Source organism: Pocillopora verrucosa, chromosome 13 (genome assembly GCF_036669915.1).
Source record: "Pocillopora verrucosa isolate sample1 chromosome 13, ASM3666991v2, whole genome shotgun sequence".
NCBI classification, from domain to species: Eukaryota; Metazoa; Cnidaria; class Anthozoa; order Scleractinia; family Pocilloporidae; genus Pocillopora; species Pocillopora verrucosa.
Genome location: NC_089324.1, coordinates 4,579,833 through 4,647,243, shown reverse-complemented (window position 1 = coordinate 4,647,243; position 67,411 = coordinate 4,579,833). Strand labels below are relative to the sequence as shown.

The 67,411-nt window shown below is 37.3% G+C and overlaps 3 protein-coding genes across 9 annotated transcripts; all 3 read left to right on the top strand.

Moving 5' to 3' along the window:
* Positions 1-1,230: 1,230 nt before the first annotated feature.
* Positions 1,231-11,291, top strand: LOC131776802 (uncharacterized). 2 transcript variants are annotated; one of them, XM_066160127.1, is made up of 7 exons: positions 1,231-1,560; positions 1,900-2,167; positions 5,755-6,123; positions 7,216-7,533; positions 9,368-9,796; positions 10,061-10,351; positions 10,817-11,291. In XM_066160127.1, the coding sequence occupies exons 2-7, from the start codon at positions 1,933-1,935 to the stop codon at positions 11,284-11,286; spliced, it is 2,112 nt and encodes a 703-aa protein (XP_066016224.1). In that variant the 5' UTR covers positions 1,231-1,560; positions 1,900-1,932; the 3' UTR covers positions 11,287-11,291. The 2 variants fall into 2 exon arrangements, with proteins under 2 accessions (XP_066016224.1, XP_066016225.1); XM_066160128.1 differs by lacking the exon at positions 1,231-1,560 and having other exon boundaries at positions 1,575-2,167; positions 9,368-9,790.
* A 20,003-nt stretch (positions 11,292-31,294) lies between these two features.
* LOC131776542 (uncharacterized) lies at positions 31,295-56,033 on the top strand. Of its 4 annotated transcripts, XM_066160132.1 has the most exons (6): positions 47,999-48,454; positions 51,062-51,108; positions 51,145-51,442; positions 52,503-52,820; positions 54,673-54,993; positions 55,264-56,023. In XM_066160132.1, the coding sequence occupies exons 1-6, from the start codon at positions 48,226-48,228 to the stop codon at positions 55,485-55,487; spliced, it is 1,437 nt and encodes a 478-aa protein (XP_066016229.1). In that variant the 5' UTR covers positions 47,999-48,225; the 3' UTR covers positions 55,488-56,023. The 4 variants fall into 4 exon arrangements, with proteins under 4 accessions (XP_066016227.1, XP_058948729.2, XP_066016229.1 ...); XM_066160130.1 differs by lacking the exons at positions 47,999-48,454; positions 51,062-51,108; positions 51,145-51,442; positions 52,503-52,820; positions 54,673-54,993 and adding exons at positions 31,295-31,705; positions 37,814-38,188; positions 39,305-39,622; positions 41,480-41,908 and having other exon boundaries at positions 55,264-56,033; XM_059092746.2 differs by lacking the exons at positions 47,999-48,454; positions 51,062-51,108; positions 51,145-51,442; ... (1 more) ...; positions 54,673-54,993; positions 55,264-56,023 and adding exons at positions 31,295-31,705; positions 37,814-38,188; positions 39,305-39,622; positions 41,480-41,908; positions 42,187-42,891.
* Positions 56,034-60,425: 4,392 nt separating this feature from the next.
* On the top strand, positions 60,426-66,503 carry LOC136277681 (fibroblast growth factor receptor 2-like). Of its 3 annotated transcripts, none has more exons than XM_066160134.1 (5): positions 60,426-60,929; positions 62,530-62,904; positions 64,020-64,342; positions 65,243-65,455; positions 65,729-65,866. In XM_066160134.1, exons 1-5 carry the CDS (start codon positions 60,695-60,697, stop codon positions 65,732-65,734), a joined length of 1,152 nt encoding a protein of 383 aa, XP_066016231.1. In that variant the 5' UTR covers positions 60,426-60,694; the 3' UTR covers positions 65,735-65,866. The 3 variants fall into 3 exon arrangements, with proteins under 3 accessions (XP_066016231.1, XP_066016230.1, XP_066016232.1); XM_066160133.1 differs by having other exon boundaries at positions 60,430-60,929; positions 64,020-64,337; positions 65,729-66,503; XM_066160135.1 differs by having other exon boundaries at positions 60,798-60,929; positions 62,549-62,904; positions 64,020-64,337; positions 65,729-66,503.
* The last annotated feature ends 908 nt before the right edge of the window (positions 66,504-67,411 follow it).

Here is a 67,411-nt window from a genome sequence, read left to right as displayed (position 1 = left end):
AAAGATGTTTATAGGACTCAATATGGGAAAAACGTCGTGCGTGTTTCTCGTGTTCTTGCTATACGCCTTCCCGCGATTGCCTCAACACACTTTAAATTCCAAGTTAAATTTGCATGATAGCATCACGATTCTAGAAGAATTTGCATTCAAAGTTGTGTCTTGTCAAATTAGAAATTTTTTTTATCCAAGGCACTCCTTCATAACTCTTAAACTTGGGTCAATCTCGTGGGAAAATGAAAATCGTGGCCTTAACAAAGCTGAAAATAATAATAGGGTCGACTTCCCCAATCTCTTTCTCAGTTTTAAAAGCGAAATACGACAGCTGATCAATGAAAATAATTCCTTTTATGTATTCAACGCCATTTGGTTTTGAAAGCTGAGGTCACCTTCTCAATTTACTAATTTCTTTCTATATTTATTTTTGATCTTAAGTTACCACCCCATTATTATTTTTAATGATCAAATGTCACGAAACATCAAGGAAAAAAATGAATCCGTCGTTGACGCACAAATTCTGAAATGGGGGTGGAATTCGTTATTAAACGCCCTCGTTAGTTGTTGATTACGGTTTATTACCTCACTTTAGAACTATCCAGCTCTTCGAGACTTCCCAACTTCCGAGTCAAGATATACTTTGCCTAGGATCTCAGCAGATCCTAGCATGGTCGGTTGAGTTTAGAGCCCGTGAAGAAGCTTCGTGTGATGGGAATTTGCACGCTGGTTGCTGGGCCTGTCTCTCAAAACAAGCGTGTTTTCAAAAACGAAAAGTTTTGACGTACTCTTCTTCTGAATACGCAAATAGCGTTGGGTTGCTTCCGACAGACGGGCGACATGAATTGGCGTCATGCGATCATTGATTAAAATAGGGCAGCAATTGGTACATTTCAAAACAAGAGATTAACCGACAGATGAAAAGAAAAATATGAACAAAATCTATAAAAACTGAAAAAGAGCAAATTGAAGATATTGAAACTCAAAGTACACATTAACAGGAGACGAAAAATCACCTAAAAAAAAACAAACAAGCAAAAAAAAAACCAAACAAAAAACCTGAAGTTCCAATGTCGTATGTTTACAGTTAAAATCGACCATTCTCGATTCTGAATATTAAGAAAATTGAATGCGAATGAAATTGAACATACCAAAAGTTTTGTTTTCGAATGGTAAAAAAAAACAGCATCGCTTACGTCATTTTCAGCTACGTTGTTGGTTTTACAAGTTCCCGGGGGAGGCATTCCCATCGTTTCAAGAGCAACCTTTTTACTCCTCCTGTCAATATTCCTATATGGCTCTTAAAAGCTCGTGGAAGCAGAGACCTCGACAAATACCATGCTTCGGACACTCATCTCAGAGCTCTTCAAATGGTCACTCACACACACACACACACCCTCTTACAAAACTAAACAGGTTTCCGGTCCCGCCTAAGACAATTAAACGAACTTCTTCGATACTTCGTCAGTTCTGTGTTTGTGTCGCTCATTCCACAAATCGTATCGCTGTGTTTGTGTCGCTCATTCCACAAGTCGTATCGCTGATCTCTTTAAAAGTGCGGACAAGCAGGTGAAAGCATTTTAATTTTCCTAGTTCAATTTACCTCGATGAATTTTTCAAGTCACGTTCTGGTTTTGAGATTGCCATCTGCCTGATCAGTTCTAAGTATTTACTCTGGTTCCAGGCCCCTGCAGAAGAGTATTTAATAAACGTGCATAAAAACTTGTGCTTAATTATCTTCTACGACCACCGTTGTCAACATTTTTCTTCAGATCCCAAAGAGGAAAGTGTATTTTGGAATTTTTAGCAAGATTTCTCTACGAGACGCAATTATTTATCTACAACCATTTCGAAATTCGAGCAGGCCCAGAAGGGAATCTATTTAACTCTTTCCATTATTTCCGAAAGGTTTTGATGAGATCCAGATAAGTGAACTAATCTATGATTGCGAAGGAACTTCTACTACTTTTTGTTTTTTGCGGAGTGGAATTTACCTCTGCTGTATCGGAACAATGGGAACAGAGATCGCAATGCCGTAACCAAACGGTAGTTTGTCCTTGCAAGGACAGGCGAGGAGTGAGTGGCCATGTGCTTGTGGTAACGTGTAGTGATCAAAACGATCCAAAAATTCAAGTTTGCGGAGGGAAAGCTTTATACTCAGGGGAGTGTGGAAAAGGTGAGTTTGTTGCAATTTTAGTGCAATTTAAGTTTTATAATTGAATTACGGTGTTACTTTAATGTGATTTGTTAAGCTTAACTTTGTGGAGATCTCTTGTGATAAATTTTTTCAGCCATCTAGTGGACTGTATTGCCAAATTGGTTGTGAAATTGGAAAAGTAAGTGGTGGAGGAGGAGGGCTACCATTTCATTGCAGTAGTAAGGCAAAGACTCCAAGGAGTGTCATTTAACGCCTTTCCGCTAGTATCGTGAAGTCACAGTAAATATTTGATTTCATCCGGAAACTTCCGTTGACAAATTATATTTCCAAGATTACTAATTGATTTGATATCACCTCAAAACCCTCGAAAGAAAGTAGCTTAAAGAATTGCGAAAAAAAAACATGATTATAATAAATAAAGAGATAAGGTAAAGTAAGTGATGGAGGAGGAGTAGCGCTCGTTGTTTGTATTTTGACACCCTGGAGTCTAGTCAAAATACGGCATAACTCGTAAAAATATTCAGCGATACTACATACCAAAACATCTAATAAGATATGTTTTAAAATATATTTACATGGAGTCTACGCTTAATGCAATCAGCTTTAAAAGTTTACAGATAATCCAGAGTCTTCCGAGGTAGAAGTGTTAATCCTAAACTAACATTAAATTCTTGTTACTAAGTTACAAGATGTGTAGCCGCTAGAGGGGAGAATTAATTATCACTTTGAGCTTGGGAGTGAAAGGGTTAAAGAGTTCTTTGTATGGAAGTTTCATATACATACATGCAGAATTTTTTCCCCAAAATTATTGCTGTGGTGAATTTGCTGGCACAAATTTGCACACAGGATTTCTGAGTTACAGTATGGCTGCTTGTCACACCCTCTTTGGATTGTTATTGTGATTCAAGACTATAATCAGCTCTTCACATAGTGAAATATTAAACATTTCAATATCATAAATGAAAGTGGAGAGGCATTCATTGTTCTTATATACCTCTTGTACAATACAAATGCAGGAGTAAGGTTGGTTGAGTGACCCAATCTATTCGTTGTAAAAATGCACACACCAATTTGTATGCTCTTTTCCTTAGAGAAGCTTTAATTTTCGTTCAGCCTGTTCTCTTGGGCCCTAATATCTCCCTGGAGAGGATGCCCAAGGAAAGTGAACATATGCACAGTGGTGTTTAAAACCTTAAACTCCCTAGATCCAATCAGTAATTCTTCCTACTGACTGCCAATATTTCCTGTGTACTAGGCAAAGCAGAAATTGTCATGTAGCCAATTAGCTTGTTGGTTCTCTTGGCTTGTTTGCGAGACAACATATTATTGGAATCATATAGTGAAATTACATGTTTTCACTTCAAGGTGATAAATGGTTAAAACCCTGACAAGGAGAATTTGCTTAATGTTCAAGATCTTTCTGAAGTTGGCAGTTGTTTCGTTTCCTCTTATGACCTTAGTCTCTTTGTCTCTGATCAAGCAGTTTAGAAGCTTGTCAATCTTAGAGGTATCTGAAGGTTTCACCCAATGCAAGTTTCCCCCTACCACCTTTTAAGAGTTCACCCCCTGAAGGAAAGCGAGTTTACCCTCAAATCTGTCATCTTGGTTTCAAACAGCAGAACTTATTCTTTTCTGTCTAAATCATAATATGTATCAAGTAACATGTTATTTTTTTTGCCATGGCAAACACAATAAATAGCCAAAAAACGACAGGTTCAATGAAGGACAAGTGCAAATAGCAGACTATGAAATAAGCAAATTGGTTTGTGGTTCAGATCTGTGTTGGCTCCTGAAGATGCTATTTTCAGTTTACAATAGAACCTTGCTAACTTGAATTCCCATGGGAAAGAAAATGGTCCAACTTAGCTGGGGTTCAAGGTATCAGGGTTCAGGCATTGAATTTCAATTATCCTGTTTATAGTTATTTAAGAATCATGTTTTTTAACCATTCTAATACAATCAATGACCACTTTTGTACATTTAGTTTGTTTTATAAAAGCCTTTTGATGGGAACATTAAGTGTAGGAAGTTTAGCTAAATGTATTTGTTTCAACAAAGGGTATCACATTCATATTAATTGCAATTAAAGATTGAAACATGTTGATCACCTTTGTTTTGACACAAGCATTTATCTATCAAGGTTGTTTGTTAAAGGTAGAATTATCAGGAAAAATTTGAACTAAGGGATAGTAAAATTAGTTTAAGTTGGAGTACTGAGGTTGAGTTGGAGTGTTTCACTAAACAATGTTTGTAAAAGTAGTTTTTAAAATTATCCACAAGCATCAGCATAAAATAATTTTTAACTCTTTAATTCCCAAGATCAGATTGTTAATTCCCTCCTCTGGCTGCCTCACATTTCCTTGTAAATTCGTTATGAGATCATGGCGCTAGATCAAGATAGCAGCTTTTACCTGATAAGTTTGAGTGTCCTCATCACCTGTTTGCTGAATAATATATGGATGTTATGGGGAGAAGGTTCATGTCAATCACTTTTGGGAGTTTGAGGGTTAAACCAATTGGGTCAAGACCAGAGTTCTGTTGGGGCTTTGCAACACTGGTGCAGTAGTCGTGTGTTAATCAACACACCTGGTTCTGGGTTGCTACAAAGTGTGAGCTGGTGAGGCAAGGTATGCAAGACGTGTCGGCCATGCAAGCCATTGCAAAATAAATTTTTTTAAAGACTTCTAAGAAAATTCCTTAGATGGAAATACATGAAAAATATTATAGTTAAGTATTGTTTTGCAGCTGGAAAATGCTTGCAGAATGAGGGCCATCATGCATTGTGTAGCAATGATGTTTATAAGTTCATGATTAATCCTTTTTTCATAATTTAGTAGTATTATAGAAAGCTATTGTTACATTGGCATTAAGAGAAATTTGTAAAGCATGAAAAGGATTCACTTTAATTTACAATTAGTAAGTAAAATAGGATGAAATAGCATTGTTCTTTAATTCTTTAATTTCCAGATCAAATTTGTAATTCTCCTCACTGTCAACCATACAATTTGTACAATGTTAGGTCAGAGAGTTTAGTATTGGATTAACCAATTATCCCAAATTAAAATTTTTCTTTATTCTCATCACTCATCTGGTTGATATTGTATTGATATTGTGAGGAGAAATTCTGTCTTGGTCACTCATGGGAGTTGAAGGGCTAAGTCACAAAGAAATCCCTCAGGGTTCTTTTAATTAAAAAATTGTGTCTATAGCTTGTCTTTATGCCTTGCATGCCTAGCTGCCTTGTGTATTTTGTAACATTCTTGGTCATTTGCATGTCCAATCAGTAAAAAGTAATTTAACAAATCAGTTAAAGGGTATTATTGAAAGATATTATTTCAGATAGGGTATGTTGCATGCAAAGAGTAATTGCAGTAGTTATATTCAGTATTGCAAAGAAGGGTTTCTTGAGCAACCTAGGCTTTTGAATTGTGTCATTAATTGTGGATATTGAAGCAAAGTCAGGTTAACCTGTGGTTATTAACTTCATACATTATCAGAACCAACTCTTTTTTAGTTTGAAATAATATTAAATCATTCAGTTATTTGTAAAATATCCAGTTCACAAACTTATTAATGATTAATTGATTGATTGTCTTTTAATTTAGTGTACTTTTTATCAAAGAGGCACAGACGTGACACAGGAAATTGTAATAATGGAATCATTCCAGGATCCCCTCACCACTCAGATGATGCAGACCCCTATATAAAAATGAGCCCTAGATCTTCCATAACAAGAGGTTTGGATGACAGCTACACATTTGAATGCAAGGTCTATTCAAATTTTTCGGCAAATGTAACATGGCTGATTAATGGCAAACTTATTTCTCTGGATGGAAAAAATTGGAAACTTACTTCCTGCAATCGAAATTTAGAGGTCAACGACATTTCAAAAAAAGATGAAGGAAACTACACATGTGTTGTGACAAATGAGAAGGGGAAAAGTTATTCAGCTACAGCTAAGTTGATTGTCAAGGGTAGGTAACCATGCCTGGTCTGTAATATAATCTTTGGAGCAAGCTTTTCCCTTCACAACTAAGACCCAAGTATAACACATGCCTGTAGCTGCCAGCTTGCCCTAAATTTAAAGGAAAAACTATTATCCTTAAATCATGGTGCAGACTGAGTAGGCTCAAGTGCTATATTTAGAGTTATCTCTCTATTGTGTGTCAGACTGGTTTAGAAAACTGTTGTCTTCAATCATATGAAATGATCTCATAAGACTGACACATGTTAAAAGCAAACTAATGCATTTTAAATTGATGCTCCTCATCAGCACACTTAGACACAGAATTTGAACAAATATGAGATTTGACCAAACATGAGATTTGACCTCTTCTTTGCCTGTGAAAGCAAAGAACAGTTGGAGACGGATGATAGTAGATTTTGGGTAAAAAAAAAAGAACAACAGAGAATTTTGGCAGACCTTTCAGTAAATAGGGTAATTATTGTGGCAGGGCTGTGGCCATGTATTCTATTTCCTAAGACATTAAATGAGTTATAATGTCATCTGTGCATTCATCTGGATAATGGAACTTGTGAGAAAGTAAAGAAATTAGCAAAGTTATTTTTAGAACCTGAAAAAGGAACAGACATTAAGAAAAATTTTGAAAGTAGATTGATGCAGATTTAATATATTTTTACTGCTGCATTAAGTACTGGGGTGTAGGCTATGAAATCCTTATTATTTTGCTGAGTAAAATTTTTGTGAGACAACCAAATTTTGGTAAATTGCATTTAATTGTTGGTTGAAACATTCGCAGCCATCAGTTTAATTTGAGAATGGAATTTTTGTACAAACCTTTCTGCATTGACCTTACTGTACAGGCTATAGGTTTTAATTCAATCTTAAGGAGCTATGAATGTAGAAGAGTGAAAAAATTAAAATTGCTTGAAAAAAGTCATCAAATTTGCTTACAAAACATTTTGTTGTTGGTGCTGATGGACTGGAACTGCAGGATTAAATACAATGAAATCTATTATCATTGAATACATTGACTTGGCTTTGAATACGAGGAAAAGGTTTGAGTAACATTTGATTCTTACAAAGTTGTCTATTTTAATTTCAGTACCAAGAGGCCCAGTTATAGAGTATGCAAAACTTGATGGTTTGGACACAGCTTACATTGGAACCACAGTCAACATAACTTGTAAAATCCAAGGCTTTGATGGTGTAATTGGCTTTTTCTTGAAGAATGACATAGTGGTAATGGAGGATGATGAAGTACAGAAGTATGAATATTTCAAGCCAAGAGTAATAGTTACACCTCCCAACTATGTTTTCCATCTGGAAATTAAGAATGTCACCATGGAAGATGCAGGAAACTACACATGTAAAGCTTGCAAATATGGACTGAAATCAACAAAAACATTTCTTCTTGAAGTTGGTATGGTAAATGACTCTTTCTTGCATCTATTGAGGTTTTTTTTACACAGTACCATCTACTCTGTGTGGTGATGTATCACCTGCTAATTTTTATGAACCCCCAATCTTATTCTGCTTCCCTTCAGAAATACATGTCTGCAAAATAGTATCCTCTACTTAAAGTTTTGCTATTAATATTAATTATATGTTCTCATCAGCTATTTTGTGAGTGTGTTGGTATTCATTTTGGTCATGCTTGAAGTTAATGGTCTTATAAGATAAGATTGACTGATTCCTACTTGTGATGACTATTTCTCATTCCTGACTTTTATATTGTAAATCTAAAACATCTGTTTGTGTGGATTTGATCTGGAAATCTGTTAGGGAATTTCACTGTTTTCATGATTTGGAAATAAATGTAGCTGTTTTCATTAACTAGAGAAGAATTGAAAAGCCCTCAACAGAATATTGGGCTGAGTTGAAAGGGAGTAGAGTTGGGTTAGACACTGTTGAAACTAAAAATGTGTATTTTCAAGGGGGGTTGTTTTCCAGCTCTGAAAATTCCTCCCAACTGAGCTCCCATAGGACAATGAAGCAATATCACAGTTTTTACAATTAATTGTTTAGGGATTTTTCCCTTAATTTAATCCTTTCACTCCCAGGTGCAAATAGTGAGTAGTTTCTTCCAACACTAATCCTTAATTTTTCAAGCAGAAAGGTGATGACAAAAATGAAACATCTAAACTTAAAACAAGTATCTCAGAAGACCTTAATTTATAAAAAAAAGTTATTTATAGACAGTGTAAAGAATTGATATTTGGATCCAGGAGACCTCTTTGGCACACCTAGGCTTGACCCTGTCAATCTCAGGAGTGACCCAAATAGGAATTTCTTCTCACTGAATCAATACAATTTCAAGAAGAAATGAAATGAGAAGAAACAGGAATATTCACCAGGTTATACTTTATTGTCTTATGCCTAGATTCTCAGAACTGAAAATATTATAAACTTATTGGGTTCAACATGGAGAACTGATTTGTAAATCTTGGGAGTTGATTTATTATTGGTGTCTTCCAGCTGCATTACAAAATTTTATGATATTTATGATCCATGCATGCACGAGATCAAATTTTCCTTTGTCATTTGAAGTTTACTCTTTGGGTTTCACAAACCAGCACTCCAGAAGATGTCTTTAGCTTTTATGTTTTGTTTACTCATTTTAGGTCATGTGATAATATTATTTTTCTGGAGAACTGATGTTTCTTTCGACTTTCCTCTCATTTACATGCATATTTGTATGCATGTATGTACTGTACGCATAATTTACAAACAGTAAAGCTGGAAATTCTCTTGAGACTTCAAATTGGTAAACAAAATATGCAAGCTCAAGATTTCTACTGCAGAAATCATTTTGGTCATCATGGCAGGTAGAGAAAAATTTTGGCTACTGATTTTGCAGTCTGTGAGAGGTGCCAGTTTGGGAACCTGTGTTTGGATAATATGAAGGAAGTTGTGATTTTTTTATTACTTCATGTTTATGCTCCAGGGTCAATTGAGGAAAACATTCTCAGTGTTGTCCTATATGAATTTATTTCCTTCTCCTTGAATTCCGAAGTACACTTTTCTCTCTGTGAATATTTTATTTCCAAGGACTAATGTTTTTTTCTGGCCACCAAATAGTGAATCCTTACAAGGTTTAGCTCAGAGCTATAAAGATATACCTTTTTAAATTGTATGTTTTATTTTCCCTATGGAAAGCTAAAGGAAATTCCCTCTTTTATCTTTTGTAAATTATGTGTTCATTGGGAAATTAGACATAAAGGTATAGGTAACTGTTGTTTTGTATTGTATTGCAGAACCATGTCCAGCGGGTTTTTATTGCCCTCCAGGAGGACGTGGTCGCATTCTATGTCCTCAAGGAACATACCAGCCGAACATTAGTCAGACATCTGAACAGGCCTGTAAATCATGTCCAGCAGGTTTTTATTGCCCTTTAGGGGCAACTAGTCTCATTCAATGTCCAATAGGAACATACCAGCCAAACATTAAGCAGACATCTGAGCTAGACTGTATAGTGTGTCCAGTCGGTTTTTACTGCCCTCCAGGAATGGTTAATGGCATTCCATGTCCTCAAGGAACATACCAGCCAAACATTGGCCAGACATCTGAACAGGCCTGTAAATCATGTCCTTTCTTTACTAACTCATCAAAGAATCCAAGTGATATACGACCAAATGTATATGAAGCTGACTGTCCAGGAGAAGATCCAAGTATTACAAGTAAAGGTACTGCATGGATCTGTAAATCAAAGTACGAGAGCATTTTGCCCTACTTGCTTTTGTGAATCTGTTTCAAGAAACGGTCTGCAACCTAGTTCTTTAACCATTCAGATAAAGAAAATGAAACTGTAACCACTGCTTGTGCTTTGGTCTTTTCATTTGGCCTTTGAACCCTAATGGTATCTTGTGATTTGAATTTCATAAAAATATAAATTTTTTTGACTTGTGTAATTCAAATTACTCATTTTATTATCCATTTGTTTTAACCAGAGTTGACTGCAACATCACAAGCTGTCACCAAGATTGCCACGACAGACATGGCTGCAACATCACAAGATGTCAGTCAGATTGTCATGATAGGCATGGGTTGCACTTTTTTTATTATCATAGTTGTAGCACCTCTATCATTATTTATTGCGAAGAAGAAACGTTGGCTGTGGTTCTCTTCCTCAAGACACAGCCATAATCCAGAGTGTTTCCCTTGCCAGCCAATGTTAGATGAGAATGGAGATATAGAGAATGCTGAGTGTGCTGAAGTTTTGAAACAGTTGCCAGAAATAGGTATTCAATAACTTTTTGCAATGTCTATTACAACAATCTAATCTATACCCAGCTTATGATTTAGCAAGAAAGTACTTAAATGAAAGCTATTTAGTCTGTTAGTTAACCCCAGCCCTCTTTCAGGAATTCAACTTCAACGTGCTAAAACACTTAGTATACTTAATTTTTTGCCATACATCAGTTCAACCATGTGCTAATTTGTCTCGTTTATGTTCAAGATGTTTACTTGAATCATATTCATTTTGCTTCACTACATTAATGCCACATCATTTTACCTGTGTTGTTGCATTGTTAAGGTTTGTTTTCAATTTTTACATAGTTTTTTCATTCTGTGTTTTTACTCTGCATTTGTGAGATATTCACTTCTCCCTTTGTGAGTGGAACATAACACTCCAAGATAAAAAAAAGTTGTGGCTTAAGCATGAGTTGTGCATTCATCAAAAACCTGGTTGGATTTTGTTTCAGATTATGAACCAAGGCATGACGTGTTTATATGCTATTGTTACAAAGATGTTGGCTGGGTGAAAGAACTTCATGCTGAGCTTGAAAAACGAGGTTTCGAGTGCTGTATTGACTTTAAGACTTTCGCTATTGGTGTACCAATAGTGCAAAACATTACTGAAGCAATTTGCTACAGTAAAAAAACAATTGCAGTACTTTCCCCAGACTTCATTAAAAGTGAGTGGTGTACACATGAGCTACACAAGGCGCTTTCCAGGGTACGATATCATCAGGTTGTACCAGTTATGTACAAGAACTGTGAAATACCATTTGCTCTTCAAGACACAACCTACCTGGATTGGGAAAACTGCAATGTGAAACCCTACTTCTGGGAACAGCTTGAAAAAGCTTTAAGGAAACCAAATGGCGAGGCTTACAACAGAAGTCATCCCCAAAATGGAAATCAAAGCTCCACAGTCTCTTCAAGTCTCTAAATGGCAGAGCCAGGTAAATTACCTAACATACCTATTTACTCGTGTATGAGTCGACTTTTTGCGACCAAAAAATCAGCCCAAAAGATCACCCTCGAATTATAAACGAGTCATACACAAAGACCTGACCTAAGCAATCCAATAAATTAGCAAAACAATAGCCGAAGTCCGTTAGGAAAACCGAGTTTACAAAATCAGTTCCAATTGTGTTGGAGTTTCGTCAGTTTTCAGCGCATTCTTTGTCAACAAAAAAGTTTGAAATAATAAATTTTACGAGTCTTGAATACAAAGCTACTGGAGCTGATTTCGGTTGTGTCTTCTGATCTGTAGAACAGACATTTTTTCTTACAGTTTCGTTGCTGTTTAGGGTGCTGAACTTTCGTTTTCATCGATCAGTTGCTTAGTGACCTGGCAAATGTTGTTGTCTCGCGCGATCTTTTGTTTGTTACGCGCGATCCTTCGAAGCTCTTTGGTGTTCCTTTGGTCTACTAGATCTCCTTTCAATCTCAACAAATAAGATAAAGGTTAGTTAAATGTAAGAAGATTCATTTCAGTGCTATTTACAAAATATGGTAAAATACTTCTCCAGTAAATCGAAGAGCTCATGTGTGCTTAAATCGTGGGAATATAAACAAGTGCTAATACACTTGACAGCACTCGGTTACATTTTGCTCTACAGTTTGTTCAATACATTCTCAGAAATAAGAGTTTAACTTTTGGGAAATTTCTATCGGTCTGAATTTTACCTCCTTAACTAGAAATGATGAAGAATCCGATTTTTGTCCTTAAAAATGGGGGGTCGACTCATACACGAGTAAATACGGTACTTAATAATAGACATGAAAAAATTACATGCATCTGGTTGGCTGAAAATTAGTGCATTTTACAAGTAACACAAGTGCAAAGTTGTAAAATGAGAGCAAATTACAAATAGCACATGCATGCTGCCAAAATTTGTCCATTTTGACTTTCTGTGATGCGTTTTTCATTTAAATTATTAACAAGTGACAACATGCTTTGACAAGCAATTTAGTGTAAATAGGCAATTGTAAATTTTTCAAAGATTAGGAATTGCCCTCATCCTATGAGCTTCCTGTGCAGTTTGTTGTCTTTGAAAAATTTACTGCAGCTTATTAACACCAAATTGCACCCAAAATCATGTTATTGCCTATAATTACATAACTTAAACTACTACCATATCCTAGCTTGCTAAATTTAAGTTGAAATTGTGCCTTAATCATGAGGTCTGCATTTTATAGAGATTTTGTACCTTCTCTACTTGTTCATCAGGAGAAGAAAATGCAGGTTTTTCTTAGCTATAATTTCTTTGGAGATTGAGGTATAGGTGTTCCCTTTTGAGAAAATATGGTTCACTGTAGGGGAGCTTTCTTAGAGGTACATACCGGTAGGCATTTCTTATAGGAATGAGTAATAAGTAATTGTTGTTTCTGAGAAGCCAATGATAATTATGAGCTTCCTGTGCAGTTTGTTGTCTTTGAAAATTTACTGCTGCTTATTAACACCAAATTGCACCCAAAATCATGTTATTGCCTATAATTACATAACTTAAAGTACTACCATATCCTAGCTTGCTAAATTTAAGTTGAAATAATTATTGTGCCTTAATCATGAGGTCTGCATTTTATAGAGATTTTGTACCTTCTCTACTTGTTTGTCAGGAGAAGAAAATGCAGGTTTTTCTTAGCTATAATTTCTTTGGAGATTGAGGTATAGGTGTTCCCTTTTGAGAAAATATGGTTCACTGTAGGGGAGCTTTCTTAGAGGTACATACTGGTAGGCATTTCTTATAGGAATGAGTAATAAGTAATTGTTGTTTCTGAAAAGCCAATGATAATAATTATCATTATTAAAGGCCACATGTAGATTAAGGGCGGATTGATTTGAAGCTTCAATAACCCTCTCTGGGCAAACTCTGGGGATTTGTCTGTTGCTTGTGCCCCAGAGGTGGTGAATTTGAACCATTGCTGAGTGGGGTGGAAGTTTAAATCAGTGGAATACACAAGGCATTTAAAGGTAAAGACTGAGTTTGCTTTTGTGAGTGATTGGCACAATGGGTAATTATCACTTTGTAGAATGATGCTTCCACCAAAAAACCAAACAACAGCATTAAAAACTTTTTTAAATTCAACAATTTTCCTTGATCACACAAAGATTCATTCAACATGTGTGCTTGGGTAGGGCATTTGAATGCAACTTTTTGTCCAGGGAAGGGGGGGGAGGAGGTTGTTGAAGCTTTGAGTTGGTAGTGAGACAATTAATAAAGAAAGATAATTACTATTAATATTATTGGTAATGCTACAAGTTAAATATTGAATATTAAATACTATGTTTATTATATAATACACAGTGTTTTGCAAGGAGATGAGCAGCAGTGTTTTACATTATTGCACAGAATCATTTTTATGAGTGTTTAATATCACCAATCAGCACCTTTTGTGCCACTCAGTCAGGTTGATGAATGAATGGCAAAGTTTCTACTAATCTCAATCAGAGATTGTTTGTCAACTTTCCTTTTCAGCAAAGGCCTTTGTTGTTTAAATGATAGACAAATAATACATAGTTGTTCGTAAAAAAAGAATTTCTTCCATATCTCCATATCTTAGCAAACCCAGAACTATTTTCTATTTATTTATTTCTGATATTGATTTAACTTATTGGCTCAAATTTTTGATCTAGGGGATCTCCAAACAAATGTAAGGTTTCATTTCAAACAATTTTTATATCTTTTCACTACCAAGAACTGAAAAGACATTCTGCTATAAGAACTACAGTTGTACCCTTCCAACTCAAACTCAGTTTACTCAAAGCCCCTGGTAACTCGAACAAGATGCCCTGTCCATTTACCCCGTTATTTAGGTCATTTACTATCAGCTAAGTCAAACCTTCCTTAACTTCAACTGTTCTTTGTTTCCCTTTGTAGCCCTAGTTAGCAGGTTTCTTGTGCTTTTTAATCAGGGCAGTTCATGAAAAGTACATTTATTTGATATACACTGAAAGTCTGGTTCCTTGGGTAACAGCTGTTTTCCCCTTCAGTATCAATGTTTCCTAAGACAAAGGCAAGAGAAATATGGAGACTCAAGGGTAAACAAAATGGAGCTGTTTCCGGGAACCCAGACATTACATGCTTTGTTATACATCCAGAGGACAAAACCCATTGAGTTTTCAGTAACTAGCAGAGAGCTAGTAACAAATTGTCTTGAAGACAGCTTAAAAGTTATTAGCCCTCAATTTTTATGCACAATAGTTCACTTAAGCTTTGTACTCGTCAACTATCAAGCAATGGAAATCACAAGCTACACTGTAACAATCTAATTTTTTTCATAGTAAAAGTGCACATTTAACCCTTTATCTCCCAGAAGTGATTAACATGAAACTTCTCTCTAAATTATATAAACATATGACTGGAAAACAGGTAATGAGAATATTCAAACTTATCAGGTATAAGTCATTATCCTGATTTAACACCAAATTCTTGTTGCTGATTTTTCAAGGAAATGTGTAGCAGCTAGAGGGGAGAAGTAACAAGATGATCTTGGGAGTTAAAGGGTTAAAGACTAAATAACATTTTTTAGATAGCTTTTACAAATAGATTACAAGAAAAAAGTTAAATTTATAAAGCCTTTAGATTAGTTTAAGCTTGTTTTCAAAAGCTAATGTAAATTCTATTCCAAACAGATCTTTTTTTTGTTGACAAAATTGAAAAGCAGAAAATTAATGGAGGTCCTTTTAACCTGACAAGAAAAATGATTCTTAATTCTTAATTTCGGTAGTAAACTAATTTTTTAATAGAAGTGTTAAAATTGACTTTTATAGAGTCTATAAAGTTGCAGTTATCTTTTGTGTATTTTAATAAATTAAACATCAAAGTTAATATAAAGTCACTTTCTTTGCTGTACATCTCAGTGGGGTTCACTTGCACCCATCTGGGATGGGTGGGGAGGGAGGCATGGAGAAGTTGGGCAGGCACTAGTACTCCCATATGAAATACTGTATTTCCTCTGATAAGTTCCCTCGCACAAATGAGCTCCCAACCCCTGAGCCCTTACGTCAAAAAAGCATTATTCTCACAAGTGACCCCCTCTCCTACCTCACTTTTTTGAATAATCAGGACACGAGGCAATCCCGTTTCTATTGCCACTTAGGCTACATACATCTTTTTAAGTGTCAACTACAGGAGAATAGTTTCTTTTCTTTTCTGTCAAGTAACTTACATTTACTCTTCTACCTCCATCTTGACTTCACATCAAAGAGGATAATGTGAATAAACGTTTGTGTTTTTCTCTAAAAGATTTAGGCAAAATAAAGTTAAAGTTTGTTGGAAGGAAACCATTTTAAGTCCTTCCCCCCTTGATTGAGCACTCTCATCCAATAAGTGCCCCTCCTTTTTGCAAATTAAAGGGTGTAAACACAAATCAGAGGAAATAGGAAAATATTCTTTAATAATGTACATGAAAAAATTATGCACCTCTGATTGGTTGAAAATGAGTATCCTTATGTAACACCAGTGCAAATAACAAATAGCATGGACAGCCTTTCAAAATTAGGTCTGTCTTATCTTGGCAATGTTTTTTCATGTGCTTTATTGACAAGTGATGACATGATTTCTCTTGCAATTTGGTGTAATATGCACTTGAAACTTTTTCATACACCACAAATTGCACTTGCCCTATGGGCTTGTGCAATTTTGTTGTCTTTGAAGAATTTACTTGTGCTTGCTTATTTACATGGATATATTTAACAAATATTAAACATCAAAGTTGATATAAAGACACTTTCTTTGCTGTACATTTAAGTGAGGTTCACTTGCACCCATCTGGCATGGGTAGGCAGGGGGACAGGGACAAGTTGAGCAGACACTCCCACGTGAAATACTGTATTTTTTCCAATAAGTGCCTTTACTCTACATGTAATAAGCACCTTCCCACAAATAAGCACCCAACCCCTAGGCCCTAATGTCAAACAAGCAGACCTCTCATATGAGGGGCCCCCCCCTCTCCTCCTTCACTTTCTTGATTCTTTACACCCCAATATCAGTATGCATATTCTCCGTAATGAGTGCAATCCCCCACTCTCTCATGAACCTGAGTAGAAAGGATTTCCCAAAGGTGTGTAGAACTATAAATGTCTCGCACTTCTGTTATACCTGACTTCAGGCTTTTTAAGTCTGTTAACTTACCTTGGATATCTGTGCAAAATGAAGTATCTCGCCAGTCTTGTTCCGAGCACCTCTCCTCTAGAAACTCAACCTTCTTTTGCATCCAGGATCTCTCTTTGTCCTGCCCCCCTCCCCCTCCTCGGGATAGAGAAAGAGGAGAGGAAGGAAGAGAGAAGTCTCTTGTTCCTATTGGGGCATAAGAGAGAAGCGAGCAGAGCTCAAAATTTGCCGATAAATTCATTCTTTGTGCACGGCCCCCTGATTCAATCACATCATTTGCAAGATAAGCAATACCCGACGCTGTGATTAGTGCTGTGATATGATTGGTGCGAGATACATGCCACGATGCGGTAATCTGATTGGTACGAGATACATACCCTTATGCGACGATCTGATTGGTGCGAGCAACACACCACTTTACACGCTAACATAGAGTTACTTTCTTTAATATAAAAAAAAAAAATAACTCAATAAATTCTACTTCATTGTGTGCCTCTGTATACCTCGTTATCTTTATATCCCACATTAACGGCCTGAAATGATACGTGTTACTCAAATGGGAATATTAGTCTGAGATAAAGGGGGACATACAATGTTAGATCCAAGTGTAACATTTTTTTTGATTATTCGTTCTTGCCTAATTTGTTTTTCCTTTGCGTACGCAAATTAGTTTATACTTCTTTTCGTCCATTTGTTTAGTCTTCTTTTTTGGCGTTAATTTAGGTGTTTATCTCTTTCTGTCAGTTTTCGTGCCCTCGTTAGCGTTTCCGTGCTGTTTCATCTTCATTAGCGCCTTTCTATAGTTTTAGTTTCCGCATGTTCTAGCGTATTTTCATATCGTAGTTTGTCAGTACAGTTTGTGAGTTCAGTTTGGTCCGCGCTTAGCGCAGTTCTGTTTAGTTTGTTTCTAGCCTCTTCGCGTTATTCGCAGTCCTCTTTACAGAAGTTTTCTCTGGCCAAAACAATGTAAGTGTACTTCACAGTCCTCGTTTTGCAGTTTTGTTATTTCTTTACTCTAATTTACCTTAGTCGCAACTTGTAACTTTTTTGCTTTTTTACCGTTTTAGTTTCAAACCACACTCTTAGTACCAAGCACGTCGGCTCCAATAAATCTTTTTCTTTTTATTTGGTTTGTGGTGTTATTATTCAAGGCCAGGAGTCTTGCAGGTTTATTGCAGTTTCATACAATGTTAAATTTGATCCGTAGAAAACGTCCAAGCTCGTGAGGATTGCGTAGAAAATTGAGTACCCTTTGGTACATATTTACGCGCACTATGTAACTTAAAGAGGGACAGCATGCCAGTTTACAAAGAAGACATTTCGTGTAAACACCTAAGTTATGTAGCTTTAATTTCAATTGGGATTATAAATTATAATAAATACATTATTTATACATTATATATGAATAAACCTGTCATGCCAGTAAGATTTTAATAGTAAGGTAAAACTTGAAATTTAAAGAATTGGTGATTTAGAGCCAATTTTTTAAAATAAATTATATTATATTAAGAAAGTTCCATCTAGATAGCCTCTAAAATTGTATTAATATTTTTCATATTTGTTAGCGGAGCTCGTGCCGTGCGCGTAGCTCCATACTAACAAAAACTGGTAATCAGGGATCAAGCCTGGAAAATTTGGTAGCGTGCGACTGCATGAAGAAGATTCTAATTCAGCATGCGCGGCTGGCTGCATTGTGGGCACATCTACACCACCTTGCTTATGTGCATGGGAAGTTTCAACACAGCGTGTTTGAAAGACTTGCATAAATCTCAGGAGCACTCTCCTCGAGGTTAATTTGTTTGGTGCTTCGTTAAGCATGCGTAAGCAAGCTGCATTGCAGGCGTATCCACGTCACTTTGTGCTGAAGCACAACGCGTGTGTAATGCGCAGAGTCGAAAAGTTTCAGGGTTCGAATTTTATTTGGCGCAAATCACTGCACCTTGAGGTGGAGTACTTCTGCAAAGATGGCGCATAGGGTACCAATTTCCATCGAAAGTGACAAAAGCACTTTTTGGTCAAAAGCAATGTATAAAGAAGACAGCTGGTGTGGAAAGCATTCACTCGGAAAACTCCTAGACCACAAAAGATTCATGGGCAAAGTTTGAAAGAAATCGAGTTTTTGAACCGAAATGCTCCGGAAAATGTCAACTTAGAGAGACTGCGTCCAAGAACCTTATCAAATTTTACTGGGCATTGTGGGAGCGCATTAAAATTGTCCAGTTCTAAATTTTCTGCAGCAAATAATCTTTGACAAAGGTTGTTTCAGAAACTAACAAATTGTTCTCACGCGACATATCAACAGTGCCAGAAGTTTCTGAACTTACGGTATTTTTTAGGGGTCATAAAACACCTAAAACTAACTAAATAGAATGGCGCGTTTCAACCCCTTCCTTTATATTTTTCTGTGAAATTTACCACTCAAAGCACAGAGGAAGAGTTGTGGGTTTGTTTTATAATAAAAAGATACAAAAATTAGAAAGCAAAGGAAGCTCAAGCATTAAAAAGTTGCTCTTGGTCAGCCTCGCTATCGTGTCTGATGGGGGCTTCAAATGGCTTTGAGCCTTAATTTTCCACGCAAAATTAATTTCAATCTTAAAATAACCATTTCTTAAAAGGAGACCCTAAGTAAGCTTAAAAGTAAAATTTGCCTGCCTGTCCGACCCGACCTTGCCTGCCTGTCCGACCTGGTCCGACAGTTACGGACAATCGCTCTTAACCCTTTAACTTCCGTGAGTGACCAAGACAAAATTTCTCCTTACAATATCAATACACTATTATACGGGCAAGTGATGAGAACGAAGAAAAATATCAATTATGGGATTACTAATTGATCCGATACCAAATTCTCTAAACTAACATAATGAGAATCGTTTGCCAGACAGTAAGGAAAATTACTAATAAGATCTTGGGAGATAAGAGATTAAGTGATATTCCAATATCTGTTTTTTTGATTAATTATGCAACAACGAACTTGCTTTTGTACTGAGAGAATCGTTTCCAATAACCACTTTTACAATAGTATTTTAAAGAAACTAATTCAGTAAAGAGACGACTTAAACTCTTTGAAGAGACAAAAAACACTGTGCATTAACATTTCGTTTCACTTTCTAGAGATTTTCAGATCAAGATACGTGATAATTTTTTTCCTTTATTTTGTGCTTGATTCACAACAGCTGTACAGTTCGTCATTCTTATCTATTATATCATACATATCAGCGATGTCATAGGTTGGTTCGCCTGTGAAGAGACTACTGACCTTACGCCTTGTCTCACTTTTTTGCACGCTCTCGCCTCAGGCTCACGCTCCTTTCACATTCCTCTCGTGCTTCTTCTGTTTCCATGAAAGGAATAGGAAACGCGTGCTTTTAATCTAGCGTAGCATATTCTGATTTATGTTATTTCTAATTTTGGCCGTTCAAAACCTTTGTGTCAGCATTTTCGCTTGCAGTCTCTCACAATATTGGTCACAGAGGAGAAAGTTTCCCTTCCGCCTTCATTACTTTTATCAATGGCCGAAATAACACGCTAACCACGCAAGCTACATTGACGAAACTTCTTTGATACACCAGCAAGGATAAAAAACTAAAAGCACGAGGTAAATCTCTGCTGAGCGACCCTTAGATAGCAATCAATTACGATTACATTAGGCGCGAAAACGTCGCCGTGGAAACTGAGAAGAAAATATTACATTATCCAAATGATCACTGATACGAAAACTTTTTTTTTCTTAATAAGTGTGGTTGTGAGAGTAAACTGAGGCAATTTCCGGCTTTTATTTGCAAAGCTAAGAGCCGGAAAAGGCCACGGGACGCAAGCAGATGTCCGTTGTTGTTTTCTCTCGCGCAAAAAATAACAAAGCGTATCAACAATCGGAAACAACTTAGGCATTCCACACCAGAGACAGCAGATCTAAAAATAGCACAAACTTGTGCTTTAATTATAAATCACTGAGGGTAAAGAGAAAATTACCGAAAGGACATGAATTAACCTCAATTTAATGGAAGTTTTGAGTTTTCGAAGTTTCATTACCAGAAGTCAACTGAATCGACGCTCTGTTCGGGGAGAAACAAACGGCCGACACTTAATCCCAACTTAGATATTTTCGTAGATGCGATAGAAATAGCTTGTTATCTGTATTTTATAATAAAGTTCGGATATAACGCGCGCTGTCATTGGTTGAAAGAGCGTGCTCTATGAGAGTATAGAGCATAGAGCTGAGCTAAAGCTGTCATGCCATCTGCCAAACTGTACCATGTTCCACCTTTTCCGGGACTTCCTTTTAGCTTTTTTCCGATAATTGAAAGTGAAATTTCGGAACTGAAGCGAGCCGGCAAGTAGCAACAGAAGAATCAAACAAAGGTTTGTAAACATACCAGGCGCCGTAATTTACGTTATTAAAACGTGAGCAGATACGAAAATCCTCAAAGGAAAAACAAAATAGACATTCGAGGTTTAAAGATTGATTCACGCTCAGTTAGATTGCAAGCTTACGTACGGAAATAAAAATCAAACACAGCTAACACTCATATAGTATATAAAGTTCAGTGTTCAAAAACAAGACAGAACAAAACAGAAATGATGAAAAATATAACCAAACTGGCATAACTGTTAAAATTCATTCTAATCATGACGGTGTCTGAGCGAATATGATCATGCTGAAGTCCATCGCGGCTCGCTCATCATGGCGATCTTCGGTCATCACAGCAAGCCTCAGAAACTACATCGGCCGCCCTTCGAGTGAAAAAATAAGAGCTTGCTCTGATATCCTTTCCGATGCGTTGAGTGGAAAGTCACATCTGTCACTGCAGCCGAGTTTTGCGGAGCTGTCATCCCGAGTGATCTTCATGTTCCGGTGAATTCGGCTGTCGTTCATTCAAAAAACACTTGCCCTTAACAGTTTGTTTTCTACCTTGTCATGTGAAAAAACTCGCGTGTTTTTATGAGCCATAATTCGGCTGAAGTTCACTGAACATTTCACTTCAAGATTCTGTATTAGAGACTTAAAAACTTCAGGCAAAAGTGTTAAATTCGACCTACCGAACTATTTAAGTTTGTAAACTATCGCAGAAGGTGAACTTTGATGGTTTTTTAACTTTGATGGTTTGACACTTTTGACAGCTTTAGTCTTGTACAGCCAATCAGATTATTTGAACCATTCTAAAAGGGATTCTGATTGGCTTATTGTAGCGTACTTTATGAGAGTATAGAGCATGCTGACGACACTGTTGTTCGCTTTGGAAATAAAGTTTGTTTTGAAAATTGAAAGTAATGCTCGGGGAATTTAATGGATTCTTTATTATAAAACAAATAGAGAAGCCTTGGCTGTGCTCTGTTCTATTATAAAGCACTTAGGAAGCGGCTAGAGCACTCAAGAAGTGAGGAGAAACACTCGACTACGTCTCGTGTTTCTCCCTACACTTCTTTCGTGCTCTAGCCGCTTCCTGCGTGCTTTATAACAGAACAGAGCACAGCCAAGGCTTCTCTATTTGTTAATTATAATAAAGTTCGGATATAACGCGCGCTGTCATTGGTTGAAAGAGCGTGCTCTATGAGAAGTATAGAGCATAAAACTGAGCTAAAGCTGTCACGCCATCTGCCAATCGTACTATGTTCGACCTTTTCCTTTACTTCTTTTTAGCTTTTTCCCGATAATTGAAAGTGAAATTTCGGAACTGAAGCGAGCCGGCAAGTAGCAACAGAAGAATCAAACAAAGGTTTGTAAACATACCAGGCGCCGTAATTTACGTTATTAAAACGTGAGCAGATACGAAAATCCTCAAAGGAAAAACAAAATAAACATTCCGAGTTTTAAAGATTTTCATGCTCAGTTAGATTGCAAGCTTACGTACGGTAATAAAAATCAAACACGGCTAACACTCGTATAGTATATAAAGTTCAGTGTTCAAAAACAAAACAGAAATGATGAAAAGAAGTGGGAAGAAACACTCGACTCAAGAAGTGGGAAGAAACACTCGACTACGTCTCGTGTTTCTCCCTACACTTCTTTCCGGTGCTCTAGCCGCTTCCTGCGTGCTTTATAACAGAACAGAGCACAGTCAAGGCTTCTCTATTTGTTAAATAAATCACAGAGGAGAGAGTTGTAGCTGAAAAAATGACCTGAATGGTGTGAAAATTATTCGATCCGACGGAATTTTCAAGTTATTAGTGTTTCGAAAACCAGAGGTAAACAAAATCGATGCTCTTTTCGGTAAAACAAAATATCCGACACTAACATTCCAACTAAATATTTTGGAAGATATCGATGGGATAGAAATACCTGTCTTCGGTCATAGGAAGGCTAGAAAGCGTTATCCACCAGATAAGTTATCTCTTTGATCTCTGTCCAAACCATATTACGTACGCCGTGGATAGCAATTTATCGGGTGGATAGCGTTATTCAGCCTTCCCACAACCAGGCCCTAGATTTCAGCCAATCATCTGTTTTATTGCGGTAACAATTGGATGTAATTGAACAAGTTTGGGATACTACACAGTGATTCTAACAAACTTACCCTGGGGACAAATTCTCGCAATACTGATCACCATACAGTAAACTATCAAAAAGTTGTTTTCGTCAAGAGATGGTTATACAACCGTAAAAGTGATCAAATTTTCCAATTTTCCTTTCTTCAATACACGGTATCCTCTGAGAGTTTCGAACGTGCAGTTGCTACTGTGAGAGGGTCTAAGAGAGATTAATTTAGAGACTTGAACTTCTAACATTCTGGTTTCCAAAAATTTGTCGCTGAGGCGAATTGGATCATGTGTACTATAGGTGGACTCGGTCGACATATCGGGCGACAGTCGACCGATATATCGGTCGACTATCGGTCGACTATCGGTCGACTATCGGTCGACAATCGACCGACTATCGGTCGATAGTCGACCGATAGTCGACCGATTGTCGACCGATAGTCGACCGATGGTCAACCGATATATCGACCGACTGTCGGCCGATGCATCGACCGATATGTAGCGATCAACTGCTGGTGAAGTATCGGTCAAGTATCGGTCAAGTAGCGGTCAAGTATCGGTCAAGTATCGGTCAAGTATCGGTCAAGTATCGGTCAAGTAGCGGTCAAGTATCGGTCAAGTATCGGTCAAGTAGCGGTCAAGTGTCGGTCAAGTATCGGTCAAGTATCGGTCAAGTGTCGGTCAAGTATCGGTCAAGTATCGGTCAAGTGTCGGTCAAGTGTCGGTCAAGTGTCGGTCAAGTGTCGGTCAAGTGTCGGTCAAGTGTCGGTCAAGTAGCGGTCAAGTATCGGTCAAGTATCGGTCAAGTATCGGTCAAGTATCGGTCAAGTATCGGCCAAGTAAAGGTTCACTTACCGACCATATCGCTCAGAAGAAAATAGGCTAAGAAAGAGTGCGAGGTTTTTTCGTTATATGTTCTGATTTGGTAATGGAAAAATACATTGTAAAGTTGGTCGCTCTTGTGTAACTAATGTTGTACCTTAACGTATTTCCATTATTCCTAAAACTACCTGGCTTATGCTTTATCCCTGATGTCATCCTGCCCTTTATCCAACATACCTTAATAATTATTATTCCTTAGCTCTAATAGCTCTAACAGAGCCTCAACGTTATATTCTTTGTATAACGTTACCGATATTAACTGTTCAGTTTATGTCGGTAATGAGATCCACCTAAATTGTATCAGTTAAAATTGCAGTGTGTAACTGCCCAGCTAAACGAAAAGTAAATGATCTTTTGAAACTGAACAAGGCGGTTAAACTCATAAGCAAAGCGATTTTATAAAGACTTCTTTTTGCAGTGCGAGGTCAGCCGTTGTTTGTTTGTTTTTTCATTATTGTTATTTTACCTAGAATAGGGCGTCTTTTTGGGGGTTTGGGCCTTAACAACGGTATCAATTTTTTTTATCTTTAAATAGGGAACTCCGCGGCACCCACCTATCGGAAATACAGTACTAATCCGCTTATAAGAACCTAGAATTCACGAACCTGTTTGCCTAAAAATATCAATTTAGACCCCCTTTACATAAGAACCTATTTAGCCTAAATTTGAAACAGGTTCCTGTTTTAGAAAATAAACCTTAAAGATCTTCAGGCAAAGATAAAAGACATGACTCTCAAAAGTAGTGAACTTAAACATGTATGAACTATAAAAATCTCTAAATTTGGTATAAATAGTGTATGAAAAACAGTAGTATGTACATGTTGGTTTTGAATTAGAATTCACATGAGTACACCCTACGAGTACATTTAGAACTGAGAACTCAGATTCTTATAAGCGGGTAAGTACTGTAGTTTGACTTATTAAAACAAAATCAAGTCTGCAATGAAGATAATAATATAATAATAATAATTTGGATTAAAAATTCTCCAAACATCGCATAGCTCCAAATTTTCCATCGCATTTTGCACTACCTTTAAAGCGTTCTGATGTGTTCTGGCGATGCCATTTTTTCAGAGAAAATTGAGAGAGTAAAAAACATCCTAAGCAGCTGGTCTGCTAGGAGACTTACTCTTCTAGGTAAAATCACGATAATAAAAGCTTTGGCAGTATCCCAAATTGTACATGTTTTAACCTCTCTTCCAACGCATCAGGGTGCACTTAAGGAAATCGATACCCTGCTGTATGACTTTCTCTGGGAAAGCAAAGGGGACAAACTTAAAAGGACACAAATGATCAATGATTACGATAAAGGAGGCCTCAAGATGATAGATATTCAAAGCTTTAATAAATTGCTAAACAAAAAGTGGGTAAATGGAAACTTCTCGTAGACTTCCACCTCCAGAAGTGTAGGGGGAAAGTAATGTTTTTAAAGTGCTACTACGATCAAACTATCCATATCCATTTTTTATAATTTCGTGTAAAATATGACTGTCTAAAATACCTTGCTAAATATCAATCCATTACGACCATCAGAAATCTTTTTTTTTATTTGTATTTTTATTTCCGAGAAGTTGCAGTCGCCATTTCTTTATCTCGTTCCAATTATAGCCTGGTTGAGAATTAGGGAAAATGACGTCAAATGCTCAAAATACCTCGCGTAAAATAACTCGAGTGTGCTAGACTATTGCAATGTTTGAATTTATTACAGGTACAGTAAAAAACCCTTTTTTAAGAACCTAGATTTTAAGAAAAAATAGATTAACTGAAAATGTTAGACAAAAATTGTGCATTAAAACTCCTTTTACACGAGAACCTGTTTTAGCCTACAACTTTGAAACAGGTTCTTTTTTTTGAGAAATTCAGTCAAAGCAACAACACAGTTCCATGTATTAATGTTGCGTTTTGTTCTGTTTATCTTGGATAGCTTTGTAAACTTGGTAAATATGTGCTTGGATTTTTAACATGTTATGCATACAATACCAAAAATAGGCCACGCTCTCCAATGACAAACAACTCATTTATTTTGAAAACTAGACTGCGAGCAGTGGGCGCGATCGACGAGCGGTGAGCGGCCAAGCTGCGATCTCTTTTCGCTGTGACTGGCGCCCCTGCTGCTCGCAGATCACGGCCTCGCCCCTCATCGCTCGTCGATCACGTCCGCTTTTTCCCCGTTCGTTCCAGTGGGATTTCACAGCAAAAGAGACTGCTCGCAGTCTATTTGAAAACAAGAACCTGTTAAAGAACCTGAGTAGCCAAATTTTCCAGTTAAGCACCATCTTTTATAATAACCTTCTTAGCCTTGCTTGGAAAAAATTAGGTTCCTATTAGCGGGTTTTTACCGTATATGCTTCTGAGTCTAAAATTGAAAAAAATACCAAATTTCACCAATGTTGCACTAAGGTCACAGGAACTGTCCCGTTTCGGGGGAGGGGGGTACTTGAACCCTGTCCCACTTTAAGGATGAAACAAACGAGAATTGTCCAAACACGAAATATGACACCCTATTCAAGGAAAAAACAATAACCAAACAACGGCTAACCACGCGCGGCAAAACACAAATCTCGATAAAATCGCTTAGTTGACAATTTTAGCGGAATTTGCTTTTTATTTAGCTGGCCATTTACTCACTGCAATTTTAGCCGATACAATTTACATATCCTATCTAAAGATCACAACTGAAACACAATGCTAACAGAGGCAAAACGATAACCGCCAAAACCATACCCTATCCCGCGGCACATACATGTATATGGGAGTACCCCCACCTCTGGGTATTTAAAGTGGATATTAAAGTAAATGGTTCGAACCCAGGAGTATCAGTAATTCGTGTAGTGTGATCGTCCGGGTGAGTGTAGTTCTGAAAAGAACTGTTGTTGGTGACTGACGTTTCGACTATCTGTGCGATAGTCATCTTCAGAGTCAAGTGAGGAGTAGTTGTCAGTCGATGATGTTATAAAGTCTGGTTTGTTGAACGTGATTGGTCTGTTTAGCCGTGATGTGATTGGCTGGAAGACTCGTGTAGAGTTTGTTAACAGTCATTGGTCGGTTTCGATCCGTCTGTTGTTTGTCGGTCTGTTTGTCGGTTTGTTCACGTCGTTAATGAGTCGTTTGTAAGGTGCTGGTAATTGTTGACATCTGTTGAGAGGCGTCTGTTCTAAGTTAGTGAACCAGCTTTCCAGAGTCAGTCGTTGAAAATAGTTTGTACTGTAGGTTAAGCATTTAGCAGAGTCCCAGTCGATTCTGTGATTAGTTTGTCGGTGATGTTCAGAAATGTGATTGTTTACATCGCCATTTCTAGTTGCTCGTTTGTGTTCAGTTAGTCGCGTGTTAAGGTTTCTACCAGTCTCACCAATGTAGGAGGCCTGGCAGTCGGAGCATTCGATCTTATAAATCGCTCCCTGTCTGTTGTTGGGTTCGTCTTTGTCTTTAACGTTGGTCAGCAAATGTCGTAAAGTAGTAATAGGCCTGTGAGCTACGCGAATGTTGTAAGGTTGTAGGATCCGCGCGATAGCCTCAGAAGTGCCTTTGATGTAGGGTATAGCAGCTGTAGTCGTGATAGATGTGGAGTCCCTGTTAGTTTCTGTAGCGTCGGTCACCCTGTGAGACTGATACCTCTACACGAGTCTTCCAGCCAATCACATCACGGCTAAACAGACCAATCACGTTCAACAAACCAGACTTTATAACATCATCGACTGACAACTACTCCTCACTTGACTCTGAAGATGACTATCGCACAGATAGTCGAAACGTCAGTCACCAACAACAGTATTGCGAGTTCACTCTACCGACGTCCCGTTTGCCGTCATGTCTCAAACTGGAGGTTTTTAACCCTTTATATAAAGAATAATGACAGCGGCGGCGGAAAAAAAAAGTTAAAATGCCATTCATTGTCCAATGAAATAAGCTTCCAAAGCACAGGTAATAAAACCAAATATAACCTAACCTTTGAAAAGGGTGTAGAAAGTCTCCAACGCAATAAACATCGTGCGTTGTAGATCTCATAATTTTGATCTACTGTAAGTGAACATAGATCCTTAATTCTCGCACCACATCTACATCTCCGGAAAAGTAACAGGCAAAGTCAATAGGTTGAATATACTTGAAAAACTAGAGAGGGTAAAGGACCGTGCACTTAGGTATGACATGTATTTATAGCAAAGACCCTTCATTAAGAAAGAATGCTCAATTTGATTGGTTTACAAAACACATTTAAGGGTCGTCTCACCCAAGATATGTTAATTACGATAGACAGATGTTTTCAAAAGAAGACACTCACCACTACAGCTGATTCATTTCAAGTAAAGAACACGCATCGTAATTAAAGGGGCACAAATATGCTTTGATACCTAAAGTTAGATGTACAAAACATGGTCTAAGGTCTCTTCGTTACTTCGCCGCTGTAAGGACTTGGAATTCGCTGCCGGAGACGATACGCGCTTTGGCCGGCACAAGAGAAATTTAAAACTGGATTCCAGACACGCAATTTACATCTAAATTATGAGGTAATCATATTACTTATTAGAGTTTTATATCTTTTATCGTGGAATAAACCCTCCTCCCCGGGGGGCAATGAATTATCAGCCAAGTATCAGTGAAGTATCGGTGAAGTGTCGGTCAAGTATCGGTGAAGTGTCGGTGAAGTATCGGTGAAGTACCGGTGAAGTACCGGTGAAGTATCAGTCATGTATCGGTCAAGTATCGGTCATGCATCGGTCAAGTATCGGTCGTGAATCGGTCAAGTATCGGTCAAGTGTCGGTCAAGTATCGGTCAAGTGTCGGTCAAGTATCGGTCAAGTGTCGGTCATGTATCGGTCAAGTGTCGGTCATGTATCGGTCATGTATATCGGTCATGTATCGGTCATGTATCGGTCATGTATCGGTCAAGTATCGGTCGTGAATCGGTCAAGCATCGGTCAAGTATCGGTCATGTATCGGTCAAGTATCGGTCATGTATCGGTCAAGTATCGGTCATGTATCGGTCAAGTATCGGTCATGTATCGGTCAAGTATCGGTCATGTATCGGTCAAGTATCGGTCATGTATCGGTCGAGTATCGATGGTTTAAGACTATATTGGTCGACACATTTATCGGTCGACTGTCGACCGATAGTCGACCGATATATCGGTCGACTGTCGCCCGATATGTCGACCGACTCCACCTATAGTACACATGATCCGGCGAATTTCTACTGACTTGTCTTACTTCGTTGTTATGCTCTTGCCTTTGAGCTAAAAGATCGTGGAAAAGCAAAGGAAAAGTATGGAAGTTCTTCGCTCATGTGAAGCCTGTGAGAAAGTGTGCAGTGATGGAAACTCGTAGCTTAACTCGACGGAAGAGCTTCACACTCAAAGCAATCGCTAGGCGATATCGCTCGAGCGTAAGGTCGGCAAGCTGACATTACTGGATAATGGCCAACTTTGTTCTTATTTTTCTCCCTTTTTTCATCGTCAAAGAATTTCAACCGAATAAGCCAAACTCTTCGTGACTTTCCTTTTTTTGACAGAAGCCTTCCTTCTGAAGATGTGTTTTGAATAACAAAATAATGCCACCTTGGTTTATTAGAATTACAAGAAATACACTATATTACTCAGGCTCGGTACATTTCTCAGGATGCAAGATCAAAGCGGTCCGGACAATCGCGAACAGCCAAGACTGGTACAGTTTACCCACTTTAAAGTGTTCTAGGGAAACATTAACGACGAGCGAAAGAGTAGGCGGCCCGATAAATGGTGATTGTGGATGCTGCCTGATGTCCGCCGTTTTTCCCCTAGCAAGCGCTTTTTCGCTCGCCGCTGTCTGAGGCAAACAAGAACACGCCTTCCCGCGATTGCCTCAACACGCCTTAAATTCCAAGTTAAATTTGCATGACTGTATCACGATTCTAGAAGAATTTGCATTCAAGGTGGTGTCTTGTCAAATAAGAAAAATTTTTTACCTAAGGCACTCCTTCACAACTCTTAAACTTGGATCAATCTCGTGGAAAAATGAAAATCGTGGCCTTAACAAAGCTGAAAATAAAAATAGGATCGACTTCCCCAAACTCTCTCCTATTTCGCTTTTAAAGTTTAAAAGCGAAATACGACAGCTGATCAATGAAAATAATTCCTTTAATGTATTCAACGCCATTCGGTTTTGAAAGCTGAGGTCACTTTCTGGATTTATTAATTTCTTTCTTTCTTTATTTTTGATCTCAAGTTACCACCCCATTATTATTTTTAATGATCAAATATCTCGAAACATCAAGGAAAAAATGAATCCGTCGTTGAGACAAATTCTGAGTATTCCACAATAGTTGTCGGTGACGGTTTATTACCTCACTTTAGACCTATTCAGCTCGTTGAGTCTTCCCAATTCCCGAGTCAGGATATACCTTGCCCAGGATCTCAGCAGATCTTAGCATGGTCAGTTGAATTCAGTGCCTGTGAAGAAGCTTCGTGTGGTGGAAATTTGCACGCTGGTTACAGGGCCTGTCTCTCAAAACAAGCTTGTTTTCAAAAACGAAAGGTTTTGACGTACTTTTTATTTGAAAACGCAAATAGCGTTGGGCTGCTTTCGACAGGCAGGCGGCACGAATTGGCGTCATACGATCATTGATTAAAATAGGGCAGCAACTGGTACATTTCAAAACAAAAAATTACCCGAGAGCCGAAATAAAAAATATAAAAAAAAATCTATAAAAAGTGAAAAAAAGCAAATTGGAGATATTGAAATCAAAGCACACGTTAACAGGAGACGAAAAATCACCTGAAAAGAACAAAACAAACAAACAAACAAAAAAACAGATGTTCCAATGTCTTATGTTTACAATTAAAATAGACCATTCTCGATTTTGAATATTAAGAAAATCGAATGGGAATGAAACAGGAGACAAAGAAATCAATAGCAAAAGTTTTGTTTTCGAATGGTAAAAAAACAGCATCGCATCTGTTATTTTCAGCGACGTTGTTGGTTTTACAAGTTCCCGGGCATGGTAGGCATTCCCATCGTTTCAAGAGAAACCTTTTTACTCCTCCTGTCAATATCGAGAAACAAATATTTTCATATTGCACTAAGGCTCTTAAAAGCTCGTGAAAGTAGAGACCTCGACAAATACCATGCTTCGAACACTCATCTCAGAGCTCTACAAATCGTCACATACACACATACACCCTCTTAGAAAAGTAGATAGATTTCTGGTCTCGCCTAAGACATTTAAACTAACTTCTTCGATACTTCGTCAGTTCTGTGTTTGTGTCGCTCATTCCACAAGTCTAATCGCTGATCTCTTTAAAGTGCTGAGAAACAGGTGAAAGCATTATTTTAATTTTCCCAGTTTAATTTACCACGATGAAGTTTTCAAGTCACGTTCTGGTTTTGAGATTGCCATCTGCCTGATCAGTGCTAAGTGTTTACTTTGGTCCCAGGCCCTTATAGAAGAGTATTTAAAAAACGTGCATAGACACTTTCGCTTGATTATCTTCCGCGATCACCGTTGTAAACATTTTTAAATAGCCAAAACCGCAAAACCGAAAATCCCAAGGCCCCTCCTCTACGAGACGCAAGTATTTATCTACAACCATTTCAAAATTCGAGCAGGCCCAGAAGGTTATCTTTTTAACTCTTTCCGGTATTTCCGAGAGGTTTTGATAAAGTCCAGATAAGTGAATTGATCTATGATTGCGAAGGAAGTTCTATTACTTTTTGTTTTTTGTGGAGTGGAATTTACCTCTGCCACATCGGAACAATGGGAAAAGAGAACGCAATGCCGTAACCAAAAGGTAATTTGTCCTTGCAAGGACAGGCGAGGAGTGGATGGACATGTGCTTGTGGTAACGTGCAGTGATCAAAACGATCCAAAAATTCCAGTTTGCCGAGGGAAAGCTTTATACTCAGAGGAGTGTGGAAAAGGTGAGCTTGTTGCAATTTCAGTGCAATTTAAGGTTTATATTTAAATTACGGTGCTACTTTAATGTGATTTGTTTAGCTTAACTTTGTAGAGATCTCTTGTGATTTCCTTAAAATACAAAATTCTGCAAGAGAAGAGCTTTAATTTTTGTTGAACCTGTTCCTTTGGGCCCTAAATCTCTCCCTGGGGAGGATGCTCAAGGAAAGTGCACATGTGCACAGTGGTGTTTAAAACCTTTAACTCCTTAGATCCAATCAGTAATTCTTCCTACTGACTGCCAATATTTCCTGTGTACTAAGCAAAGCAGATATTTTCATTTAGCCAATTAGCTTGTTGGTTCTCTCGGCTTGTTTGCAAGATAACATATAGGAATCATATAGTGAAATTACTTGTTTTCAATTCGGGGTGATAAATGGTTAAAATCCTGACAAGGAAAATTTGCTTAATGTTCAAGATCTTTCTGACGTTGGCAGTTGTTTCGTTTCCTCTTATGACTTTAGTCTATTTGTCTATCAAGCAGTTTAGAAGCTTGTCAATCCACAGGCGACCCAAACTCCAGCTGTGAGATGATCATCTTGCGCTATATTAGTCATGGCAGAATTATAAGAGTTTGTATGAGAATATTTACGACCGTTCTAAGGAATTAAAAATAGTTCAAATTCTCAGGTTTTCCACGTACATAAGAAAAGCATAAAAAAGGGCTTTTCTTACGTACGTTGAAAACCTCGAATGGACAACCCGCTAAAATGGGATATTTTCATCAAAGTAATTAGTAAGCGGTCAGATAACAAGTAATGGCTGTGGAAGTAAGGCGAGGTATTATTATTGAGAATTTGAGCTATTTTTTAGTTATTATTTTTTATTAAAAAAAATTAACAGCTATGTTAGCGTACAGAAAGTGGTATGTTGCTCGCACCAATCAAATCGTTTAGGGTGTGTATCTCGCACCAATCAGATCGCCGCATTAGGATATGTATCTCGCACCAATCAGAGCGCCGTTTTTGTTCTTTGGTTTGAGAGGTGTTCAAATTTCAACGAAGAGGGGTTCGGAGAGAGCGGTTCGTAAATTGGAATCATCTTTTAGAATGAGAAATGTTGGCTTTTCTGTGTTTTAAACGTGTATTTTACCGCGCTTTACGAGAAATGCGATACTACTGGACAGATAAAAGATATCAGATTACCAATAGTAAACGTGTTGTTCATGCTGTGAAAATGATGGATAGTTGTACGAGAGAAAAGGGAGTTCTGTGCACTGTAGCGCGATCATGGTTATTGTTCCTTCACGAGGAGAGTGAGAGGAAACATTTTGAATCAAATATTGCTAGACTGAGGTGTTGGTGAATTGCACCAAACATTTTGATTTGAGCAGTTCTTTAACGGCAAGCTGTGTTGCAAGATTCATGATTTGTTGAGTGTGCCGATTATATTTTTCTGGATTGGTTTGCTCGGTGCTATCTCTAAATGAATATCTGATTAAAATCTCTATAGTCGATTTTGTGTATGTTTTCGATGCCTGGAAAAAATGATCTTGTGGGGTCGTTTGTGTTTGACCGAGGACGATTTCAGATACCATCGTTAGCATGTTTATTTGATTTTGTTATCTGGAATAAATAATTTACGGAGGTAAGTTATTATGATGTGATCTACTAACGTCGAAAATATTTCAAGTCAAAGGAAAAGTTTTGGTCTCGGTCTGCATTTTTTGTCAACAAAATAAACACATACCGCACCGCTTAAAAGATGATAACACGGACCACGTGCAAAGCTGTCAATTGTTTCTCGAATGTTGCGCGTGTTCAATATTCAATAGTGACATCTCATTGACATCTACATCCAATTTAATTACGTTGGTGAAACCTGTACAGACATCACACCAGCCAACTCGCGCGCAGAGTGAGAAAACTATATGAAGGCTTGAAATTATATTACGATCGATTTTCATCAAGAAATGGGCCAGGAGTATTCCACAATAATGCAAATAATCGTGAAAGCTGATCGCGGAAAAGCGATTGCGTGACACTCGCTAAGTTGTAAGATGACATGTTATCACATACCAGACGAAAAATCTCTTCAGATTCTCAGTCTGCATTTTGTACCCACTATGCAGTCTGTAGTCTACATTTTGTATCCGGTCTGCAGTCTGCTGTCTGCGCTTTGTACTATAGTGGTTAAGCAAGATAACGGGAACGTCACCAGCACGTACAGCAAAAATGTCGATAAGAAACTGGGTCGAGAACGCCGTCGCGTTGTGTTGAAAAATGATTTAGCAGTCGTTGCAAGAGAATCCTCACCTTAGCTTTTTAAAGATCACCATCACCTTTGAATTTTCGGTTTTATAGACCACTCTAAAGAAAACGAAATTATCTTCTTTGAGAGTTATGTAACAAGCGCAAACAGAGGATAGTTATAAATACCATAAACTATTAAGTTATAGATAAATCCACATGGGCGATTAAACTTTGAAACTATTCCATTCCAGTTTAGTATCGAGTTTGCTGATTCATCTATCAAATTTTGAAGCCCACTAAATTATTTTTTTCTATGATTTGTGTCGCTGTCATTTCGTTTTTGTGCTACTAGATTTCACCACTACTCGTTTTTCTTCATAATTTGTAAAGGATAAGTTGGAAATCGTCGTCGTTTTTCCCCCTTGTTTACTGAATACTTTTCTCAATCATGACAGTACATCTCTATTGAGCACTACTTTCTTAGAGTTGAAATGCATTTTGAACGGAATTATCAGGAGTTATGGGGAGACCATGTAGAAACCAAGCGACCCAAAGATGAAGTTGTTTACGATGAGTTCCTATTTATCCGTGAAAGAATGAAATTAACTCAGTCTAGTCACCAACGAAACTGTTAGACTTAGGATTAAGACTGTGTTTCAGTTTCATTTTTTTTCGTTTTTGTTTGATTTATTCTTTTTAAAACGAATGAAGTCGTTCAAGACTGAATCAAATTAATAGAGGGAATCATTAATCATGATAAAGAGGGAATCATTAATGTTTTCGTTAAGTCAGTATTGCCTCGATTTTCCAATATACAATGATAGACAGTAAATTTCACTTTTCACCCACAATTACCTCCAACCTTCTCTTTTGAACCAGAACCAAAAATTATATATGTTTAAAACACATGACATCATCCACCCTTATCAAATGTAATGGCATAATCATTTCAATTGTAATGCCTTCTTATCCCAACGTAACTTTGTTACTTTGCTACATTAGCGAACACTGAACTACTGCTCGTACTCTAAATATGACAATCAACTACAAAATTCCCTGAACCAGATAACATTAAACATAATCCAAAAAATCATGTAAGTCATCTGTCAATTCACGAGTTTGCTCACAGAGCACTTTGATTGTTCTTTGGTTTGAGAGGTGTTCAAATTTCAACGAAGTGATAGGGGATTCGGAAGAGAGCGGTTCGTAAAATGGAATCAGCTTTTAGAATGAGAAATGTTGGCTTTTCTGTGTTTTTAACGTGTATTTTACCGCGCCCTGTGAGAAATGCGATACTAATAGACAGATAAAAGATATCAGATTACCTCTAGTAAACGTGTTACCCATGCTGTAAAAATGGTGGATAGTTGTTCGAGAGAAAACGGAGTTCTGTGCACTGTGGCACGATCATGGTTATTGTTCCTTCACGAGGAGAGTGAGAGGGAAAATTTTGAATCATATATTGCTTGAGGTGTTGGTGAATTGCACCAAACATTTTGATTTGAGCAGCTTTTAAAGGCAAGCTGTGTTGCGAGATTCATGATTTGTTGAGTGTGTCTATCATATTTTTCTGGATTGGTTTGCTCAGTGCTATCTCTAGATGAATGTCTGATTAAAATTATCTATAGTCGATTTTGTGTATGTTTTCAATACCTGGAGAAAGTGATCTTGTGGAGTCATTTGTGTTTGGCTAAGGACGATTTCAGATACCATCGTTAACATGTTTATTTGATTTTGTTATCTGGAATAAATGATTTACGGAGGTAAGTTAATTTGATGTGACCTACTAACGTCAAAAATATATCAAGTCGAAGGAAAAAGTTTTGGTCTCGGTCCGCACTTTTGTCAACAAAATAAACACATACCTCTTAAAAATATGATGTCACGGACCACGTGCAAAGCTGTCAATTGTTTCTCGAATGTTGCGCGTGTTTAATATTCAATAGTTACATCCACTTTCATAAAGTTGATAAAATCTGTACAGACATCACACCAACCAACTCGCGTGCAGAGTGAGAAGACTATATGAAGGCTTGAAATGATATTACGATCAATTTTCATCAAGGAATGTTCCAGGAATATTCCAAAATAGTGCAAATAATCGTGAAAGCTGACCGCGGAAAAGAGATTGCGTGACGCTCGGTAAGTTGTAAGATGATAAGTTATTACATACCAGACGAGAAAACTCATTTAAACTCTCAGTCTACATATTGTACCTACTCTGCAGTCTGCGGTCTACATTTTGTATCCGGTCTGCAGTCTTCAGTTTGCATTTTGTTCTAACAGGTATCCGTGGCACCAATGCAGTTTATTTTTGGTTACATTTATTCGCACAACACACACAATCCACCAAATGTTTTATTGAAGAAGGAAAGCGAGTTTACCCTAAAATCTTTCATCTTGGTTCCTCACAACAGAACTTAATATTTTCTGTCTAAAGCATAATATGTATCAAGTAACGTGTTATTTTTTGCCATGGCAAACACGTCAAGTAGCCAAGAAACAGAAGGTGCAACGAAGGACAAGTGCAATTGGGAGGTTAAAGGTTAAACCAATTGGGTCAAGACCAGAGTTCTGTTGGGGCTTTGCAACACTGATGCAGTAGTCGTGTGTTAATTAACACACCTGGTTATGGGTTGCTACAAAGAGTGAGCCAGTTAGGCAAGGCATGCAAGATATGCTGATCATGTAAGCCATTGCGAAATAAATTTTTTTAAGACTTTTAAGAAAATTTCTTTGGATGGAAATATATAAAAAATATTATTAAACGTTTGAACGTGTCCTTTAGTAGCATGTCGTAATGATGTGGAATATTGATCAAATGAAGCCTTTAAGTGCTACTGTGGTTCTTTCTTTATCCACTCCGAGCTTTCGCCGTTCTACGGCATCATCAGGGAGGACGATAAAATATTTGCGCTATGGTTTTAAACGTTGGAGGTGCCACTGTAAATTAGCATAGTGTAAAACTAGCCAGTAGGACGCATGAAAACTAAAAAATGTTATAGTTAAGTATCGTTTTGCAGCTGGAAAATGCATGCAGAATGAGAGTCATCATGCATTGTGTGGTACAGATGTTTATAAGTTCATAATTAATCCTTTATTCATAACTTAGTAGTATTATAGAAAGCAACTGTTACATTGACAGTAAGAGAAATTTGTAAAGCATGAAAGGATTTACTTTAACCCACAACTAGTAAGCAAAATAGGATGAAATAGCATTGTTCTTTAACCCTTTAACCAAGATCAAATTTGTAATTCTTCGCACTGTCAACTGTACAATTCGCACAATGTTTGGTCAAAGATTTTAGTATTGGATCAACTAATTATCCCCAAATTAACATTTTTCTTTATTCTCATCACTCATCTGGTTGATATTGTATTGATATTGTGAGGAGAAATTCTGTCTTGGTCACTCATAGGAGCTGAAGGGCTAAGTCACAAAGAAATACCTCAGGGTTCTTTTAATTAAAAATCATTTCTATAGCTTGTCTCTGTGCCTTGCATGCCTTGCTGCCTTGTGTATTTTGTAATACTCTTGGTCATTTGCATGTCCAATCAGTAGAAAATGATTTAATCAATCTGTTAAAGGATATTGTTGAAAGATATTATTTCAGATAGGGTATGTTGCATGCAAAGAGTAATTGCAATAGTTGTATTCAGTATTGTAAAGAAAGGTTTCTTGAGCAACCTAGGCTTTTGAATTGTGTCATTAATTGTGGATATTCAAGCAAAATCAGGGTAACCTGTGGTTATTAACTTCATACATTATCAGAACCAACTCTTTTTTAGTTTGAAATAATATTAAATCATTCAGTTATTTGCAAACTATCCAATTCACAAACTAATTATAATGATTAATTGATTGATTGTCTTCTTATTTAGTGTACTTTTCATCAAAAAGGCACAGACGTGACACAGGAAATTGTAATAATGGAATCATTCCAGGATCCCCTCACCCCTCAGATGATGCAGACCCCTATATAAATATGACCTCTGGATCTACCATAACAAGAGGTGTGGATGACAGCTACACATTTGAATGCAAGGTCTATTCAAATTTTTCGGCAAATGTAACTTGGCTGATTAATGGCAAACCTATTTCTCTGGATGGAAAAAATTGGAAATACCGACTTACATCCTGCAGTCGAAGTTTAGAGGTCAAAATGATTTCAAAAGAAGACGAAGGAAACTACGCATGTGTTGTGACAAATGAGAAGGGGAAAAGTTATTCAGCTACAGCTAAGTTGTCCGTGAAGGGTAGGTAACCATGCCTGAGGTCTGTAGTATAATCTTTAGAGCAAGGTTTTCTCCCCTCGCCCATAAGACCCAAGTATAACACATGCCTGTAGCTGCCAGCTTGCCCTAAATAGAAGGGAAAAACTATTATCCTTAAATTATGGTGCAGACTGAGCAGGGTCAAGTGCTATATTTAGCGTTATCTCTCTATTGTGTGTCAGACTGGTTTAGAAAACTGTTGTCTTCAATCATATGAAATGATCTCATAAGACTGACACATATTAAAAGCAAACTAATAAATTTTAAATTGATGCTCCTCATTAGCACACTTCAACACAGAATTTGAACAAATGTGAGATTTGACCAAACATAAGATTTGAGCTCTTCTTCACCTGAGAAAGCAAAGAACAGTTGGAGATGGATGATAATAGAGTTTGGGTTAAAAAAACATCAGAGAAGTTTGGCAGACCTTTCCGTAAATAGGGTAATTATTGTGGCAGGGCTGTGGCCATGTATTGTATTTCTCAAGACATTAAAAGAGCTACAATGTCATCTATGCATTCAGCTGGATAATGGAATTTGTGAAAAAGTAAAGATATAAGCAAAGTTATTTTTAGGACCTGAAAAAAGGTACAGACATAAATAAAAATTTTGAAAGTAGATTGATGCAGATTTGATATGTTTTTGTCATGATATATTTTTACCGCTGCATTAAGTACTGGGGTATAGGCTATGAAATCCCTATTATTTGCCGCATGGATTGAGTAAAATTTTTGTGAGACAACCAAATTTTGGTAAATTGCATTTAACTGTTGATTGAAACATTCGCAGCCATCAGTTTAATTTGAGAATGGAATTTTTGTACAAACCTTACTGCATTGACCTTACTGTACAGGCTATAGGTTTTAATTCAATCTTAAGGAGCTATGAATGTAGAAGAGTGAAAAAATTAAAATTGCTTGAAAAAAGTCATCAAATTTGCTTACAAAACATTTTGTTGTTGGTGCTGATGGACTGGAACTGCAGGATTAAATACAATGAAATCTATTATCATTGAATACATTGACTTGGCTTTGAATACGAGGAAAAGGTTTGAGTAACATTTGATTCTTACAAAGTTGTCTATTTTAATTTTAGTACCAAGAGGCCCAGTTATAGAGTATGCAAAACTTGATGGTTTGGACACAGCTTACATTGGAACCACAGTCAACATAACTTGTAAAATCCAAGGCTTTGATGGTGTAATTGGCTATTTCTTGAAGAATGACATAATGGTAATGGAGGATGATGAACTACAGAAGTATGAATATTTCAAGCCAAGAGTAATAGTTACACCTCCCAACTATGTTTTCCATCTGGAAATTAAGAATGTCACCATGGAAGATGCAGGAAACTACACATGTAAAGCTTCCAAATATGGACTGAAATCAACAAAAACATTTCTTCTTGAAGTTGGTATGGTAAATGACTCTTTCTTGCATTTATTGAGGTTTTTTTTACACAGTACCATCTACTCTGTGTGGTGATGTATCACCTGCTAATTTTTATGAACCCCCAATCTTATTCTGCTTCCCTTCAGAAATACATGCATGTCTGCAAAATAGTATCCTCTACTTAATGTGTTGCTATTAACATTAATTATATGTTCTCATCAGCTGTTTTCGTAAGTGTGTTGGTATTCATTTTGGTCATGCCTGAAGTTAATGGTCTTATAAGATAAGATTGACTCATTCATACTTGTGATGACTATTTCTCATTCCTGACTTTTATACATTGTAAATCTAAAACATCTGTTTGTGTGGATTTTATCAGGAAATCTGCAAGGGAATTTCACTGTTTTCATGATTTGGAAATAAACATAGCCATTTTCAATAGTTAGAGAAGAAATGAAAAGCCTTCAACAGAATATGGTGCTGAGTTGAAAGGGACTAGAGTTGGGTTAAACACTGTTGAACTAAAAATGTGTATTTTCAAGGGGGATTGTTTTCCAGCTCTGAAAATTCCTCCCAACTGAGCTCCCATAAGACAATGAAGCAATATCACAGTTTTTACAATTAATTGTTTGGGGATTTTTCCCTTAATTTAATCCTTTCATTCCCAGGTGCCACTAGTTCAAGTAGTTTCTTCCAACACTAATCCATAATTTTTCAAGCAGAAAGGTGATGACAAAAAAGGAAACATATAAACTTAAAACAAGTATCTCAGAAGACCTTAATTTAAAAAATGTATTTGTAGACAGTGCAGAGAATTGATACTTGGATCCAGGAGACCTCTTTAGCACACCTAGGCTTGACCCTGTCACTCTCAGGAGTGGCCAAAGAGGAATTTCTCCTCACTGAATCAATACAATTTCAAGAAGAAATGAAATGAGAAGAAAGAGGAATATTCACCAGGTTATACTTTATTGTCCTCTGCCTAGATTCTCAGAGCTGAAAATATTAAAAACTTATTGGATACAATATGGAGAACTGATTTGTAAATCTTGTGAGTTGATTTATTATCTGTGTCTTCCAGCTGCATTACAAAATTTTATGATATGTACGATTCATGCATGCACAAAAGATCAAATTTTCCTCTGTCATTTGAAGTTCACACTTTTGGTTTCACAAACCAGCATTCCTGGAGACTTCTTTAGCTTTAATGTTTTGTTTACTCATTTTAAGTCATGTGATAATAATATTTTACTGGAGAACTGATGTTTCTTTCAACTCTCCTCTTATTTACGTGCATATTTATATGCATGTATGTACTGTATGCATTTACCAAAGGAACATTTACAAACAGTAAGGCTGGAAATTGTCTTGAGACTTGAAATTGGTAAACAAAATATGCAAGCTCAAGATTTCTGCTGTAGAAATCATTTTGGTCACCATGGCAGGTAGAGAAACATTTTGGCTACTAATTTTGCAGTCTGTGAGAGGTGCCAATTTGGGAACCTGTGTTTGGATAATATGAAGGAAGTTGTGATTTTTTGATTACTTCATGTTAATGCTCCAAGGTCAAATGAGAAAAACATTCTCAGTGTTGTCCTAAATGAATTTATTTCCTTCTCCTTGAATTCTGAAGTACACTTTTCTTTCTGTGAATATTTTATTTCCAAGGACTAATCAACTGTTTTTTTCTGGCCACCAAATAGTGAATCCATACAGGGTTTAGCTCAGAGCTATACAGATATACCTTTTTAACTTGTATGTTTTATTTTCCCAATGGAAAGCTAAAGGAAATTCCCCCCTTTATCTTTTGTAAATTATGTGTTCATTGGGAAAATAGACGTAAAGGTATAGGTAACTGTTGTTTTGTATTGTATTGCAGAACCATGTCCAGCGGGTTTTTATTGCCCTCCAGGAGGACGTGGTCGCATTCCATGTCCTCAAGGAACATACCAGCCGAACATTAGTCAGACATCTGAACAGGCCTGTAAATCATGTCCAGCAGGTTTTTATTGCCCTTTAGGGGCAACTAGTCTCATTCAATGTCCAATAGGAACATACCAGCCAAACATTAAGCAGACATCTGAGCTAGACTGTATAGTGTGTCCAGTCGGTTTTTACTGCCCTCCAGGAATGGCTAGTGGCATTCCATGTCCTCAAGGAACATACCAGCCAAACATTGGCCAGACTTCTGAACAGGCCTGTAAATCATGTCCTTTCTTTACTAACTCATCAAAGAATCCAAGTGGTATGCGACCAAATGTATATGAAGCTGACTGTCCAGGAGAAGATCCAAGTATTACAAGTAAAGGTACTGCATGGATGTGTAAATCAAAGTTAGAGAGAGCATTTTTCCCTACTTGCTTTTGTGAATCTGTTTCAAGAAACGGTCTGCAACTTAGTTCTTCAACCATTCAGATAAAGAAAATGAAACTGTAACCACTGCTTGTGCTTTGGTCTTTTCGTTTGGCCTTTGAACCCTAATGGTATCTTGTGATTTGAATTTCATAAATATATATGTATATATTTTTTCTTTTTTGACATGTGTAATTCAAATTACTCATTTTATTTTCCATTTGTTTTAACCAGCATTGACTACAATATCACAAGATGTCATGAAGATTGCCATAGGCATGGGTTGCACTTTTTTATTATCATAGTTGTAGCATCTCTTTCATTATTCATTGCAAAGAGAAATGTTGGCTGTGGTTCTCTTCCTCGAGACACAGCCATAATCCAGAGTGTTTCCCTTGCCAGCCAATGTTAAGTGAGAATGGAGATATAGAGAATGCTGAGTGTGCTGAAGTTATGAGACAGTTGCTAGAAATAGGTATTCAGTAACTTTTTGCAATGTCTATTACAACAATCTAATCTATACCCAGCTGATGATTTAGCAAGAAAGTACTTAAATGAAAGCTATTTAATCTGTTAAGTAACCCCAGCCCCCTTTCAGGAATTGAATCAAAAATTAAAAAGACAAAAATTAACGTACACTGTTTGGTTCTTTCAACCTGGCAAACAAGCATATTGTGAAACTATGAAATTCATTTGCTGCTTGCTTTTAAAACAGACGATGTAATTGTCTTGCTTTGTTAAGAAGACTAACAGTGTGTAGCTGTAGACAAAGTAAAAGTTAATTATGAGCCTGTCATGCTAGTAAGTTTTGAATGACAAGTAGATGTGAATCGTAAGTAGATTATTCGTTCTCGATTTCTACGTACGACAGCTGATTTTGGCTTTTCCCCTTTTTTAATAGTAAGGTAAATGTTGAAATTTATAGAATTAGTGATTTAGAGCTAATTTTTTAAATAAATTATATTGCATTAAGAAAGTTCAATCTATACAGCCTCTAAAATTAATTAATTTTTTGCATACCAACAAAAATAGGAAATAAGGGATCAAGCCTGGAAAATTTGGCAGCATGCGACTGCATGAAGAAGATTGTACTTGTAGCATGCGCGGCTGGCTGCATCGTGGGCACATCTACACAGCGCTTGCGCAAGATTTGCATAAATCTCAGGAGCACTCTCCTCGAGGTGAATTTGTTTGATGCTTCGTTAAGCATGCGTAGTCAGCTGCATTACAGGCGTATCCACGTCACCGCGTGCTGAAGCACAACGCGTGCGTAATGCGCAGAATCGAAAAGTCTCAGGGTTCGAGGCTGGCGCACATCGTCCTTCTGGGATCTGCACCTTGCTTGGGGTGGAGTACTTCTGCAAAGATGGTGCATAGGGTACCAATTTCCATCGAAAGTGAGAAAAGCACTTTTTTGGTCAAAAACAATGTAGAAAGAAGACAGCTGGTGTGGAAAACATTCATTTGGTAAACTCTTAGACCGCAAAAGATTAATGGGCAAAGTTTGAAAGAAATCGAGTTTTTGAACCGAAATGCTCCGGACAAAGCCAACTTAGGGAGACTGCGTCCAAGAATCTTATATTTTACTGGGCAGTGTGGGAGCGCATTAAAATTGTCCAGTTCTAAATTTTCTATAGCAAATAATCTTTGACATATGTTGTTTTAGAAACTAACAAATTGCTCTAACTCGACATATCAACAGTGCCAGAAGTTTCTGACCTTACGGTATTTTTCACCGATCATAAAACACCCAATATTAAGTAACTCGAATGGCGTGTTTCAACCCTTTTCCTTATATATTTCTGCGAAATTTACTGTTCAAAATACAGACGAAGAGTTGTGGGTTTGTTTTATAATAAAAAAAAAATACAAAAATGAGGAAGCAAAGGAAGTCCAGGCATTTAAAACCCTCTCTTGGTCAGCCTCGTTTCCATATCTGATGGCGGCTTCAAATGGCTATGAGCCCTTATTTCCCACGCAAAATTAATTTCAATCTTAAAATATCCATTTCTTAAAAGGAGACCCTAAGCAAGCATAAAAGTGAAATTTGAGCCAAATCAGTTAACCTGCCTGTCCGACCTGGTCCGACAGTTACGGACAATCGCTCTTAACCCTTCAACCTTTATGAGTGACCAAGACAAAATTTCTCCTAACAATGTCAATACACTATTAAGTGATGCGAATGAAGAAAAATATCAATCATGGGATTACTAATTGATCCGATACCAAATTCTTAAAACTAACATAATGAGAATCGTTTGCCAAACAGTAAGGAGAATTACTAATAAGATCTTGGGAGTTTAAAGATTAGGTGATATTCCACTGTTAGTTTTCTTAATTAATTATGCATCAAAGAACTTGCTTTTGTACTGAGAGAATCGTTTCCAATAACGATTTTTTACAATAGTATTTTAAAGAAACTAATTCAGTAAAAAGGCGACTCAAACTCTTTGGAGAGACAAAAATAAACACTGTGCATTTACATTTCATTTCACTTTCTAGAGATTTTCAGATCAAGATACGTGATTATTTTTTCCCTTTATTTTGTGCTTAATTCATAGCAGCTGTACAGTTCGTCATATCTATCTTTAATATCATATATATCGACACTGCCGTAGGTTGGTTTACCTGTGAAGAGACTACCCACCTCCAGCCTTGTCGCACTTTTTTTCTTGCTCGCTCTCGCCCTAGGCCCTCACGCGGCTCACGCTCCTTTCATATTCCTCTCATACCTCTTCCGTTTGCATGAAAGGAATCGGAACTACCTGCTTTTAATCTAGCGAAGCATGGTCGGTATTTTCTGATTTTATGTTAGTTCTACTTTTGGCCCTTACAAATCCTTCTGGATTCCACCTACACTGTAAGCATTTTCGCTTGCAGTCTCTCGTCATAGTTTCCCTTCCGGCCCTCATTACTTTTACCAATGGCCGAAATAACACGCTAATTACATTAACAAAACTTCTATGATACACCAGAAAGGATAAAAAAAACTTAAAGAACTTGGTAAATCTTTGCTGAGTGACCCTTGGATAGCAAGGACTTATGTCATTACGATTAGACTGGGCGCGAAAACGTCGTAATTTTCTCGTTTCCGCATCTGCCCAAACGACAAGACACAGCAAAATATTTTATGGTTACTGACTTTTTCTTCAACTGAAGGTTAACATTTTTCAATTTTTATGCCTATCGGCTGGGTTTTTTTTGCCGTTTTGCGGCTAACGGTTCCCCATTAATTGAGACCCTCGAAACGAGTAGCCACCAGAACACAGGCAGATGTCCGTTGTTGTTTTTCTCTCACGCTAAAAATAACAAAGCGTATCAACAATCGGAAACAACTTAGAAATTCCAGACCAGAAACAGCAGATCTGAAAATAGCACAACGTTGTGCTTTAATTATAAATCACTGAGGGTAAATAGAAAATTACCGGAAGGGTATGAAAGGAACCTCGATTTAAAGAAAGTTTCGAATTATCGGAGTTTCTTTACCAGAAATCAACTGAGTCAATGCTCTGTTCGGGGAAAACAAAAACGGCCTACACCTAATCCCAACTTAGATATTATCGTAGATGTGATAAATAAATAGGTTCTTATCTGTACTATAATAGTAAGAAATTGGATGAATTTGAAGCCCACGAGCACAGACAGATTTCCGGTTTTCGTTTTTGTTTCGTTTATTAATAAAATCGCCGTCATCGTTTTTAAAACCAACGATTTCCTTTCAGTATGATTGATATTTGATTCCAAAATGATTTGAACCGCGAACGTTTTGTATTTTAACCAGTTTAGTATCACAGGAAGTCCTCAGAAGAAGATAATACAAATTAGACATATCTGAGCTGTAAGTCTGCGAATTACGATACGATCCGTTGTCCCAGCGGATTTGGACCCCCCTAGATTTGGACCTCCCGGTCCAAATCCGCTACCCCCCACCGCGGATTTGGACCCCCCAACAAAACTGAGTGAACACATCATCCTTAACGTTCTAGTAAAAATGGATGATACTTTTCGTTTCAATGCGTACTAAAGTATGTTTTTAATTCAAAACATGCGTATCGTTAATGCATACGAACTGGCATCCCGTCGGATGTTTCTTTTGACCAGAGGAAAATGGGCAAGAATTTAGTTTAATGTCTGGAGAGAGGTCGTTTTGAACCTTTTCCGCGATAGTCGAACACCGCTAGATTCAATGAGAGACAAACTTGTGACACTAATTTATTTTGTCATTGTCCAATGCCTGAGTGTTGGGACGACATGGTACAGTGCGAGTTGTGCGAGGAAAGGTTACACATGAGCTGCGTGGGATTTAAGACTGCCCCGGAGGACGAGTGACTCTGCATTGTCTGCAGATTGACAGACTCTAGACGTCTTCATAATTGTTAAGGTGTTATTTAGGATCCCTCAACAGTTAATAATCGTTAAAATTAGAAAATAAGATTGAGTTCGATGTAATAGTCTCCACTTTTGTTAAGACGTTGACATTAATGTTGATTTGCATCTGAAAATAAGCTGAGAGTTCCAATAGTTCAGAATAGAAACATTTTTACTTATCATAGGCTTTACGAACGACTTGTAATACGAGTAGTTTCTTCGTTCTTATTCAAAAACTGTTCAATGTTATGATTTTAGAAAATGAGACTGAGTTATTTCAGTGACTGGACGCAATAGTCTCCACTATTGTTATGACGTTTCGTACCAATGTTGATTCGCATCAGAAGAAGCAAAGATTTATTGTAACAATTTCAATAGTTCGAATGCAGTAGTTTGTTCACATCTAATTCTTGCGTATACTGTTCGACTCGCTATAATGAATGCGGTAGAATTGGAACGAAATGGCTGTTGTTTTTTTTTACCTTTATTGAGGAAATGTTGTGTTGTGATTGAAAATAACATCGACAAAAAAGCTTGCAAATAGAATTAGTTACCAAATATGACAGAAAGGATGCTTAAAAGGAAATTTTGGTAGGGGGGTCCAAATCTGCGAAGGGGGGTCCATATCCGCTGTGACACCGTCACGGAAGTTGCTTTGATAATGCTAATTTATAGCATCCTTTTTCTGTATGGATTCAAGGTCACAAAAGACCACATCTGTTCGAATCAACCGTCTTTTGACTTTCCTTGATCGAATAATCAAGCTGTACAACTGCGATTTAAATCAAGGTCTGAATCAAGTATCCAGAACAATAAAGAGGATTCAAATTTTTTATACGATTTGTGGTGGTCGTCCGAACTTCGCTGTTCCCTTCGGCAACGGTTTTTTTTCCCAAAAGGTAGAGAAGTGATAATCAGAAACAAGTTCCGCGTTCCTGGCTAAGAAACAGCAGATCTGAAAATATGAGGATAGAGTTGAACTGAAAAAATGACCTGAAGGGTCTGAATATTATTCGATCTGACGGAATTTTCAAGTTATCAGTATTTCAAACTAGAAGTCAACGGAATGTATGCTCTTTTCGGGAAGAAACAAAATATCCGGCACTTACATTCCAACTTAAATATTTTGGAAGATATCGATGGGATAGAAATACCTGCCTTTGGTTGTTCGAAGGCTCGAAAGCGTTATCCACCAGATAACTCTCTGTCCTGCTCGCAATACTGAATCACCATACAGTAAACTATCAAAAAGTTGTTTTCGTCAAGAGATGGTTATACAGCCGTTAAAGTCATCAAATTTTCCAATTTTCTTTTCAATACAAGGTATCCTCTGAGAAGTTCTTCTCTCGTGAGAAGACTGTGAGAAAGTGTACAGTGACGGGAACTCGTAGCAGAACTCGACGGGGGCGGCATTCCCACCGTTTGAAAAGAAACCTTATCGAGAAATAAATATTTTAATGTTGCAGTCAGGTCCTTAAGACCTCTTAAAAGCAGACACCTCGACAAATATCATGCTTCAGACATCCCCTTTAGTATCACAGGAAGTCCTCAGTAGAAGATAGGCTGATTTAGCAACAGGACGGGAACATCAGATGCGGGGGAGAGCGAGCGGATTAGTCTGGATTCTGTTCTAATTTGACCATATTTGGGTATTTGCACTGCGCGTGCCGTCGTCAAGTGAGGTTCCGTTGTCTTGCTAAATCAGCATAAGCAGCGTAAGCATTTTTTCCTTCAGATCCCAAAGATGAAACTGTATTTTGGAATTGTTGAGAAGAGTCCTCTACGAAGACGCAGGCTTCATCTAAAACCATTTCGAAATTCTAGCAGGCCCAGTCTTTCCGGGAATTCCGAGTAGGTTTGATAAGATCTAGGCAAGTGAAGCGATCTAGACAAGTGAACCGAACTATGTTTGCGAAGGAACTTCTACTGTTTTTTTTATTTTGCGGAGTGGAATTTACCTCTGCTTTATCGGAACAACGGGAACAGAGATCGCAATGCCGTAACCAAACGGTATTTTGTCCTTGCAAGGACAGGCGAGGAGTGAGTGGCCATGTGCTTGTGGTAACGTGTAGTCATCAAAACGATCCAAAACGTTGCCCAGGGAAAGCTTTTTACTCAGAGGAGTGTGGAAAAGGTGAGCTTGTTGCAATTTCAGAGCAATTTAAGGTTTATGTTAAAATTATGGAGAAATAAGCTTAAGCTTGTTAAGCTTAACTTTGTGGAGATCTCTTGTGAGAAATTTGTTTAGCCATCTAGTGGACTGTATTGCCCAATTAGTTGTGAAATTGGAAAAGTTAGTGATGTAGGAGGAGGGTTACCATTTCATTGTAGTAGTGAGGCGAAGATCTTAAGGACCGTCATTTTACGCCTTCCTTTGGTCCTATCGAGAAGTTTTTTATTTCACCTCGAAACTTCCGCTTTCAAATTATAGTTCTGAGATTTATAATTGATTTGATGTCACTTGATGAAAGTAGTGCTTAAGGAATTGCAGTAAAAAAAAGATGAATGACGATAATAGAGATAAGGTAAATTGCCTCATTCCTATCAGATTCAAGGCCTTTTTTAACCCTGTAACTCCCAGAAGTGTTCAACATGTAACTTCTCCCCACAATATTCATACATTACTCAGCAAACAGGTTATGAGATACCATACAATACTTTATTTTATGTGAAGTTTATGCTTAACACAATCAGCTTTAAAAGTTTACAGATAATTCAGGGTCTTTGTAATCCTGATCTAACATTAAATTCTTGTTACTAAGTTACAAGTAGATATGTAGCTGCTAGAGGGGCGAATCTTCAATTAGATCATGGGAGTTCTTTGTATAGAAGTTTCATTTACATACCTGCTTGCTGTGGTGAATTTGCTGGCACAATTTGCAAACAGGATTTCTGACTTACAGTATGGCTGCTTGTCACACCCTCTTTGGATTGTTTTTGTGATTCACGACTATAACCAGGTCTTCACATAGTGAAATATTAAACATTTCAAAATAATAAATGAAAGTGGAGAGGCATTCATTATTCTTATTTACCTCATGTACAATGCAAATGCCAGAATTAGGTCTGTTGAGCGACCCAATCTATTTATTGTAAAAACGAGCACATCCTTGACAAGGAGAATTTGCTTAATGTTCAAGATTGTTTTGAAGGTGGCAGTTGTTTCCTTTACTCTCATGACCTCAGTCTCTTTGTCTCTGATCAAGCAGTTTAGAAGCTTGTCAATCTTAGAGGTAACTGGAGGTTTTGCCCATTGCAAGTTTCCCCCTACCGCCTTAAGAGTTCACCCCCTGACGGAAAGCGAGTTTGCCCTCACCTTCACCAGTTTGCCCCAAATCTTTGGTTTCTTACAGCAGAACTTATTCCTTTTCTGTCTAAATCATAATATGTATCAAATAACATGTTACTTTTTTGCCATGGGAAACATGATAAGTACCGTAATTTCCGGTCGTTTACCCGCACGGCCGATTACCCGCACCGGCCGATTATTGCATACGGCGAAAATAAAAAGTCAACAGATTACCCGCACTGGTGGATAACCCGCACGTTGTTATTCAACTTTTTGGTGGCGAAAACGTGACATTAAGGTGATACATTTCAGTCTTTTAAAAGTTGTCTGATCCAACTTTCGAAAACTTGAAAGCGTCTTTGTCGAGTTTAAAGGTCAAAGAAATTCAGACGCGTGCACAATTCTGTGTCAATATTAGCATGTACTTTATTGATAAGATTATACAGTAAAAACACTAGCGGCCCATGCCCAAATCTCAACGTTTCATACTTGACAGAATGCGAATTTGTGGCCACATTTTGTGCGAGCGATCGTTCAGCGCCTTGTTGATTTGTTGAAAAAAAGCTGGGTGAGTATTAAAAGTTGAATTATAAAGTACTGTCGGCGATTTCTGAAAAAATCGATATCTCCGGTTCTATTGGGCCTAACAAGTCCCTTAAAACGGGAAAATTCTCTTTAGCTCAAGCTAGTGTTAAATGGAAATTTGTTACTGATGCGCCGGATATCTATGGATAATTTTTGTCACCATCAAGGTTTTGTTTTCACGCGTGCCGATAATAATTTGTTAGTCGCGCAACTAATTATGCGTGAAATAAACTCGAGTCGGCACCATGTTTTCATGCCGCTTTGCGGCACTATTAACACAATAAAATTTACTTGAGAGGTGGAAACGCATGTTGGTGATATATTTTTTCAATTCAACTACCACTGGATTTTAAAATTGTCACATAACCCGCACCTCCTATTACCCGTAGTTGCGCGCGTTTAATGCAAAATCAACAGATTACCCGCGGATAAACGACCGGAAATTACGGTAGCAAACACTAGCTCCACTGAAATGACAAGTGTGAATATCAAACTGCTACCTTGTGTGTTTTGTAACAATCTTGGTCATGTGCATGTCCAATCAGTAAAAAGTGATTTAACAAATCTTTTAAAGGTATTATTGAAATTCATTATTTTAGATAGGGTATGTTATATGTAAAGAGTAATTGCAACAGTTATATTCAGAATTACAAAGATGGGTTTATTGAGCAACCTAGGCTTTTGAATTGTGTCATTAATTGTGGATATTCAAGCAAAGTCAGGGTAACCTGTGGTTATTAACTTCATACATTATCAGAACCAACTCTTTTTTAGTTTGAAATAACATTAAACCATTCAGTCATTTGCAAAATATCCAATTCACAAACTAATTATAATGATTAATTGATTGATTGTCTTCTTATTTAGTGTACTTTTCATCAAAAAGGCACAGACGTGACACAGGAAATTGTAATAATGGAATCATTCCAGGATCCTCTCACCCCTCAGATGATGCAGACCCCTATATAAATATGACCTCTGGATCTACCATAACAAGAGATGTGGATGGCAGCCACAGATTTAAATGCAATGTCTATTCAAATTTTTCGGCAAATGTAACATGGCTGATTAATGGCATACTTATTTCTCTGGATTCCAAACTGAAAAGGGAGAAATACAAATTTGGATCCTGCAAACAAAGTCTACATGTCACACAAATTTCAGAAGAGGACGCAGGAAACTACACATGTGTTGTGACAAATGAGAAGGGAAAAAGTTATTCAGCTACAGCTAAGTTGATTGTCAAGGGTAGGTAACCATGCCTGGTCTGTAATATAATCTTTGGAGCAAGCTTTTCCCCTCACCACTAAGACCCAAGTATAACACATGCCTGTAGCTGCCAGCTTGCCCTAAATAGAAGGGGAAAACTATTATCCTTAAATTATGGTGCAGACTGAGCAGGCTCAAGTGCTATATTTAGAGTTATCTCTCTATTGTATGTCAGACTGGTTTAGAAAACTGTTGTCTTCAATCATATGAAATGATCTCATAAGACTGACACATGTTAAAAGCAAACTAATAAATTTTAAATTGATGCTCCTCATTAGCACACTTCAACACAGAATTTGAACAAATGTGAGATTTGACCAAACATAAGATTTGAGCTCTCCTTTGCCCGAGAAAGCAAAGAACAGTTGGAGATGGATAATAATAGAGTTTGGGTTAAAAAAACATCAGAGAAGTTTGGCAGACCTTTCTGTAAATAGGGTAATTATTGTGGCAGGGCTGTGGCCATGTATTGTATTTCTCAAGACATTAAATGAGCTACAATGTCATCTATGCATTCAGCTGGATAATGGAATTTGTGAAAAAGTAAAGATATAAGCAAAGTTATTTTTAGGACCTGAAAAAAGGTACAGACATAAATAAAAATTTTGAAAGTAGATTGATGCAGATTTGATATGTTTTTGTCGTGATATATTTTTACCGCTGCATTAAGTACTGGGGTATAGGCTATGAAATCCCTATTATTTTGCCGCATGGATTGAGTGAAACATTCGCAGCCATCGGTTTAATTTGAGAATGGAATTTTTGTACAAACCTTACTGCATTGACCTTACTGTACAGGCTATAGGTTTTAATTAAATTTAAGGAGCTATGAATGTAGAAGAGTGAAAAAATTAAAATTGCTCAAAAAAAGTCATCAAATTTGCTTACAAAACATTTTGTTGTTGGTGCTGATGGACTGGAACTGCAGGATTAAATACAATGAAATCTATTATCATTGAATACATTGACTTGGCTTTGAATACGAGGAAAAGGTTTGAGTAGCATTTGATTCTTACAAAGTTGTCTATTTTAATTTTAGTACCAAGAGGCCCAGTTATAGAGTATGCAAAACTTGATGGTTTGGACACAGCTTACATTGGAACCACAGTCAACATAACTTGTAAAATCCAAGGCTTTGATGGTGTAATTGGCTATTTCTTGAAGAATGACATAATGGTAATGGAGGATGATGAACTACAGAAGTATGAATATTTCAAGCCAAGAGTAATAGTTACACCTCCCAACTATGTTTTCCATCTGGAAATTAAGAATGTCACCATGGAAGATGCAGGAAACTACACATGTAAAGCTTCCAAATATGGACCGAAATCAACAAAAACATTTCTTCTTGAAGTTGGTATGGTAAATGACTCTTTCTTGCATTTATTGAGGTTTTTTTTACACAGTACCATCTACTCTGTGTGGTGATGTATCACTTGCTAATTTTTATGAACCCCCAATCTTATTCTGCTTCCCTTCAGAAATACATGTCTGCAAAATAGTATCCTCTACTTAATGTGTTGTTATTAACATTAATTATATGTTCTCATCAGCTGTTTTCGTAAGTGTGTTGGTATTCATTTTGGTCATGCCTGAAGTTAATGGTCTTATAAGATAAGATTGACACATTCATACTTGTGATGACTATTTCTCATTCCTGACTTTTATACATTGTAAATCTAAAACATCTGTTTGTGTGGATTTTATCAGGAAATCTGCAAGGGAATTTCACTGTTTTCATGATTTGGAAATAAACATAGCCGTTTTCAATAGTTAGAGAAGAAATGAAAAGCCTTCAACAGAATATGGTGCTGAGTTGAAAGGGACTGGAGTTGGGTCAAACACTGTTGAACTAAAAATGTGTATTTTCAAGGGGGATTGTTTTCCAGCTCTGAAAATTCCTCCCGACTGAGCTCCCATAAGACAATAAAGCAATATCACAGTTTTTACAATTAATTGTTTGGGGATTTTTCCCTTAATTTAATCCTTTCACTCCCATGTGCCACTAGTTCAAGTAGTTTCTTCCAACACTAATCCATAATTTTTCAAGCAGAAAGGTGAAAAAAAAAGGAAACATCTAAACTTAAAACAAGTATCTCAGAAGACCTTAATTTAAAAAATGTATTTGTAGACAGTGTAGAGAATTGATACTTGGATCCAGGAGACCTCTTTAGCACACCTAGGCTTGACCCTGTCACTCTCAGGAGTGGCCAAAGAGGAATTTCTCCTCACTGAATCAATACAATTTCAAGAAGAAATGAAATGAGAAGAAAGAGGAATATTCACCAGGTTATACTTTATTGTCCTCTGCCTAGATTCTCAGAGCTGAAAATATTAAAAACTTATTGGGTACAATGTGGAGAACTGATTTGTAAATCTTGCGAGTTGATTTATTATCTGTGTCTTCCAGCTGCATTACAAAATTTTATGATATGTACGATTCATGCATGCACAAAAGATCAAATTTTCCTCTGTCATTTGAAGTTCACACTTTTGGTTTCACAAACCAGCACTCCTGGAGACTTCTTTAGCTTTAATGTTTTGTTTACTCATTTTAAGTCATGTGATAATATTATTTTACTAGAGAACTGATGTTTCTTTCAACTTCCCTCTTATTTACATGCATATTTATATGCATGTATGTACTGTATGCATTTACCAAAGGAACATTTACAAACAGTAAGGCTGGAAATTGTCTTGAGACTTGAAATTGGTAAACAAAATATGCAAGCTCAAGATTTCTACTGTAGAAATCATTTTGGTCACCATGGCAGGTAGAGAAAAATTTTGGCTACTAATTTTGCAGTCTGTGAGAGGTGCCAATTTGGGAACCTGTGTTTGGATAATATGAAGGAAGTTGTGATTTTTTTTATTACTTCATGTTAACGCTCTAAGGTCAAATGAGAAAAACATTCTCAGTGTTGTCCTAAATGAATTTATTTCCTTCACCTTGAATTCCGAAGTACACTTTTCTCTTTGTGAATATTTTATTTCCAAGGACTAATCAACTGTTTTTTTCTGGCCACCAAATAGTGAATCCATACAAGGTTTAGCTCAGAGCTATACAGATATACCTTTTTAACTTGTATGTTTTATTTTCCCAATGGAAAGCTAAAGGAAATTCCCTCTTTTATCTTTTGTAAATTATGCGTTCATTGGGAAAATAGACATAAAGGTATAGGTAACTGTTGTTTTGTATTGTATTGCAGAACTATGTCCAGCGGGTTTTTATTGCCCTCCAGGAGGACGTGGTCGCATTCCATGTCCTCAAGGAACATACCAGCCGAACACTAGTCAGACATCTGAACAGGCCTGTAAATCATGTCCAGCAGGTTTTTATTGCCCTTTAGGGGCAACTAGTCTCATTCAATGTCCAATAGGAACATACCAGCCAAACATTGGCCAGACATCTGAACAGGCCTGTAAATCATGTCCTTTCTTTACTAACTCATCAAAGAATCCAAGTGGTATACGACCAAATGCATATGAAGCTGACTGTCCAGGAGAAGATTCAAGTATTACAAGTAAAGGTACTGCATGGATCCCTAAATCAAAGTTAGAGAGAGCATTTTTCCCTACTTGCTTTTGTGAATCTGTTTCGAGAAACGGTCTGCAATCTAGTTCTTCAACCATTCAGATAAAAGAAAATGAAACTGTAACCACTGCTTGTGCTTATGTGTTTTCGTTTGGCCCTTTGAACCCTAACGGTATCTTGTGATTTGAATTTCATAAATATATATATATATTTTTGACATGTGTAATTCAAATTACTCATTTTATTTTCCATTTGTTTTAATTAGTGTTGACAACAACATCACAAGATGTCACCAAGATTGCCGTAGGCACGGCTTGTGCTTTTCTTATTATCATAGTTGTAGTCTCTCTATCATTGTATATTGCAAAGGAGAAACATTGGCTGTGGTTCTCTTCCTCGAGACACAGCCATAATCCAGAGTGTTTCCCTTGTCAGCCAATGTTAGGTATGAATGGAGATATAGAGAATGCTGAGTGTGCTGAAGTTTGAGGAAGTTGCTAGAAATAGGTATTTAGTAACTTTTTGCAATGTCTATTGCAACAATATAATCTATACCCAGCTGGTGATTTGGCAAGAAAGTAGTTAAATGAAAGCTGTTTATTCTGTCAAGTAACCCTAGCTCCCTTTCAGGAATCCAATTAAAAATTAAAAAGACTAAAATTAACGTACACTGTAGGTTCTTTCAACTTGGCAAACTAGCATATTGCGAGACTAAGAAATTAATTTGCTGCTTGCTTTCAAAACAGACGATGTAATTGCCATACTTTGTTTAGAAGCCTAACAATGTGTAGCTAGACAAAATAAAATGTAATTTTAAAAATAAAATGTAATTATGAGCCTGTCATGTGAGTAAGTTTTCAATGACAAGTACACGTGAATTGTAACTAGATTATTCATTCTCGATTTCTACGCATGACATCTAATTTTGGCCTTTCCCCTTTTTTAATAGGAAGGTAAATGTTGAAATTTATAGAATTAGTGATTTAGAGCTGATTTTTTAAAATAAATTCTATTACATTAATAAAGTTCAATCTATACAACCTCCAAAATTGTATTAATATTTTGCGTATTTGTTGGCGGAGCTCGTAGCGTGCGCGTAGCTCCATACTAACAAAAACTGGTAATCAGGGATGATACCTGGAAAATTTTAATTGTAGCATGCGCGGCCGGCTGCATTGTGGGCACATCTACACCACCTTGCTCATGTTCATGGCACGTTTCAACACAGCGCGTGCGCAAGATTTGCATAAATCTCAGGAGCACTCTCCTCGAGGTGAATTTGTTTGATGCTTCGTTAAGCATGCGTAGTCAGCTGCATTGCAGGCGTATCCACTTCATCGCGTGCTGATGCACAACGCGTGCGTAATGCGCAGAGTCGAAAAGTCTCAGGGTTCGAGGTTTATCTGGCGCAAATCACCCTTCTGCTCCTTGGGGTGGAGAACTTCTGCAAAGATGGTGCATAGGGTACCAATTTCCATCGAAAGTCACAAAAGCACTTTTTTGATCAAAAACAATGTAGAAAGAAGACAGCTGGTGTGGAAAACATTCATTCGGTGAACTCCTAGACCACAAAAGGTTCATGGACAAAATTTGAAAGAAATAGCTTTTGAACCGAAATGCTCCGGGCAACGTCAACTTAAAGCGACTGCGTCCAAGAACCTTATAATATTTTACTGGGCACTGTGGAAGCGCATTAAAATCGCCCAGTTCTAAATTTTCTGAAGCAAATAATCTTTGACAAATGTTGTTTTAGAAACTAACAAATTGTTCTCACTCGACATATTAACAGTGCCAGAAGTTCCTGAACTTACGGTATTTTTCAGGGATCACAAAACACCTAAAACTAAGTAAATCGAATGGCGTGTTTCAACCCCTTCCTTTATATTTTTTTGCGAAATTTACTATTCAAAACACAGACGAAGGGTTGTGGGCTTGTTTTTTGATAAAGAGATACTAAAATGAGAGAGCAAAGGAAGCCCAGGCATTTAAAACCCTCTCTTGGTCAGCCTCGTTTCCATGTCTGATGGCGGCTTCAAATGGCTATGAGCCTTAATTCCCCACGCAAAATTAATTTCAATCTTAAAATAACCATTTCTTAAAAGGAGACCCTAAGCAAGCTTAAAGTAAAATTTGAGCCAAATTAGTTGACCTGCCTGTCCGACCTGGTCCGACAGTTACGGACAATCGCTCTTAACCCTTTAACTTCCGTGAGTGACCAAGACAAAATTTCTCCTTACAATATCAATACACTCATGATTATGCGGGCAAGTGATGAGAATGAAGAAAAATATCAATTATGGGATTACTAATTGATCCGATACCAAATTCTCTAAACTAACATAATGAGAATCGTTTGCCAAACAACAAGGAGAATTACTGATGAGATCTTGGGAGTTGAAGGATTAAGTGATATTCCAATATCTGTTTTCTTGATATATTATACAACAAAGAACTTGCTTTTGTACTGAGAGAATCGTTTTCAATAACCATTTTTAAAATAGTATTTTAAAGAAACTAATTCAGTAAAGAGACGACTCGAACTCTTTGGAGAGACAAAAAAACACTGTGCATTTACATTTCATTTCACTTTCTTGAGATTTTCAGATCAAAATACGTAATTATTTTTTCCCTTTATTTTGTGCTAACTTCGTAACAGCTGTACAGTTCGTCATATCATGCTATCTGTAATATCATACATATCAACACTGCCGTAGGTTGGTTCGCATGTGCCTGTGAAGAGACTACCCACCTCCCGCCTTGTCGCACTTTTTTTGCTCGCTCTCGCCCTAGGCCCTCACGCGGCTCACGCTCCTTTCACATTCCTTAATGCTTCTTCCGTTTGTATGATAGGAATTGGAACCATCTGCTTTTAATCTAGCGAAGCATGATCAGCATTTTCTGATTTTATGTTAGTTCTATTTTTGGCCCTTAGAAAATCCTTGTGGATTCCACCTACACTGTAACTATTATCGCTTGCAGTCTCTCGTCATAGTTTCCCTTCCGGCCCTCATTACTTTTACCAATGGCCGAAATAACACGCTAACTACATTAACAAAACTTCTATGATACACCAGAAAGGATATAAAAACTTAAAGAACTTGGTAAATCCTTGCTGAGTGACCCTTGGATAGCAAGGACTTCTCTTTTCCATATCTGCCCACACGATAAGATACATAGCAAAATTTTTATAGTTACTGACTTTTTCTTCAACTGAAGGTTAACATTTTTCAATTTTTATGCCTATTGGCTAGGTTTTTTGCCGTTTTGCGGCTAACGGCTCGCCCCATTAATTGAGACCCACTGAAACGAGTAGCCACCAGAAGACAGGCAGATGTCCGTTGTTGTTTTTCTCATGCGCTAAAAATAACCAAGCGTATCAACAATCAGACACAACTTAGGAATTACAGACCGGAAACAGCAGATCTGAAAATAGCACAACGTTGTGCTTTATATAAATTACTAAGAGTAAAGAGAAAATTACCAAAAGGGTATGAAAGCAACCTCGATGTATCGGAAGTCAATTGAGTCGATGCACTATTCGGGAAAAACAAAACAGCTGACACCCAATCCCAACTTAGATATTTTCGTAGATGCGATAGAAATAGCTTGTTATCTTTCCTTCGTTGATGATCATTTCCTTTATTCTCACCTAAAGTGTGATTATTCAGAGGTGATATTGTAGAAAGAAATTAGATGCCAGTCACTCTTAGGGGTTAAGGTTTAATAATAAATTAGACTTGCATGAGCTGTAAGTCTGCGAATTACGATCCGATCTGTCACGGAAGTAAATATTGATTGCTGTGATTATGCTAATTTATAGTTTCCTTTTTCTGCATGGATCTCATTGTCACAAAAGACCACATCTGTTCGAATCAACCGTTTTTCGACTTTCCTAGATCGAATAATGAAGCTGTACAACTGCGATTAAAATCAAGGTCTGAATCAAGTATCAAGAACAATAAAGAGGATTCAAATTTATTATATGATTTGTTGTGGTCGTCCGAACTTACCTGTTCCCAACGGCAACGGTTTTTTTTTTCTTCCAGAAGGTAGGGAAGTGATAATCGGAAACAATTTCCGCGTTCTTGGCTAAGAAACAGCGGATCTGAAAATATGAAAACGCTGTGCTTTTAATTAGTAGTAAATCACAGGGGGTAGAGTTGTAACTGAAAAAATGACCCGGAGGGTCTGAATATTATTCGATCTGACGGATTTTCAAGTTATCAGTATTTCAAACTTGGAGTCAACGGAATCTATGTTCTTTTCGGGAAGAAACAAAATATCCGACACTTACATTCCAACTTAAATATTTTGAAAGATATCGATGGGATAGAAATACCTGCCTTCGGTTGTTCGAAGGCTCGAAAGCGTTATCCACCAGATAACTCTCTGTCCTGGTCGCAATACTGGTCACCATACAGTAAACTATCAAAAAGTTGTTTTCGTCAAGAGATGGTTATACAACCGTAAAAGTGATCAAATTTTCCAATTTTCTTTTCAATACAAGGTATCCTCTGAGAATCAGTTCGAACGTGTAGTTGCTGCTGTGAAAGGGTCCTCGAGAGATTAACTTAGAGACTTGACTTAACCTTCTAATTTTTCTGGTTTCCAAACATTTGTCTTTGAGGCGAATTTCTACTGACCTGTCTTACTTCGTTGTTATACTCTTGCCTTTGAGCTAAAAGATCGTGGAAAAGTTAAGGAAGGGTATGGAAGTTCTTCTCTCATGAGAAGACTGTGAGAAAGTGTACATTGACGGGAAGTCGTAGCTTAACTCGACGGAAGTGAACTTCACATTTAAAACAATTGTTAAGCGATATTGCTTGAGCGTAAGGAGGGGCTTTCCGGTAATTTCAGCCTGCTTTCAAGCGTTCCTTTCGTCGGAGGACAGCAAAATAGGCTGATTTAGCAACAGGACGGGAACGTCAGATGACGAAGAGAGAGCGAGCGGAGTAGTCTGGATTCTGTTCTAATTTGACCATATTTGGGTATTTGCACTGCGCGTGCCGTCGTCAAGTGAGGTTCCGTTTTCTTGCTAAAATCAGCCTAATAATCGGCGGTCGAAAACAAGAGAGACTGATCTAAAAAAACAAACACAGATGTTTCCATGTCATATGTTTTCGACCATTTTCGATTCTGCTTATGAAGAAAATTAAATGCGAATAAAACAGGAGACATATAAAAAAATTGAGGAATAGTTTTGTTTTCGAATGGTAAAAAAGGCAGCATCGCATCCGTTATTTTCAGCTACTTTGCTGGTTTTGCAACACATACACACCCTCTGGCCCATCCTTAGAAAAGTAGACAGATTTCCGGTCCCGCCTAAGACATTTATTTATTGTCTTACTTGCTAGCTTGCTATTTATTGTCTTACAATAAATAATGACAAGCTAGTGAAAGTTTGTTGTTCATCGTCCTAGTACGTACCTTGGTACCAGGCCCTTCTAGAAGAGTGTACATATAACGTGCTCAGAAACCTACGCTTTGCTACTTTCGCTTGGTTTTCTTCCGCCATCACCGTTGTAAGCATTTTTTTCTTCAGATCCCAAAAAGGAAACTGTATTTTGGAATTGTTAACAGGATTCCTCTACGAAGACGCAAGTTTTCATATAAAAACTATTTCGAAATTCTAGCAGGCCCAGTCTTAACGGTAATTCCGAGAAGTTTTGCTAAGATCTAGACACGTTAACCGATCTATGCTTGCGAAGGAACTTCTATTACTTTTTGTATTTTGCGGAGTGGAATTTACCTCTGCTTTATCGGAACAACGGGAACAGAGATCGCAATGCCGTAACCAAACGGTATTTTGTCCTTGCACGGACAGACGAGGAGTGAGTGGCCATGTGCTTGTGGTAACGTGTAGTGATCAAAACGATCCAAAACTTTCTGTTTGCCCAGGGAAAGCTTTTTACCTAGAGGAGTGTGGAAAAGGTGAGCTTGTTGCAATTTCGGTGCAATTTAAGTTTTATGTTAAAATTACGGAGCTACTCTAATGTTATTTGTTAAGCTTAGCTTTGTGGAGATCTCTTGTGATAAATTTGTTTAACCTCTGTCAGAGTGGACTCTTTTGCCCAATTAGTTGTGAAATTGGAAAAGTTAGTGATGGAAGAGGAGGATTACCATTTCACAGCAGTAGTGAGGCATAGATTCCAAGGACTCATTTTACGCCTTCGTTTAGTCCTATCGAGAAGTTACAGTAAATTTGATTTCACCTCGAAACTTCCGCTTTCAAATTATAGTTCCGAGATTTATAATTGATTTGACGTCACTTCAAAGCCTTCGCAAGAAAGTAGTGCTTAAGGAATTGCAGTAAAAAAAGATGAATGGAGATAAGGTAAATTGCCTCATCCCTATCAGATTCAAGGCCTTTTTTAACCCTGTAACTCCCAGAAGTGTTCAACATGTAACTTCTCCCCACAATATTCATACATTACTCAGCAAACAGGTTATGAGATACCATACAATACTTTATTTTATGTGAAGTTTATGCTTAGCACAATCAGCTTTAAAAGTTTACAGATAATTCAGGGTCTTTGTAATCCTGATCTAACATTAAATTCTTGTTACTAAGTTACAAGTAGATATGTAGCTGCTAGAGGGGCAAATCTTCAATTAGATCATGGGAGTTCTTTGTATAGAAGTTTCATTTACATACCTGCAAAATTTTTATTCGCATATTTATTGCTGTGGTGAATTTGCTGGCACAATTTGCAAACAGGATTTCTGAGTTACAGTATGGCTGCTTGTCACACCCTCTTCGGATTGTTATTGTGATTCACGACTATAACCAGGTCTTCACATAGTGAAATATTAAACATTTCAATATCATAAATGAAAGTGGAGAGGCATTCATTATTCTTATTTACCTCATGTACAATGCAAATGCCAGAATTAGGTCTGTTGAGCGACCCAATCTATTTATTGTAAAAACGAGCACATCCTTGACAAGGAGAATTTGCTTAATGTTCAAGATTGTTTTGAAGGTGGCAGTTGTTTCCTTTACTCTCATGACCTCAGTCTCTTTGTCTCTGATCAAGCAGTTTAGAAGCTTGTCAATCTTAGAGGTAACTGGAGGTTTTGCCCATTGCAAGTTTCCCCCTACCGCCTTAAGAGTTCACCCCCTGACGGAAAGCAAGTTTGCCCTCACCTTCACCAGTTTGCCCCAAATCTTTGGTTTCTTACAGCAGAACTTATTCCTTTTATGTCTAAATCATAATATGTATCAAATAACATGTTACTTTTTTGCCATGGCAAACATGATAAGTACCATAATTTCCGGTCGTTTACCCGTACGGCCGATTACCCGTACCGGCCAATTATTGCATACGGCGGAAAAAAAAGGCACCAGATTACCCGCACTGGTGGATAACCCGCACATTGTTATTCAACTTTTTGGTGGCGAAAACGTGACATTAAGGTGATACATTTCAGTCTTTTAAAAGTTGTCTGATCCAACTTTCGAAAACTTCGAAGCGTCTTTGTCGAGTTTAAGAGTTTTTTTTATTAATTGATTGATTGTCTTCTTATTTAGTGTACTTTTCATCAAAAAGGCACAGACGTGACACAGGAAATTGTGATAATGGAATCATTCCAGGATCCCCTCACCCCTCAGATGATGCAGACCCCTATATAATTATGACCTCTGGATCTACCATAACAAGACGTGTGGATGACAGCTACACATTTGAATGCAAGGTCTATTCAAACTTTTCGGCAAATGTAACTTGGCTGATTAATGGCAAACCTATTTCTCTGGATGGAAAAAATTGGAAATACCGACTTACATCCTGCAGTCGAAGTTTAGAGGTCAAAATGATTTCAAAAGAAGACGAAGGAAACTACGCATGTGTTGTGACAAATGAGAAGGGGAAAAGTTATTCAGCTACAGCTAAGTTGTCCGTGAAGGGTAGGTAACCATGCCTGAGGTCTGTAGTATAATCTTTAGAGCAAGGTTTTCTCCCCTCACCACTAAGACCCAAGTATAACACATGCCTGTAGCTGCCAGCTTGCCCTAAATAGAAGGGAAAAACTATTATCCTTAAATTATGGTGCAGACTGAGCAGGGTCAAGTGGCTATATTTAGCGTTATCTCTCTATTGTGTGTCAGACTGGTTTAGAAAACTGTTGTCTTCAATCATATGAAATGATCTCATAAGACTGACACATGTTAAAAGCAAACTAATAAATTTTAAATTGATGCTCCTCATTAGCACACTTAACACAGAATTTGAACAAATGTGAGATTTGACCAAACATAAGATTTGAGCTCTTCTTCGCCCGAGAAAGCAAAGAACAGTTGGAGATGGATGATAATAGAGTTTGGGTTAAAAACTATCAGAGAAGTTTGGCAGACCTTTCCGTAAATAGGGTAATTATTGTGGCAGGGCTGTGGCCATGTATTGTATTTCTCAAGACATTAAATGAGTTACAATGTCATCTATGCATTCAGCTGGATAATGGAATTTGTGAAAAAGTAAAGACATAAGCAAAGTTATTTTTAGGACCTGAAAAAGGTACAGACATAAAGAAAAATTTTGAAAGTAGATTGATGCAGATTTGATATGTTTTTGTCGTGATATATTTTTACCGCTGCATTAAGTACTGGGGTATAGGCTTTGAAATCCCTATTATTTTGCCACATGGATTGAATAAAATTTTTGTGAGACAACCAAATTTTGGTAAATTGCATTTAACTGTTGGTTGAAACATTTGCAGCCATCGGTTTAATTTGAGAATGGAATTTTTGTACAAACCTTACTGCATTGACCTTACTGTACAGGCTATAGGTTTTAATTCAATCTTAAGGAGCTATGAATGTAGAAGAGTGAAAAAATTAAAATTGCTTGAAAAAAGTCATCAAATTTGCTTACAAAACATTTTGTTGTTGGTGCTGATGGACTGGAACTGCAGGATTAAATACAATGAAATCTATTATCATTGAATACATTGACTTGGCTTTGAATACGAGGAAAAGATTTGAGTAACATTTGATTCTTACAAAGTTGTCTATTTTAATTTTAGTACCAAGAGGCCCAGTTATAGAGTATGCAAAACTTGATGGTTTGGACACAGCTTACATTGGAACCACAGTCAACATAACTTGTAAAATCCAAGGCTTTGATGGTGTAATTGGCTATTTCTTGAAGAATGACATAATGGTAATGGAGGATGATGAACTACAGAAGTATGAATATTTCATGCCAAGAGTAATAGTTACACCTCCCAACTATGTTTTCCATCTGGAAATTAAGAATGTCACCATGGAAGATGCAGGAAACTACGCATGTAAAGCTGCCAAATATGGACTGAAATCAACAAAAACATTTCTTCTTGAAGTTGGTATGGTAAATGACTCTTTCTTGCATTTATTGAGGTTTTTTTTACACAGTACCATCTACTCTATATGGTGATGTATCACCTGCTAATTTTTATGAACCCCCAATCTTATTCTGCTTCCCTTCAGAAATACATGTTACATGCATGCACAAAAGATCAAATTTTCCTCTGTCATTTGAAGTTCACACTTTTGGTTTCACAAACCAGCACTCCTGGAGATTTCTTTAGCTTTAATGTTTTGTTTACTCATTTTAAGTCATGTGATAATATTATTTTACTAGAGAACTGATGTTTCTTTCAACTTTCCCCTTATTTACATGCATATTTATATGCATGTATGTACTGTATGCATTTACCAAAGGAACATTTACAAACAGTAAGGCTGGAAATTGTCTTGAGACTTGAAATTGGTAAACAAAATATGCAAGCTCAAGATTTCTACTGTCAAAATCATTTTGGTCACCATGGCAGGTAGGGAAAAATTTTGGCTACTAATTTTGCAGTCTGTGAGAGGTGCCAATTTGGGAACCTGTGGCTGGATAATATGAAGGAAGTTGTGATTATTTTTATTACTTCATGTTAATGCTCTAAGGTCAAATGAGAAAAACATTCTCAGTGTTGTCCTAAATGAATTTATTTCCTTCACCTTGAATTCCGAAGTACACTTTTCTCTTTGTGAATATTTTATTTCCAAGGACTCATCAACTGTTTTTTTTTCTGGCCACCAAATAGTGAATCCATACAGGGTTTAGCTCAGAGCTATACAGATATACCTTTCTAACTTGTATGTTTTATTTTCCTAATGGAAAGCTAAAGGAAATTCCCTCTTTTATCTTTTGTAAATTATGTGTTCATTGGGAAAATAGACATAAAGGTATAGGTAACTGTTGTTTTGTATTGTATTGCAGAACCATGTCCAGCGGGTTTTTATTGCCCTCCAGGAGGACGCGGTCGCATTCCATGTCCTCAAGGAACATACCAGCCAAACACTAGTCAGACATCTGAACAGGCCTGTAAATCATGTCCTTTCTTTACTAACTCATCAAAGAATCCAAGTGGTATACAACCAAACGCATATGAAGCTGACTGTCCAGGAGAAGATTCAAGTATTACAAGTAAAGGTACTGCATGGATCCCTAAATCAAAGTTAGAGAGAGCATTTTTCCCTACTTGCTTTTGTGAATCTGTTTCGAGAAACGGTCTGCAACCTAGTTCTTCAACCATTCAGATAAAAGAAAATGAAACTGTAACCACTGCTTGTGCTTATGTGTTTTCGTTTGGCCTTTGAACCCTAATGGTATCTTGTGATTTGAATTTCATAAATATATATATATATATTTTTTTGACATGTGTAATTCAAATTACTCATTTTATTTTCCATTTGTTTTAATTAGTGTTGACAACAACATCACAAGATGTCACCAAGATTGCCATTGGTATGGCTTGTGCTTTTCTTATTATCATAGTTGTAGTCTCTCTATCATTGTATATTGCAAAGGAGAAACATTGGCTGTGGTTCTCTTCCTCGAGACACAGCCATAATCCAGAGTGTTTCCCTTGTCAGCCAGTGTTAGGTATGAATGGAGATATAGAGAATGCCGAGTGTGCTGAAGTTTGAGGAAGTTGCTAGAAATAGGTATTTAGTAACTTTTTGCAATGTCTATTGCAACAATATAATCTATACCCAGCTGGTGATTTAGCAAGAAAGTAGTTAAATGAAAGCTGTTTATTCTGTCAAGTAACCCTAGCTCCCTTTCAGGAATCCAATTAAAAATTAAAAAGACTAAAATTAACGTACACTGTAGGTTCTTTCAACTTGGCAAACTAGCATATTGCGAGACTAAGAAATTCATTTGCTGCTTGCTTTTAAAACAGACGATGTAATTGCCATACTTTGTTTAGAAGCCTAACAATGTGTAGCTAGACAAATTAAAAAGTAATTTTAAAAATAAAATGTAATTATGAGCCTGTCATGCGAGTAAGTTTTGAATGACAAGTACACGTGAATTGTAACTAGATTATTCATTCTCGATTTCTACGCATGACATCTAATTTTGGCTTTTCCCCTTTTTTAATAGGAAGGTAAATGTTGAAATTTATAGAATTAGTGATTTAGAGCTAATTTTTTAAAATAAATTATATTACGTTAATAAAGTTCAATCTATACAACCTCCAAAATTGTATTAATATTTTGCGTATTTGTTGGCGGAGCTCGTAGCGTGCGCGTAGCTCCATACTAACAAAAACTGGTAATCAGGGATGATACCTGGAAAATTTGGTCGGATGCGATTGAATGAAGAAAATTTTAATTGTAGCATGCGCGGCCGGCTGCATTGTGGGAACGTCTACACCACCTTGCTCATGTTCATGGCACGTTTCAACACAGTGCGTGCGCAAGATTTGCATAAATCTCAGGAGCACTCTCCTCGAGGTGAATTTGTTTGATGCTTCGTTAAGCATGCGTAGTCAGCTGCATTGCAGCCGTATCCACTTCATCGCTTGCTGATGCACAACGCGTGCGTAATGCGCAGAGTCGAAAAGTCTCAGGGTTCGAGGTTTATCTGGCGCAAATCACCCTTCTGGGATCTGCTCCTTGGGGTGGAGAACTTCTGCAAAGATGGTGCATAGGGTACCAATTTCCATCGAAAGTCACAAAAGCACTTTTTTGGTCAAAAACAATGTAGAAAGAAGACAGCTGGTGTGGAAAACATTCGTTCGGTGAACTCCTAGACCACAAAAGGTTCATGGACAAAGTTTGAAAGAAATAGAGTTTTTGAACCGAAATGCTCCGGGCAACGTCAACTTAAAGCGACTGCGTCCAAGAACCTTATAATATTTTACTGGGCACTGTGGAAGCGCATTAAAATCGCCCAGTTCTAAATTTTCTGAAGCAAATAATCTTTGACAAATGTTGTTTTAGAAACTAACAAATTGTTCTCACTCGACATATCAACAGTGCCAGAAGTTCCTGAACTTACGGTATTTTTCAGGGATCACAAAACACCTAAAACTAAGTAAATCGAATGGCGTGTTTCAACCCCTTCCTTTATATTTTTCTGCGAAATTTACTATTCAAA

What these genes read in the sequence shown, in the direction of transcription:
- LOC131776802 (XM_066160127.1), top strand. Translation starts at nt 1,933, where the DNA reads ATGATTGCGAAGGAACTTCTACTACTTTTTGTTTTTTGCGGAGTGGAA. An exon ending in AACATTTCTTCTTGAAGTTG is followed by an intron (nt 7,534 to 9,367) that starts GTATGGTAAATG and finishes ATTGTATTGCAG; the next exon opens with AACCATGTCCAGCGGGTTTT. An exon ending in GAAACAGTTGCCAGAAATAG is followed by an intron (nt 10,352 to 10,816) that starts GTATTCAATAAC and finishes ATTTTGTTTCAG; the next exon opens with ATTATGAACCAAGGCATGAC.
- LOC131776542 (XM_066160130.1), top strand. Translation starts at nt 31,471, where the DNA reads ATGATTGCGAAGGAAGTTCTATTACTTTTTGTTTTTTGTGGAGTGGAA. An exon ending in CTCAGAGGAGTGTGGAAAAG is followed by an intron (nt 31,706 to 37,813) that starts GTGAGCTTGTTG and finishes CTTCTTATTTAG; the next exon opens with TGTACTTTTCATCAAAAAGG. An exon ending in AGCTAAGTTGTCCGTGAAGG is followed by an intron (nt 38,189 to 39,304) that starts GTAGGTAACCAT and finishes TTTTAATTTTAG; the next exon opens with TACCAAGAGGCCCAGTTATA.
- LOC136277681 (XM_066160133.1), top strand. Translation starts at nt 60,695, where the DNA reads ATGCTTGCGAAGGAACTTCTATTACTTTTTGTATTTTGCGGAGTGGAA. An exon ending in CCTAGAGGAGTGTGGAAAAG is followed by an intron (nt 60,930 to 62,529) that starts GTGAGCTTGTTG and finishes CTTCTTATTTAG; the next exon opens with TGTACTTTTCATCAAAAAGG. An exon ending in AACATTTCTTCTTGAAGTTG is followed by an intron (nt 64,338 to 65,242) that starts GTATGGTAAATG and finishes ATTGTATTGCAG; the next exon opens with AACCATGTCCAGCGGGTTTT.